This window comes from Molossus molossus, unplaced genomic scaffold (assembly GCF_014108415.1).
Source record: "Molossus molossus isolate mMolMol1 unplaced genomic scaffold, mMolMol1.p scaffold_m16_p_4, whole genome shotgun sequence".
NCBI lineage: Eukaryota > Metazoa > Chordata > Mammalia > Chiroptera > Molossidae > Molossus > Molossus molossus.
In genome coordinates, this window is record NW_023425377.1 from 69229035 (window position 1) to 69300698 (window position 71664).

A 71664-nucleotide genomic window follows, 5' to 3' on the forward strand; every position below is an offset into this window, starting at 1 on the left:
TGTCATGTCCTCCATGAAGAGAGGAAGGGACACCCAACTACACGAATATCCTTCCTGGCCTGAAGAGTGAGTGAAACAGATTGCTCATCACAATGACCATGGAGACAAGAGAACAGACCGAGTTCCAGAGGTGGGGGAGGGGAAAGACGACAGGGAGGCGTTAGATGGAGCTTTGTAACTTGGCAGAGGTGGTTTGGAATCTTGGCTTCTTGAGAAAGATGACCTCATTTAACCTGTTTTGTTCTGTTACTTCTTACCCTCCAGCAACACGGGCTTTTGTCCAGTCTTTAGGACACGATAAACTCTTTCCCACTTCAAAGCTTTGAATTTGCTGTTCCCACTGAGTGGCATACTACTTTCCATGTTCCTCCTCTGGCTGGCTCCTTTTCAATCTTTCGGACCCAGCTTAAATATCACCATCTTCAAGGGATCTTTCCTTAGCACTATATGTAAGTCTCATTCTCTCCCATCAGGATTTTTAGTGCAAAAAACAGAAAAGATGACCTCACCATCAGAATCACAGCCAAAAAAATACAAAAAAATGTGGTTACCTTTGAGGACACCATGGCTACTACTGCAGAACTCTCAGCTACCTCTGCTGTCCCTGGGGAATATCACTGCTATTGCAGCAGCAACTGAGTCATACCTGCTTCTTTGTTTCCTTGGTTCCCAAGCTCCAAGATGGCTGTATCTAATTGGCTGTACCAGTGCCACGTGGTTATGCTCTAGCTGCAAGGGAAGCTGGGAAAGTGAGTCATGTCTGAACTTCCTGTTTCCATGGGGGAAGAAAAACTTTGTTTCCCACTGAAACTCATATGGGGAATTTCTCCAACATAGGAAGCAGGTCAGAGTTTGGGGAAGAAAAAAGGGACAACTACTCTCCATTCCTCTCCCATAATTCTCCACCTTGTTTCCTTTCAGCAGTGGCATCTTTACTTGGGCATTTGGTAGGCACCTTAAACCATGGTCAAAATTCTAGAGCCAGATTCTGACATTTGCCATCTGTGTGACCTTGGGAAAGTCACTTGACTTCTCTGTGTCCTTTGTTTTCTTACCCATCAACTAGGATAATAGGACTGTGGCATGGATTAAATGAATTAAGAAGAGTAAAGTGCTTACAACCAATGGACACAGACATTAGGTTGGGGAAGGCTGGAGCAGCGAGGGAGCTGGGAAGAGAGTGTTAAAGGAGGAGAAAGGGGGACACCTATAATACTTTTAACAATAAAAAAAAAAAAAAAAGGAAAACGAACAAACAAAAAGAGTCAAATGCTTAAACAGTGGCTGACCATAGACTAAGCACTACAAAAATGCTTACTTTTCATTTTTATTAATTGGATAAATAGATGAATGAGCTTTTCTAATACTAGGAGATGCAGGGAGGGTTTCACAAAGAACCAGGGAGACAGCTTACTTGGGACAACATTCTGCACTCAACTATCCACCTTTGCTTTATTCATTCAGTGCTTCCATTTCCCCATCTGAATGATTTCACTGTCTTGGTTTGCTGCCTGGTGTATAAAGCACCTCTGTGCCAAACTACCTTGTGTTCTTGTGTCAGACATACATAAGGATGATTTTGGCTTTAACATAGATCTATGGCGAAATTCATTTTGACTGTGGTGAAAAGTCTGTGCTATTCTGGCTTTTAATTGGTTCATGGCATTCATGCCAATACACCCCAGTGTATACCACTATTGTCTAAGTATTGCTCAGGCTGCCACTTCCTCATTTTTATCTTTCAACCCCAGTTTGTCTCAACTTCTAAAACTCACCTCCAGTTTCCAGTTTTGATGGCCCATATTGGACATTTTTCTCTCGCTTGACACTATGTCTGTGTTTGAGGAATAAGTAAACCATCTTCTGCTCTACTTTCAAAGCCTGCTGGTCACAGCTTATGTTGGCAGGTTCTATAGACTGAATGTTTGTGTGACCCTCCCCCCTCCAAATTCATATTTTAAATCCTAATGTCCAATATGAGGGTATTAGGAGGTGGGGCATTTGGGAGGTGATTAGGTCATGAGAGTGGAGATCTCATGAATGGGATAAAAGAGACCTCGAGAGCTCCACTGCCCCTTCTGCCATGTGAGGACAGTGAGAAGATGGCTATCTGTGAACCAGGAAGTGGACCATCACCAGACACTAAGTCTGCTGACACCTTGATCTTGGACTTCCCAGCCTCTGTATCTGTGAGAATTAAATTTCTGTTGTTTGTAAGTCACCAGTCTGGTATTCTGTTATAGCAGCCTGAACAGCCACAGCAGATGCCTGGAAGGAACCATAGTAGGGCTGGAACTAACTCTCAGTCTCCAAGAGATTTAACTACATGTGACTGAACAGAAATAATGCTCAAAAGATGTTACAGAAACCTTTATATACATCAACCAAGGCTGAAAATTTGTTTTACCATTTCTCAAACTCAAATACCTCTTGTAAGCTAACAAATAAGCCTGTTTTTATGCTATGAAAGTAACGTATGCACATTGTGTAAAACACAGAAAAATATAATGAAGAAAATAAAAATTATCTGGTAATTTTATCATCCAGAAACATTTATTATGAACATGTTGATTTCATCCTAGCTATTTCCTTAAACTCCCCTCCCCCCATATACAGGGGTGGACAAAAGTAGATATACAGTTGTCCGTATAAAAAATAATACAATAATAAATATTAATACAAGAATAATAAACTGTGTTTTGTGTACTCACAACTATAATCCTACTTTTGCCCACCCATATGTGTGTGTGTGTGTGTGTGTATCCCTCCTCCCAGTATCCTAAAGCTCAAATATTTCTAAGGCCAGTGGGGAATGGTATTTGTGAAATTAGCTCTTTGATTTTTATAATGAAGGTTGCTTTACAGAAATTCCTTTTTGCAGCCATCTTTGCTGGGACCACCTATTCTATATAATGAATATTACAAAATGGGGAGCAGAATTCTATCCTTGGATTGAATAGAATGAAATTGCAGGATGTATGAGGAAGAAAAACCTAAAACATCTAGCTTTTCTTTTCTTTTTCTTTCTTTGCTTTCACGTGGCGATGCCCTTCACTCTGAAATCTTGGCAAGTAATTATCAGAGACCCCTTTTCCGGTTCCCTGATGTCTTCTCTTCTGGGGCACCAGGTCCTACTTTTAGTAGGTGCCCCCCTTTCTCTTGGAGATAAACACATCAATTGGTCTTTCATTCCACAGGGATGTGACCTAGAATCAATTTTGTCTTTGAGAAATGAGGTCACTTTCCTGGGGGAGGTGTCGGGAGAGAGTGGGAAGCCCCAGGCTGGGAGAGGAGATTCTTCCTGGCTTTTCCCAGTCACCTCTTGCAAAGGTGGTGACCCTGCTAGTTGGTGAGGAATAAGGACTGGTCTGTATGGCTTTAGTGCCCATCAGTCCCCTAAAAATGGTTCAGGCAAGAGTTATTCATGTCCTCCAGTTTCTTTTACATTCCATTCAACTTGACCTGTAGGTAGAATTTGAAATTGTTCCCTACCTGAAACTTGAATCTCCTCCCTTGTACCCTTTTACACTTATTCCATTTGCCTCTGGTCTTGATCCTTCACTGGCTGGTTGTCTGCTGTTTACCCCTCAAATATAGTGTTCTTCAGTCTTATAGATGGCCCCCAGTGGTCCCTCTGGTCTTCATGCCCTGTGTAATCCTCTCCCTTTGCATGCAGGCTGGATCTGGTTCTAACCAACAGAATATGGCAAAATTAAAGGATGCTACTTCTAAGATTAGATTATAAGAGACCATGGTTTCTATTTTCCTTGCCCTTTCAGAAATGGAGAAGTCCATGTGGCAAGGAGTTGAGGAAGCTTCTGGCCATCAGCCAGCAAGAACCTGAGGTCCTCAATTCAATATACTATGAGGAACTAGATTTTGCCAATAACCACATGAGTGAGCTTTGAAGCATATCCTTTCCCAGTCCAGGCTTTGGATGAGATAGCTGCCCCAGCTGATGTCTTGTCTGCAGCCTGGTGAGAGACTCTGAGCCAGAGGACCCAGGTAGGCCATGACCAGGTTCCTAACCCACAGGAGCCCATAAAAAATTTTGTTGTTTTAAACGGTTAGGTTCTGTGATAGCTTGTTATGCAGCGATAGCTAACTAATGCATTAGGTTTCCATCTTCCATTCACTTCTCATTCCTCACCCTCTCCCTGGAAAATATCATCCATATTAGTGGATTTAGATATTGGTTGTTAGATTAGGATGACTGTGGCTTTAAGACCAATGGGTAGGGTTAGTGAAGCAAGTGCCAAGTGTAGAATAGAGTCTGAGTTCCTTACCATAATCTGCAGAATCTCAGTTCATTAGTATGTGGCTCCTGTCCACCTTTCCTTCCCCATATCCTAGCAGTCTGTTCTTAGATCATTAAGAATCAGCTATGCTTGTGCTCAGACTCACCAAGCTTGTCTAATCTCATTGGCTTGGGGCTTGCTTTTCCTCTCTTCATATGTTCTGAATTTTCATATGGTTTACTTCCTCTTATCCTTTAGGTCTCTGCTCAGATTTTATCTCCTAAAAGGCCCTTCTTTGGCCATCTGATCTGAAGTATCACACTGTCATGCCATACCATAACCCTCCTTCTCCTCATAGCACTCATCAGTGTGTGATGCTTTCACCTTCTTCTCTAGATATCAGCCCTTTAATAGGGCTCTTATCTCTCTTAGTCCTCACTGAAACTATGCTGCCTAGCCTAGTTCCTGGCATAAAGCAGGCCCTTAATATTTATTAATTGAATGACTGAATGATGGTGGCCCTGCCATGGTTGGACACAGTCCACATGTGTACTAACCAAGATTTTCTGATGCTTCTGCTATTGGCATTTGTGTTCTGGCTGCTCGATTTCTAAACATCCTTCTTATTTATGGGGGAACCCAAATTAGGTGGGAGGCAGGATTGATGAAGGGCCTTATCCAATGTCATGAGTTGAATTGTTGAAGTCCTGACTCTTGGTACTTGCGAATGTGTCCTTGTTTGGAAATAGGATCTTTGCAGATGTAATTAGTTGTTAATGCAATGTTATACTAGAGTAGAGTGGGACCTTAATCCAATGATTGTTGTCCTATAAAAAGGCTATGTGAAGATACAGAAACACACAGGGAAAATGGCCACATGAAGAAAGGAGGAGAGACTGGAGTGATGCATCTATAAGCTAAGGAACACTAATGATTGCTGGCAACCACTAGAAACTGAGAGAGGCAAGGAAGGATCTTCCCCTAGAGCCTTTGGAGGGAGCACGACTCAGTCATCACCTTTGTTTCACACTTCTGGCCTCTGTACTGTGCGAGGATTAATTCCTATTGTTTTAAGCTACCCAGTTTGTGGTAATTTGTTATGGAAGGCCTAGGAAACTAACATAATGACATCTGTCTCTTTAGTCTGAGGGCCCTTGCCTACTCCTGGCCTGTCTCTCTATGTGGCACTCCCCATCACCTGTGCACACTCGAAGCACCTCTTCAATGCTCAAAGGGCAGAACCAGAGAGAGAGGCAGCTGTTTTCTCTCCTGGCATTCTGAGCTCATCTTCTCTATGCTAGTTTCTCAACTTAATCTTAACCCTCTCATCTCCTGCTGGAACTCCTTTTAAGTCAAACTCACCTGCTATATTCCCAGAAACAGGGAGTCCATTGACATGGTCCACACAGATCCATTGATCTCCTGGGGTGCAGAGCAGGTTGGAGATGGGTGGAGGGTAGACTTGCGGTCTACTAGAAAATCTCTTTCTTTTATATTCTTTTTAAACTTCTCTTCATTGTTGAATGTATTACAGGTATCCTCCCTTTTCCACCCCCCATTGAAGCCCTCTTCCCCACTCCACCCCCTCACCTTCCCCACACTATTGTCTGCGTCCACCAGTTATGCATATATGCATATAAGTTCTTGGTTTATCTCATCCTACCCTCCCTCCCCCCTTCCTTTTGAGGTTCCTCAGTCTAACAACCAATTTGTACTTCTTAATTCCTTCATCTTTTTCACCTATCTCCCCAACCCCCTCCCATCTGGCAACCAACAAAAAGTTCTCTGTATCTATGAGTCTGTTTCTGTTCTGCTTGTTTATTTTGTTTGTAAATTCAATTGTTGATAGATATGTATTTATTGCCCTTATTATTGTTCATACTTTGTTCTTCTTCTTCAAGAAGACATGTCAACATTTCGTATAATACTGGTTTGGTGGTAATGACTCCTTTAGCCTTTTCTATCTGGGAAACTCTTTATATGGTCATTGATTCTAAATGATAGACTTACAGGATAAAATGATTTTGGTTGTAGGTCCTTGCTTTTCATCACTTTAAATATTTCTTGCCACTCCCTTCTGGCCTGCAAATTTTCTTGTGAGAAATCAGCTGACAGTCTTATGGGAATTCCCTTGTAGGTAACTAACTGCTTTTTTCTTGCTGCTTTTAAGATTCTCTCTTTGTCTTGAACCTTTTGCGTTTTGATGATGATGTGTTTTGGTGTGGGCCTCTTTGAGTTCATCTTGTTTGGGACTCTCTGTGCTTCCTGGACTTGTATGTCTGTTTCTTTCACCAAGTTAGGGAAGTTTTCTGTCATTGTTTTTCAAATAAATTTTCAGTTTCTTGCTCTCTCTCTTCTCCTTCTAGCACCCCCATGATGCAAATGTTGGTATGCTTAAAGTTGTCCCACAGGCTTCTTACACTATCTTCATTTTTCCCCCCATTCTTTTTGCTGTTCTGATTGGGTGTTTTTTGCTTTCTTATATTCCAAATCAATGGTTTGCTTCTTGGCTTCACCTACTTTACTATTGATTCCCTGTAAATTATTTTTTATCTCAGTTAGTGCATTCTTCATTTCTGACTGGTTCTTTTTTATGCCTTTGAAGTCCTCACTAAGTTCCTTGAAGTTCTCACAAAGTTCCTTGAGTATCCTTATAACCAGTGTTTTGAACTCTCCATCTGTTAGATTGCTTATGTCTGTTTCGTTTAGTTCTTTTCCTGGAGTTTTGTTCTGTTCTTTCATTTGGGACCTGTTTCTTTGTCTCCTCATTTTGGCTGCCTCTCTGTGTTTCTTTCTATGTATTAAGTAGAGTTGCTATGTCTCCTGGGCTTCCTAGGGTGACCTATTGTAGTAGGTGTCCTGTAGGGTCCAGGGGCACAGCCTCTGTAATCACCCCAGCTGGGCCCTCGAGGTTCACCCCTCATGTGGACTGTACACCCTTCTATTGTAATTAAGTCTTGATTTACTCAGGCTGATCAGCTGCAAGGACTGGCTGTGCCCACTGACCACTGACCTCTGACTGCTTTGGAGTGTCAGCTGTGTAGGGGCCCACCACAGAGAACAAGACTCATTTCAGCAGGGTTCTGGTACCCACTGAGTCCACTCCTTGAGTGTGTCATTTGTGGAGGTGGTTGGGTGATGGTGCTTCACCATAGTCTGAAGCTGTTCACTGGGTGTGCTGGCTCTGGGGCAAGGTCAGCTACCGCCTGTGTTCTACACAGGGCCACCAGGCATAAGCTACAAAGCTATCTGCAGATGGCTGCTTTTTGTACTGGGCTTGGCAGGCAGAGACAAGCTGTGAACCAAGGCTGGCTGCTAAGGCCTGGGGACACTTAGCAAGAGGTATGGGGCTCGCTGAGGTCAGATGCTGCTTGTTTGAGAGAATTTAGGAAAACCTGAAGCAGGAGCCAAGACAGGCCAATCCTATGGTAAAGTCACTGGAAACAGCTTGGGTGGGTGGGGCAGGGCCTCAGGGAATCACCAGGGTGGGGCAAACAGTGTGAGCCAGGTTGCTGGAGTCTCAGATATGGCGCCCTTCTGCCTGCAGCATGGAGGAAGGGCTCACCAAGGAACAACAGCCTCCGCCAGCATGTTTGTCCAGGAGAAAACTGCTTCTCCACCTCTTGCCCTGATGCCAAACAACTCAGTTCTTCCCCTTTAAGAGGAACTGCTTGGGGTTCCTGCAGCCTCAGCCTCCCTCAGCCTTAATTCCCTGCCAATTTTTACAGCCAGAAGTTATGGGGACTTCTCTTCCTGGCTGGAGGCCCTGGTGTGGGACGGAGACCCCTTTCTCCTCAGGGAGAAACTTAACAGCCGGAGGTATCCCTCCTGATTTTTATCCGCCACATGTGGGTGTGGGACCAGCCCGTCCATGGCTCTGCCCTTTCTACCAGTCTTGATGTGGCTTCTTTACTTTCATAGTTGTACTACTTCCATTCAGCTCAATGTTAGGTGGTTCTGAATGATGATTATTCTGTAGTTTAGTTGTAATTTTTTTTTTAAATCCTCACCCGAGGACATTTTTGCACTTATCTTCAGATAGAGCAGGAGGGAGAGAGGGAGGAAGAGAGAGAAACATCCATGCGAGAGACACATCAAGTGGTCGCCACCGACACAACCCCAACCGGGGCTGGGGACAAACAGCAACTAAGGTATGTGCCCTTAGTAGGAACCAAACCTGGGTCTCTCTGGTCTGTGGGCCGATGCTCTAACCACTGAGCAAAATTGGGCAGGGCTAGTTGTAATTCTGATGTGGTTGTGGGAGGAAGCGAGTGCTATGTTTATCTATGCCACCATCTTGACCAGAAGTCCAAGAATCTCTTTCTTAATGGTTGATTGATTGATCGAGTTTTTTGGTTTTTTTTGTATAAGGGAATTTATTTATTTATTCATTTATTCATTCATTCATTCATTCATCCTCACCTGAGGACATTTTTTTTTCGATATTTTGTTCAGATAGAGTGGGAGGGAGAGAGAGAGAGAGAGAAACATCGACATGAAAGGGACACATCGAGTGGTTGCCACCCACATAACCCAACCAGGGCCGGAAACAAACTGCAGCCGAGGTACATGCCCTTAGTGAGACCCAAACCCAGGTCTCTCTGGACCGCCGGTCAACGCTCTAACCGCTGAACGAAACCTGCCAGGGCTGATCGAGTTTTTGACAAGTATTACTGAGCCACTGTTCTGTATCAGGCACTGGGCTTAGAACCAGGAACTAAAAGTGACAAGAGACAAAGTTTCTTCCCTTAATGAGCTAGTGGAGAAGATGGAAAATGAGAAATGAAAATAAGCCACCAAGTGGTTGGGTGAGGAGTAGGCCTTTAGGGTTCCCAGCTGCCGCTGCAGGGCTGTCTGCGGCCACTTCTCAAATGGGGAATGCTGCTTCTGGACTGTGGCTGGGCAGGAAGAGGGTGGCTGTGCAGCCACAGTGCTCCTGCCGCAGCTCCTCATGGTGGACACGGGCAGGAGCATGGGCTGCGGGAGCCACACCACTTTTCTGGCATCCCGTACCAACGTATTTGTTGGGAAAGATGTATTCGATACTTACATACAAAAGTTGAAAAATCAGAAGATGGAAAGTTGATTTATACTGGGTTTGGCCCAAAGAGTATTTGGTGTAAAATGTTTCTCTAATTTCACAAGTGTGATCAGCCTAGCATTTCCATCATACTTAAATTTTTTTTTTAAAAAAAAAATAGATTTTTAGAGAGAGAGGAAGGGAGAGGGAGAGAAAGAGAGAAACATCCATGTAAGAGTGGAACATGGATTGGCTGTCTCCTGATGGTCCCCTATTGGGATCAAGCCCACAACTTGGGCATGTGTCCTGACATGGTATTAAATGGCAACCCTTTGGTGCACAGAAGGATGCCCAACCAACTGAGCCTCACTGGCCAGGGCTCTATCACACGTTTTTGCACAAAATAATAGCATATTTGGAAGCCTGCTTTGCAAATCTTATTTTATGGCATCACAGAAAGCTTTATAGTGACCACCCAGCACTGCTTCACTATGTTACAAAAAGCTAGGTCATTGGTTGTACCACGAGGCCACAACAGACACTTATAAAGCCTTTACTTATATGTTGTGCTTTAAGGAATGAATAGTGTTCCACCAGAATGTCATGAAGATTCCAAACAGCACACATGTGTATATCACATCTTATGCTAACAGTATACCACTGTTAATTCAGGTCTCTTTCCAAACCCTGAAGACTATGACCATATAATGAGTTATGATAAACCATTGACTGTTATTTATTTTTTATTAATCATCACCTCAAGATAGTTTTTTCCATTGATTTTTAGAGAGAGAGAAACATTGTTGTGAGATAGACACATTGATTGTCTCCTGACTGCTCTCCAACCAGCCCTGGTGATCGACCTGCAACCCAGGTAGATGCTCTTGACCAGGAATTGAACCCAAGACCCTCTGGTGCATGGGCCAGTGCTCTAACCACTGAGCAGGGTGACCATTCAATTTTCTTTTGTTTATTTATTTTTTATATTTATTTATTTATTTATTTTTGTTACAGATGTTTCTCCTTTCCCCCTCAACTAATTCCCCCCTCCCTCTCCCTCCCTACCCTGTCCCCAGCTTTGTGAACATGTCCATTGTTCATGCACACATGCATATAAGTTCTGTGGTTTATATCTCCCCCCCCCACCTCTTCTGGGAATTGTCAGTCTGTACCCCACTTCCACATCTCTGGGACTACCCCATTCCTCAGACTGTTATGTTCATTATATTCCAAAAATGAGTGAGATCATATGGTATTTGTCTTTCTCTGTATGGCTTCACTTAGGATGATACTTTCCAGGTCCCTCCATGTCGTCTCAAAGGATAAGAGATCTTTCTTTCTTACAGCTGTGTAGTACTCCATTGTGTATATGTACCACAGCTTTTTTATCCATTCGTCTACTGATGGACACTTGGGCTATTTTCAGATCTTAGCTATTGTAAATAGTGCTGCTATGAACATGGGGGTACATATATTCTTTCAGTCTGGTGTTTCAGGCTTCTTAGGATATACTCCTAGAAGTGGGATCACTGGGTCAAATGGCAGTTTAATTTTTAATTTTTTGAGGTAACACCATATTGTTTTCCATAGTGGCTGCACCAGTCTGCATTCCCACCAGCAGTGTACTAGAGTCCCCTTTTCTTCATACCCTCACCAACACTTGTTGTTTGATGATTTGTTGATGGTGGACATTCTGACAGGTGTGAGGTGATACCTCATCGTTGTTAATTTACATCTCTCTGATGATTAGTGATGGTGAGCATTTCTTCATATGTCTTGGCCAGTTGTATATCCTTTTTTAAAGAGGTGTCTATTTAGTTCCTCTGTCCATTTTTTAATTGGGTTCTTTGTCTTCCTTTTGTTGAGTTGTATGAGCACTCTATATATATTAGAAATTAACCCCTTATCTGATATATCATTGGCAATGATGCTCTCCCATACAGTGGGTTGCCTTTCCATTTTGATGATTGTATCTTTTGCTGTGCAGGAGCTTTTTAGTTTGAGGTAGTCCCATGTGTTCATTTACTCCTTTGTTTCTGTTGCCTTAGGTGATGTATCAGTGAAAATTCTGCTGCGTATGATGTCTGAAATTTTGTTGCCTACAGTTTCTTCTAGGATTTTTATGGATTCATGAGTCACATTTAAGTCTTTTATTCATTTTGAGTTTATTCTTGTGTATGGTGTAAATTGATGGTCAAGTTTTATTTTTTTGCATGTAGCTGTCCAGTGTTCCCAACACTATTTATTAAAGAGGCTGTCTTTCCTCCACTGTATGCTCTTGCCCTCTTTGTCAAATATTAATTGAGCATATTGCCTTAGGTCCATTTCTGAGTTCTCTGTTTCTGTTCCACTGGTCTGTATGCCTGTTCTTGTGCTAGTACCAGGCTGTTTTGATTACAGTGGCTTTGTAGTATAACCTGAAATCTGGTAATGTGATCCCTCCAACTTTGTTCTTCTTTTTCTTTTTTTTTTTATCCTCACCTGAGGACATTTTTTCCCATTGTTTGTTCAGATAGAGTGGAGGGAGAGAGAGAGAGAAACATCGATGTGAAAGGGACAAATCGAGTGGTTGCCACCCGCACAACCCAACCAGGGCCGCGGACAAACTGCAACTGAGGTACGTGCCCTTAGAGGGAACCGAACCCAGGTCTCTCTGGACCACAGGCTGACGCCAAACCGGCCAGGGCTGTTCTTCTTTTTCAAAATTGCTGTGGCTGTTCGAGGTCTTTATTGGTTTCGTATGAACTTTTGAAGTATTTGTTCTAGTTCTGTGAAGTATGTTGTTGGTATTTTGATGGGGATTGCATTGAATCTGTAGATTGCTTTGGGTAGTATGGACATTTTAATGATGTTAATTCTTCCAATCCATGAACAAGGTATGTGGTTCCACTTTTTTATATCTTCCTCTATTTTTTTTTCAATGACCTGTAGTTTTCTGTGAATAGGTCCTTTATTTCTTTGGTTAAGTTTACTCCTAGGTATCTTAATTTTTTTGCTGCAATGGTAAATGAGATGATTTTTTTTAGTTTCTTTTTTCGTGAGTTCATCATTGGTGTATAAGAATGCCATCAATTTGTTGACGTTAATTGGGTATCCTGCTACTTTGCCATATTCATTCATTAAGTCTAGTAAATTTTTGATGGGGTCTTTGGGGTTTTCTACATATAGTATCATGTCATCTGCGAATAATGACAGTTTCACTCCCTTCTTTCCAATTTGGATCCCTTATATTTTTTCTTCCTGTCTGATTGCTGTGGCTAAGACTTTTAGTACTATGTTAATAAGAGTGGTGAAAGTGGGCATCCTTGTCTTGTTCCCGTTCTTCAGGGAAATGTGTTTAATTTTTGCCCATTGAGTATGATATTGGTTGTAGGTGTTTCATACATGGCCTTTATTATGTTGAGATATGATCCCTTTATTCCCAGATTGCTGAGCATTTTCATCAGAAATGGGTGCTGGATTTGTTCGAATGCTCATTCAGCATCTAATAATATGACCATATGATTTTTATCTTTCATTTTGTTTATGTGGTGTATCACATTTATTGATTGGAAATATTGTACCAGCCTTGCATCCCTGGGATGAATCCCACTTGGTTATGGGGAATAATTTTTTTGATATATTGCTGGATTCGATTTGCTAGGATTTTGTTCTGGATTTTGGCATCTATGTTCATCAGGGATATTGGCCTGTAGTTTTTTTCTTTGTAGTGTATCTTTTTCTTTTTGGAATTAGAATTACGCTGGCCTCATAGAATGAGTTTGGAAGTCTTCCTTCTTGAATTTTTTGAAGTAGTTTGAGGAGAATGGGTGTTAGTTCTTTAAATGTTCGGTAAAAATTCCTCCGTGAAGCCGTCCGGGCCTGGACTTTTATTTGCTGGGAGAGTCTTGATTACATCTTCAATTTTTGTTGTTGTTATTGGTCTGTTCAAGCTTTCTATCTCTTCCTGGTTCAGTTTTGGGACACTATGTGTTTCTAGAAATTTGTCCATTTCGCTTAGATTATTGAATGTGTTGCCGTGTAATTGTTCATAATATCTGTTAACAGTCCTTTGTATTTCTGTCATGTCAATTATTATTTCTACTCTTCCATTTCTGATTTTGTGTATTTGGGTTCTCTTTATTTGTTTCTTGGTGAGTCTAGCTAACGGTCTATCAATCTTGTTTAGCCTTTCAAAAAACCAGCTCTTTGTTTCATTGATCTTTTGAATTGATTTTTTGGTCTCCATGTCATTTATTTCTGCTCTGATATTTACTATTTCCTTCCTTCTACTTTCTCTGTAGTTTTCTTTTTGTTTGCTTTCTAGTTCTTGAAGTTGTGAGGTTAGATAGTCTATTAGAAATTTTTCTTGCTTTTTGAGGTAGGCCTGTAGTGCTATGAACTTCCCTCTCAGAACTGCTTTTGCTGTATCCCATAGATTGTGTGTTGTTGTGTGTTCATTTTCATTGGTTTCCAGGAAGTTTTTAATTTCTTCCTTCATCTACATGGTAACCCATTCATTGTTCCATAACATGCTATTTAGCCTCCATGTTTTCAAAAGTCTTTGCATGTTCTTGTTGCAGTTGATCTCTAGTTTCATGCCATTGTAATCTGAGAAGATGCTTGATATGATTTCAATCTTCTTGAACTTGTAGAGACTTAGTTTGTGCCCTAACATGTGGTCTGTCTTTGAGAATGTCCCATGTGCACTTGAGAAGAATTTGAATTCTGTAGTTTTGGGGTGCAGTTCTCTGCAGATTTCTATTAAATCCATTTGACGTAGCGCTTCATTTAGAGTCTGTGTTTCCACGTTAATTTTTTGTCTAGAAAATCTATGCAGTGATGTCAGCAGAGTGTTGAAGTCCCCTGTTATGATTGTATTGCTGTTGATTTTCCTGTGAAGTCCTCCAGAAGATTTTTAATATATGTTGGTGCTCCTATATTGGGTGCATATATGTTTACCAAGATTATATCTTCCTGTTGGATAGATGTTTTCTATATTATGTAGTGGCCTTTTTTGTCTCTAGTTATGGCCTTTATTTTGAAATCTACTTTATCAGATATGAGTATTGCTACCCCAGCTTTTTTTCCCTTACTCTTTGCTTGAAAGATTTTTTTCCATCCCTTCACTTTCAACCTATGTGAGTCTTTTTTTGTGTGAGGTGGGTCTCTTGTAAACAACATATATGTGAGTCATGTTTTCTTATCCAGTCAACTACTCTGTGTCTTTTCATTGGAGCATTCAAACCATTCCCATTTAAGGTGATGACTGACATGTACTTATTTATTGCCATTTTTGTTTAGTGTGGTTCTATTTTTCTTCCTATTTCTTCTACTAATTCCAGCAGTCTTTTTTAGCATATCTTGCAGTGCTGGTTTAGTGTTAATATATTCCCTTAGCCTTTTTTTTTGTCTGGAAAGCTGTTTATTTGACCTTGTATTTTGAATGATAGCCTTGCTGGATACAGTAGTGTTGGATTCAGATCCTTGTTTTTCATGACCTTGATTACTTCATGCCACTCTCTTCTGGCCTATAGTGTTTCTGTTGACAAGTCAACTGAACGCCTTATGGGATTTCCTTTGTAGGTGACCTGTTGCTCATCTCTTGCTGCCTTTAGGATTCTCTCTTTGTCCTTAATTTTTGGCATTTTAATTACTAAGTGTCCTTGTGTGGGCCTATTTGGGTTCTTCTTACTTGGGGCTCTCTGTGCTTCTTGAATTTGAATGCCTTCTTCCTTTACCAAGTTAGGAAAGTGTTCTGTCACTGTTTCTTCAAATATATTCTCTAACCCTTGCCCATTTTCTTCCTCCTCGGGGACTCCTATGATGCGAATGTTATTACGTTTCTGGTTGTCCCACAGTTCTCTTAAGCTGTCTGTTTTTTAATTGGTTGTTTTTTTCTACCCTGTCTTCTAATTCACTGATCTGGTCATCAGCTTCCTCTACTCTGCTGGTTAGTCCTTCCAATGTGTTCTTAATTTGTGCTTTGTCATTTTTCATTTCCACTTGGTTGGTTTTCAATGTTTCTATATCTTTACTCATGGCGTTGATGTTTTTACTCATGCTTTTGAGCTTCCTCAAGATCATGGCTCTGAACTGTACCTCTGATAATTTGCTTAGCTGCATTTCATTTATTTTATCTTCAGTAGTGTTCTCTTGTTCTTTCATTTGGAATTTGTTTTTTTGTTTTACCATTTTGGCTATCTCAGTGGGTTTTGGAGCCTGCCAAATTTTCCTTGTGGGTGTTGGTGTTCTGCTGTTTGTGGCTCCCTCTACTGGGTTTGGATGAGCTTGGGTGGGCCCACGTTAAACACCACTGTCAAGTCTTACTTTCCTGGGTTGATTTGCAAGCCAAGAAAAGGTTTAGTTATCCTCTAGCTTTTTCCTGGAGGCTAGTAGTCTCTGTTACTCAATGCCTTGGAATGTAGCCCTCGTGTTCTGCATAAGAGGATTTCCAGAGAGTGGGATAGATGTGGTTGTTAATGAGCCTCAATTTGCATTTCTTTGCCTCACCTGGGAAAGGCTGAATCTCTGGGTGGAGGCACTGCTGCCTTTCTCCACAGCTTGGGGAAAGAGCACACTGGCCTTCGTTCTTTGTGGCCTCAACTCAGCTAAAACTCTGAGTGCCCTCCAAATCCTGGGTGTCCCCACAGAGTTCCAGTCTAGTCTGCCCTCCCTCTGCTGTAGCCCCCAGGTGAGTGGCTGTGGCTATTTTAGCACTCTGTCCTGGCTCCCCAAGGGCTCTGCTCACAGCTAAGACTGCTGCTGTTTGTGGGTTCCCAGCCTGCCACCCTCTAGCACCTCCACAGATCCTACCAGTGTCCCTGGTTATATCTTCCTGTACTGCTGCTTTACTGTTGCTTTTTCTCTGAGTATTTGTCTTTATTTTAGTTGTAATTTCCATTTGGTCCTGGGAAATCATCTGTGTAGCTTCCATTCACTCTGCCTCCATTTTCACATCCCTCACTTTTTTTTAAATCCTCACCCGAGGACATTTTTGCATTTATCTTCAGATATAGCAGGAGGGAGAAAGAATGGGGAAGAGAGAGAGAAACATCTATGTGAGAGACACATCAACTGGTCGCCACCCACATGACTCCAACTGGGGCTGGAGACAAACTGCAACCAAGGTACATGCCCTTAGCGGGATCTGAACCTGGGACTCTCTGGTCTGTGGGCTGATGCTCTTACTGCTGAGCAAAACTGGCCAGGACCATTCTCTTTTGATATGGAAGAAACCAGTGAAAACAAACAGGTTAAAGATGAGAAATGGGCCCTGGCTGGTTTGGCTCAGCGGTTAGAGAACCAACCTGTGGTCCAGAGAGCCCCGGGTTCGGTTCCCGCTAAGAGCATGTACCTTGGTTGCAGTTTGTCCCCGGCCCTGGTTGGGTCATGCGGATGGCAGCCACTCGATGTGTCCCTTTCACGTCGATGTTTCTCTCCCTCCCAGTCTATCTAACAAAAAATGAAAAAATGTCCTCAGGTGAGGATTGAAAAAAAAAAAAGATGAGAAATGTGTTTATTTGTTATGTTTGTGCTTAAATGTGATTTATGTTCTAATGTATAAGAGTAATATTGCCTTTACTCTTGTTTTCTGTTAAAAAAAAATTAACCATTAAGATGATGTCTGATAGAAATAATTGCTTAAGGTACAATGAGTCATCATCATTATCATCATCATCATCATCATCATCATCATCATCAGTATCATTATCTAATAAATATCATCATAAGCAGGACAACAAACTGCCAAAATGATATGATTCTGAATATATATATTTTTTCATTAAAAAAAATCCTCACCAAGGATATTTTTCCACTGATTTTCAGATAGAGTGGAAGGGAGGGAAAGAGGGAGAGAGAAACATCCATGTGAGAGAGATGCACTGATTAGTTGCCTCCTGTACGACCCCAACCAGGACTGGGGATCGAACTGCAACTGAAGTATGTGCCCTTGACTGGAATTGAACCTGTGACTCTTTGATCAGCAGATCATTGCTCTAATCACTGAGCCAAACTGGCCAGGGCTGATTCTATATTTTTAAAAATCATGGTAAAATATACATAGCATAAAACTTACCCTCTTAACCATTTTAAAGTATTTTGGTCAGTGGCATTAGGTACATTTACATTGTTGTGCACCCATTACACCATCCATCTCCAGAAGTTTTTTATCTTCCCCTATTGAAACTCTGTCCCCATTAAACATTAACTCCCATACCCCTCCCCCAGTCCCTGGCACCCACCATTCTGCTTTCTGTCTCTCTGAATTGGACTACTGTAGTACCTCATATAAATGGAATCACACAGTATTTGTCCTTTTGTGTTTGGCTTATTTCAATCACTAACATAATGTCCTCATGGTTTATCCATGCTGTAGTATGTAGGCATGATTTTAATTTTGATAGGAAAAATATCCCCACTTAAATATAAGCCAACATTTTAGTATAGGATATGAATAGGATTTGCATGACTTCTTCATTTTTCTCTTTCATCATTATCATCATCATCATCATCATCATCATCATCAGTATCATTATCTAATAAATATCATCATAAGCAGGACAACAAACTGCCAAAATGATATGATTCTGAATATATATATTTTTTCATTAAAAAAAATATTCATTGTGTTTTTGTTTTTGTTTTTTCGGTACCTGCTCCTAGCGGGAACCGAACCCGGGACTCTGGTCTGCATGCCAGTGCTCCAACCACTGAGCCAAATCAGCCAGGGCAACTTCTTCATTTTTCAATTTCATTTTACATTCAGTCTTATTCTGTATTAGTTTCAGATGTATAGCATAGTGATTAGATAACACTATGTAGTTATCTAATCTACTTTATAGTAACTCCCGCCCCAATATTTCAAGTACCCACCTGGCCCCATACATAGTTATTACAACATTATTGACTATATTCCCTATGCTGTAATTTACATCTCTGTAACTATCAATTTACACTTAATCCCTTCACCCTTTTCACCCAGCCTCCCAACCCTCCTCCCTTCTGTCAACTGTCTCTCTGTTCTGTGTATCTGTGACTCTGTTTATTTTTTTTGTTCTTTAGATTGCACATATAAGTGAAATCATATGGTATTTGTCTTTCTCTGTCTGACATTTCATTTGGCATAATACCCTCTAGGTCCATCCATGCTGTCACAAAAGGTAAGATTTCATTCTATTTATGGCAGAGTAATATTCATTGTGTATATGTGTCACAGTTTTTTTTATCCACTTGTCTGTTGATGGACACTTGGATTACTCTTGTATCTTGGCTATTGTAAATAATGCTGCAATAAACATAGGAGTGCATACATTTTTTCTAATTAGCTTTGGGTTTCTTTGGATATATACCCAGAAGTGGAATCCCTGGGTCATAAGGCAGTTCCATCTTTAATTTTTTGATGGAACTGTTTTCCAAAATGGTTGTGCCAATATTCATTGTTACCAACAGTGCATGAGTTTCCTTGTCTTCACATCCTTGCCAACACTTGTTGTTTGTTGATTTATTGATGATAACCATTCTGACAGGTGTGAGGTGCTATCTCATTGTAGTTTTAATTTTCATTTCTCTAATTATTAGTGATGTTGAGCAACTTTTCATATGTCTATTGGCCATTTGTATGTCCTTTTTGGAGGACTATCTATTCAGGTCTGCCCACTTTCCTTTCCTTTTTTGGAAACTGTTTATTTTCTGTCAACCGTATTTCCATTCTGTTCAGAGATTGTGGAAGGAGAGCTTAAGACCACTCAGTGGTTGTTCCTACCCATTCAGGGGCCTGAGCAGTGGGGGCTGCAGACCAGTCTTCAGTGGCAGGCTGAGCACTCCAGTCTTCAATAGGAAACTGCTCACTGGACACAGAGGGCACCTGCCCGCCTTCAGACCTGTCTGCCCCCTCCAGCTGAGCAGCAGTGAACTCGGGAGCTGGAGCAGCCCATTCACCCTGAAATTCCTCCTTGGCCACAGCCTTTCAGCAGCGGCCTGCTCTTCCTTTTCAATCTCTTCAGGATCTCTGTAGAAGTAAAGACCAGGCATGACCTCCCGTGGGTGTTCACCAGAGATGGTGCCACGCATGCGCAGTACTTCCCGGGCCAGCATCCACATCAGACCCCCTGAGTGAGCCCCCTTGTTGTTGCTGCAGGGATGGCAATGTCCACCTAGCGCAGAGGAGAGCCTGTGTTACACAGAGCAGTGGTCGGCAGGTTAACATAAGATGCCTCTGTGAGAGGCTGGTGGTCAGAAGTCTCGGCTCCGAGAGGCTGCCTGGATCTGGTTGGTGAAGGTTCCAGGAGTGAAGTGGCAGCAATGGGAGTGGCTCCAGTGGCAGCAGCAAACTTCAGCATAGCTCGTTGGCCAGTGTTCCTGGACGATATGACGCTGACATCAGCAGGGTTTCCAATGGCAACAATAGCACGAGCTGCCAGGAGGATCTTCTCCCAGGTTTTCTTCAGATTTATGATGTAGATGTCATCACTTTTCCTTCCATAGATGTACTGTTCCATTTGGAAGTCAAGGTTGGTGCCACCTAAGTGGGTTCCTGCTGAAAGGAATTTGAGGACATCCGCCTCCATTTGCAGGACATCCAGGGCTCCAGACATTGCGAAAGTTTCCCTTTAAGTTCCGTGGGAATGAGAACAATGCCGTATGGGACCCTCTCTGGGTAGCATGGAAAAGGCTCTTCTGCCCACTTTTAATTGGGTTGTTTCTTTTTCTGGTGTTTAGTTGTATAAGTTCTTTATAAATTTTGGATGTTTATCCTTTATTGAATGTATCATTGGCTAATATCTTCTCCCATTCAGTAGCTTGTCTTTTAATTTTGCTATAATTTTCTTTGCTGTGCAAAAACTTTATAGTTCGAAGTAGTCCCATTTGTTTATATTTTCTTTTGTTTCTCTTGCCCGAGGAATATATCAGAAAAAAATATTGCTATGAGAAATGTCCAAGATTTTATTACCTATGTTTTCTTCTAGGAATTTTTAAAAAATATGTTTTTATTGATTTTTTTTTTAAGAGAGAGAAAGAGGAAGGGACAGAGAGATAGAAACATCAATGTGAAAAAGATACATTGATCGGTTGCCTCATGCATGCCCCACTGGGAATTGAGCCTGGACCTCTCAGTCTATGGGACAATGCTCAATCCACTGAGCCACACTGGCCAGGCTCTTGTTGGATTTTTATAGTTTCTAATCATACAAGTCTTTAATCCATATTGAGTTTATTTTTGTATATGGGGTAAGAAGGTGGCCTAGTTTCAGTTTTTTGCATGCATCTGTCCAGTTAACCCAACACCATTTTATTGAATAGACTATCTTTACTTCATTGTATATTCTTGCCTCCTCTGTCATAGATTAATTGACCATATAGGTGTGAGTTTATCTCTGGGCTCCTTATTCCATTCAATTGATCTATCTGTCTGTTTTCATGCCAGTGGCATGCTGTTTTGATTACGATACCCTTGTAGTTTATTATTTCTTTCTTTATTTTTTAAATCTTTATTGTTGAATGTATTACAGATGTTAATCATTTTCCCCACATTGACCCCCTCCTTCCCACTCCCGCCCCCCTCCCACCTTTCCCCACACTGTTGTCTGTGTCCATTGGTTATGCATATAAGCTCTTTGGTTTATTTCTTTCCTTCCCCCAACCCCCTTCTCTTTGAGGTTTGTCAGTCTAGCAACCAATTTGTTCTTCTTAGTCCCTTCACCTTTTTCACCCATTCCCCCAACCCCCTCCCATCTGGCAACCAACAAAATGTTCTCTGTATCTATGAGAATGTTTCTGTTCTGCCTGCTCATTTTGTTTGTAGATTCCATTGTCGATAGATATGTATTCATTGACATTTTCTTTGTTCATATATTTTATATTTTTCTTCAAAAAGACCCTTCATCATTTCATATAATAATGGTTTGGTGGTGATGAACTCCTTTAGTTTTTTCTTGTCTGGGAAACTCTTTATATGGCCATAGACTCTAAATGACAGCTTTGCAGGATAGAGTAATCTTGGTTGTAGGTTCTTGCTTTTCATCACTCTGAATATTTCTTGCCACTCCCTTCTGGCCTGCAAAGTTTCTTTTGAGAAATCAGCTGACAGTCTTATGGCAACTCCCTTGTAGGTAACTAACCGCTTTTCTCTTGCTGCTTTTAAGATTCTCTCTTTGTCTTGAACCTTTTGCATTTTGATGATGATGTGTTTTGGTGTGGGCCTCTTGGGGTTCATCTTGTTTGGGACTCTCTGTGCTTCCTGGACTTGTATGTCTGTTTCCTTCACCAAATTAGGGAAGTTTTCTGCTATTATTGTTTCAAATAGGTTTTTGATTTTTTTATTTCTTGTTCTCTCTCTTCTCCTTCTGGCACCCCCAAGATGTGAATGTTGGCATGCTTGAAGTTGTCTCAGAGGCTCCTTACACTATCCTCATTTTTTTGGATTCTTTTTTCTTTTTGCTGTTCTGATTGGGTGTTTTTGCTTCCTTATATTCCGAATCGATGGTTTGCTTCTCTACTCTACTTGGCTTTGTCTACTCTACTATTGAATTTGTGTAAATTATTCTTTATTTCAGTTAGTGCCTCCTTCATTTCTTACTGCACATCCTTCATTTCTGACTGGTCCTTTTTTATGCTCTTGAGGCCTCACTAAGTTCACTGAGGTTCTCACTAAGTTCATTTAGCATCTTTATAAGCAGTATTTTGAACTCAGCATCTGTTAGATTGCTTATCTTCATTTTGCTTGTTCTTTTCCTGGAGATTTTTTCTGTTGTTTCATTTGGGACCTGTTTCTTTGTCTCCTCATTTTGGCTGCCTCCCTGTGTTTGTTTCTATGTATAACTTTATGAGAGGTTTGGGGCTATCTGAGACCAGATGCTTCTGGTTTGAAAGAATTTCGGAAAACCTGAAGCATGATCCAAGACAGGCCAATCCTATGGTGAAGCAACTGGCAACAGCTTGGGTGGGTCTGAAAGTTGGGTGGGGCAGGACCTCAGGGAATCACCAGGGCGGGGCAAGCAGTATGATCCAGGTTGTTGGAGTCCCACATATGGAGGCTGTCTGCTGCCCCAGGGAAGGGCTCACCAAAAAAACAAAGGCTTCTGACAGCACATCTGTCCAGGAGAAAGCCCCCTCTCCAGCCCTCGCTCCAATGCTGAACAGCTCAGTTCTTTCCTGTATGTCTCTGGTGCCCCTCCAGCTGCCTCTCCTCCAAGCTTAGAGGGAGAGAGTCCGAGTAAGTCTGTGCACAGGCCCTTTAAGAGGTGCTGCCTGGGGCTCCAGCCACCTCAGCCTCCCTGAGCCTCAGTTTCTGCTGGTTTGTCCAGCCAGAAGTTATGGGGACTTTTCTTCCTGGCACTGGAACCCTGAGCCAGGCGCCTGGTGTGGGATGGGGACCCCTCAGTCCTCAGAGAGGACTTTCCCAGCCGAGGTATCCTCCTGATTTTTATCTGCCACATGTGGGTGTGGGACCAGCCTGTCCGCCTCCTCCCCTACTACCAGTCTCGATGAGGCTTCTTCTTTAATTTTGTAGTTGTAGGACTTCCATTTAGCTCGATTTCAGGTGGTTTTGAATGATGATTGTTCTGTAGTTTAGTTGTAACTTTGATGTGGTTGTGGGAGGACATGATACCGTGTTTAGCTACACTGACATCTTGACTGGAAGTCATACTCTTGTAGTTTAGATTGATATCATGTAGTGTGATGCCTCCAACTTTGTTCTTTTTTAATATTGCTATTGCTATTTGGGGTCTTTTGTGTCTTCATAAAAATCTTTGGATTATTTGCTCTAGTTCTGTGACAAACGCCATTGGTATTTTGATAGGAATTGCATTGAATTTATGGATTGCTTTGGGTAGTATGGACATTTTAATGATGTTAATTCTTCCTATCTATGAGTATAGTATATGCTTCCATTTATTAGTGTCTTCTTCAGTGTCTTATAATTTTCTGCGTAGAGGTCTTTCACCTCCTTGGTTAAATTTATTCTTAGGTATTTTTTTAATGCAGTTGTAAATGGGATTGTTTTCTTAGTTTCACTTTCTGATAGTTCATTATTGGTATATAAAAATGGACTTGCATGAAATTTTTATTTCCTTCTATACTTTCCGCATTTTCCAAGTTGTTTACAATAAACATGCATTACCTTGATCATAAAAAATATCTTTAAAATTTCTGCTCTCTGTTCCTTTTTTCCTCTCTTCCCTGCCAGTGATACTGCTTTTTAGTGTTTTTCTTTTTTAATTAAAATGTTTTTAAATTCCTTACCCAAGGATACTTTTCTATTTATCATCAGATAGAGTGGGGGGGCGGGGGAGAGACAGAGAGCAACATCGTTGTAATAGAGCCACATTGACTGGTTACCTCTTGCACAACCCGACCAGGGCCGGGGACGAACTTCAACCAAGGTACGTGCCCTTGACTGGAATCAAACCTGAGACTCATTGGTCCATGAGCTGATGCTCTAACCACTGAGAAAACCGGCCAGGACATGTTTTTATTTTTTCCCTAGGGCTCCCCAGTTCCTGCATCTACCACCACGGACACTTTGACTACTACAGTTTGCTTCTCATTGCCTACTTATTTGAATTTTATTTTTTTGTAAGTCATGATAGCTAATTTTGTTTACAATGGTCCCTTTTATCCATGGTTTTATTTTCTGCAGTTTTAGTTACCTGTGGTCAACTGTGGTCTGAAAATAGGAAATGAAAAATTCCAGAAATAAGCAATTCTTAAGTTTAAATTATGTACCATTCTGAGTAGCATGAGGAAATCTTGAGCCATCCCACTGTGCCCCAGCGGGGATATGAATCATCCCTTTGTCTATCCCTGCATGCTGTGTACTCCCTGCCCATTAGTCACTTGGAGGCCATCTGGGTTATCAGATCGACTGTCAGGGTATCTCACTGCTTGTGTTCAAGTACACCTATTTTACTTAATAATGGCTCCCAAACCATTCACATAGATTTTATTACAGTATATTGTTACAATTGTTCTATTTTATTGTTGTTGTTGTTAATCTTTTATTGTGTCTAATTTATAAATTAAACAAGTGTGTATGTACAGAAAAAAACAGTATATAGCCCTGGCCAGTTTGGCTCAGCAGTTAGAGCGTTGGCCCATGGACCAATGAGTCTTGGGTTTTATTCCAGTCAAGGGCATGTACCTTTGTTATGGCTTGTCCCTGGCCCTGGTTGGGGTTGTGTAGGAGGCAACTGGTCGATGTGTCTCCCTCACACTAATGTTTGCCTCTCTCTCTCTCTCTCTCTCTCTTTCTCTCTTTCTCTCACTCTCTCTCTCTCTCTCCCCCTCCCATTCTATCTGATGATAAATAGAAAATTATCCTCGGGTGAGAATTAAAACCAAACCAAACCAAACCAAACAAACAAAAAACAGTATATAAAGGGTTCAGGCATCACTAGCAATCTTGGACTGTATTCCCCTTGGGTAATGGGGAAGTACTGTGTTTATTATTTTTAATTAATTTATTTATTTTTGTTACAGATGTTTCTCCTCCCCCCCCCCAACTAATTCCCCCCTCCCCTCCCTTCCTACCCTGTCCCCAGCTTTGTTGTCCATGTCCATTGTTCACGCACACATGCATATAAGTTCTGTGGCTTATCTCTCCCCCACCACCCCCTCTCTTCTGGGGATTGTCAGTCTGTACCCCACTTCCACGTCTCTGGGACTACCCCATTCCTCAGACTGTTATGTTCATTATATTCCACAAATAAGTGAGATCATATGATACTTGTCTTTCTCTGTTTGGCTTGTTTTGCTTAGGATAATACTTTCCAGGTCCCTCCATGTTGTCTCAAAGGATAAGAGATCTTTCTTTCTTACAGCTGTGTAGTACTCCATTGTGTATATGTACCACTGCTTTTTTATCCATTTGTCTGCTGATGGACATTTGTGCTGTTTCCAGATCTTAGCTATTGTAAATAGTGCTGCTACGAACATGGGGGTACATATATTCTTTCTGATTGGTGTTTCAGGCTTCTTAGGGTATATTCCTAGAAGCGGGATCACTGGGTCAAATGGCAGTTAAATTTTTAATTTTTTGAAGCACTGTGTTTATTTTTTAAACTTATTTTTATTAAAATATAATTGACATGCAACATTGTACAAGTTTGTTTTATCTTTTTTAAAATATGTTTTTATTGCCCTGGTCAATTTTTCTCAGTGGTTAGAGTGTCAGCCTGTGAACCAATGAGTCTTGGGTTCGATTCCAGTCAAGGGCACATACCTCTGTGCAGTTTGTCCCCCACTTTGGTCCGATTGTGTGGGAGGCAACCAGTCGATGTGGCTCTGTCACATTGATGTTTCTCTCTGTCTCTCTCTCTCTCCTTCCCTCCTGCTCTATCTGATGATAAATAGAAAAGTATCCTCGGATGAGGAGTGAAAAAAATGTTTTTATTGACTTTTGTAGAGAGAAAGGAAGGGAGAGATAGAAACATCAATGTGAGAGATACATCAATTGGCTGCCTATTGCATGCCTCCCGCATGCCTCCCAGTGGGGACTGAGCCCGCAACCCAGGCATGTGCCCTGACCAGGAATTAAACCAGGACCTCTCAGTCTATGGGACAACACTCAATCCATTGAACCACACTGGCTGGGCACATTGTGCAAGTTTAAAGTCTACAATGTGTTGATTTGATACATTTCTACATTACAATATGATTACCATGGTAGTGTTAGCTAACACCTCTATCATGTCACATAATTATCATTTCTTTTTTTGTGATGGATCAATTAAGATTAGTCTTTCAGCAATGTTGAAATTTATAATACAGTGTATTGTGGTCTGTAATCATTATGTTGTGCATTAGACCTCCAGGACTTTTAAAATCCATGTGTGTTCATTTTTCTACCCCCTCTTCTAATTTCCTGTCTAGAGAGAAGTCTCAGCAAGAAGCAGACTCAAACAGGATAACTGAGGAGAGTTTGGTGAAGGTGTGGTGGTGGGGTAAGGAAACCACATAGGATGGCAGTAACCCAGAGCTAGCAGCACCTGGGAGCTGTTACCATCTCTGAGCATATGCAGAAGGAGGAGGGAACAGTTACTGCCAGAATCTGGAGAGGGTCATCTGCCAGGACCTGTGGTCTACAGTCCAGGAGCACAGCCATCTGCAGCGAGTGTGGAAGGAGGGACCAAAAGGAAAAATACTCTCCTCCATCCTTCTGACATCCTGCTATGGTCTCCCTTTGCCTGAACCCGACCAGAGCCAGAGAGTGAGGGAACCTGTTGGTACAATCCATGAGGGTCAATGTCCAGGTCACAGAAGTGGGGGAGGAAGGACAGTGTCCCAGGAGGCCATAGTGAAGGTCTCCAGTGCCATTTCTCATTGAGACAGAGCTCTGAGGGCAGGGCCATGCTTCTCTGCTTGGAACAATTCTGGGCACAAAACAGATGCTCATAAATGTTGAATAAATAATCACAAACTAGAAGATAACATTTTTTTTTTAATCCTCACCAGAGATTATTTTTCTCTTTATCATCAGATAGAGTGGGAGGGAGGGAGGGAGGGAGGGAGGGAGGGAGGGGGAGAGAGAGAGAGAGAGAGAGAGAGAGAGAGAGAGAGAGAGAGAGAGAGAGAAACATCAGTGTGAGAGAAGCACATCCACTGGTTGCCTCCTGCACAACCTGACCAGGAAGGAACCGCAACCAAGGTATGTGTCCTTGACTGGAATTGAACCCGTACTCATTGGTCTGAGGGCCGACACTCTAACTGCCAAGCCAAACCAGCCAGGGCAAAGATGACTGTTTTTTAATTGTAAAATATACATAACAAAATTTACCATTTTAACCATTTCCCAGTTTTATTGAGATATAACTGACATAAAACATTGTGTAAGTTTAAGAATGTGATGATTTGATACATTTATGTGTTACAAATAATTACAACCATAGCCATTGTAACCACTTAAAAGTCACAACTCAGCCCTGGCCAGTTTGGCTCAGTGGGTGAGCATTGGCCTGCGGACCAGAGAGTCCAGGGTTCAGTTTCTGCTAGGGGCACATATCACACACACACACACAAAAGTCACAATTCAGTATTAAATATATTCATTGATGTGCAACTGGCATCTAGTTCCAGAACTTTTTCATCACTCCAAAAGGAAACCCTGTACCCATTAGCAGTCAGTCTCTATCGCTTCCCCCTCCAGCCCCTGACAACCACTAATCTGCTTTCTGCTTTTATGAATTAACCTATTTTGAATATTGCATATCAATATAAACACAGGCTGAATTTTCTTGGAAATACATTTATTCCCTCATTTTTTACTTTCCTCTTCTTTCTCCCCTGAAATTCTGCTTGTGGTTTCAGACTCTTCACTTGCACATCAGTTCACTCTGCCAATAGGAGCGGGGGCTTGGAGAAGGGGGACCTGGCCTTTCTCTCCCTTCTCCTCTGCTCCCTTTGGGGCCCTGGGAACAATGGGGAGCCTGACAGCTGATAATGAGACTCCTTCTCCCTTAATGACACTGGGGGCTGGGGGGATGCCTCAGGCCAGCTCTGCCCTAATTAACTAATAGGGAGTGCCTCCCACAGAGGATTAGCCTGGATTCCTCCTGCCTCAGGCTTCTCTTGGCTCAGCCCCTGCTCAGGTCCCACCCCACAGACAGGATAGTCATCTGGGACAGCGTGGGATGCTCCATCTGGGCTGGCCTGCCCTCCTAATGCTAGGGCCAGAGCTGGAGCCATGGGTCAGAGTGGACCTGAGGTGTGTTCAAACTCTGGCTTAACAATGTGGGCTATTAGCCCCTTTCACACCTGTAAAAGGGAGCCATTTGCTTCTCCCTTATTGAGAAAATAGACTCCCAGAGCCAGGGTGAGGGTAAGAGTGAGGCACTCTCTTTGGGTTTATCTGTAATTTTGAAATTGAAATATGTCAGATTCTCTCTATCTCTCTTTTAAATATGCTTTTAAAAATTAATTTTTTAGAGGGAGAGGAAAGGAGAGATAGAAACATTGATGTGAGAGAGAAATATCAATCAGGTGCAAGCCCCTTACTGGGGATGGAGCCTGCAACCCCGGACATGGTGCCCTGACAGGGACCTCTCAACGTTCAGTCGACTGAGCCACACTGGCCAGCCGGGCATCTCTCTCTTTTTTTAAAATTTATTTTCAATTACAGTTCAGATTCTGTTTTTCTTTGAGTCATTCTTTGGAGATAATAGTTACATTATCTTTTCCCCATTCCAAGGTAATAAAGATATTTTCCTAAAAAAAAGATAAAACATATTCCAATGTCACTAAAATAACAAAACAAAACACAAACCCACAAAATTAGTGTAAAAATCAATGGTGAGATACATATAAAAATTTAAAGACAGAATTAGTGAGTGTTGAGCCAAGCCATATGGCAGCTTGAAGCAAAAGGAACATCAGGAATTCTGATCCTGCCTTTTTTTGAAATGTTGACATTTTGTTAATTGTGGATATTTTGCATTCATTTTGGATATTGAGTAATGAAATGTGTTAATATTTGGAAGATCTGTGTAACTCAGTGAACTAATATTTTTTCAAATGACTAGTGCATGAAGTTTCAAAAACATGCATGGATAAAAGATGCACTCAGTGGATCTCAATATTAATTTAAAAAGTTCAAAAACTTCACTAACAATTCATATCCCACATTGCAACTATCCTTTAAGAAACTAAAATGTATTGAGTTCTGGTGTAGTCTCAAAGAATAGTCATAGTCACAATTACTTGAAAAGCTGATCAAAATACTCTTTTTTTTTTTTTTTTTAAATTACCCATTTGTGTGAAGTTGAATTTTCTTTATATACTTCAATCAAAACAACATATCCCAACAGATTCAAGGCTTCAGATATATCAATTTTCATTAGTCATGGTAGTTTTGTTCTTTTTTTTTTTAATCCTCACCCGAGGACATTTTTCCATTTTTTGTTCAGGTAGAGCGGGAGGGAGAGAGAGGAATAGAGAGAGAGAGAGGGAGAGAAACATTGACGTGAAAGGGACACATCGAGTGGCTGCCACCCGCACGACCGACCAGGGCCGGGGACAAACTGCAACCGAGGTACACGCCCTTAGCGGGAACCGAACCCGGGTCTCTCAGGACCGCAGGTCGACGCTCTAACCGCTGAGCCAAACCGGCCAGGGCGGTAGTTTTGTTCTATAAAGTTGTTGCAAACACTGAATTAGCAAATAAACCATTGCTCCTAAGGAGATATTCTGGGTTAGGTTGCTATGAGCCTCTGCTCACATTTTTGTCAACCTGTCATCAACCAATCAATACCTGTTTTATGGGTGCTTTTGTTGAAAGACACCATATATCTACATATCTATATCTATCTATCTATCTATCTATCTATCTATCTATCTATCTATCTATATCTAATATTTATATATAATTCATTGACATTGAAGTCACAGCCAACAGCATTATAACTCATGCCTTAATGAAGCTTACCTAATATATATTGTCTCCACAAGGCACATCACAGCCTTGTTATACTAACAAACAGTAGGCAGCACTTCAGCACTATGCCTGGGAGCCATTTAAAAATCTAGAAAAAACACAAAAATGAGAAAAACGTGGCACCAAATGGACGACGAGAAGGATTTTTTTTTTATAGTTCGACAGCTGATAGCCTTGTTCAACCTCATTGGGAAAATGCTTGTTGGCCAGTTCAAATTTTGCATCACTCTGAGCATGCCTGATAATGACCACAAAAGTGCCAAGAGCACTGATCTTGGGTTAAAATAAGTTTACTTGAATGGGTGAATAGTTACAATGACCTGGAAAGCTAATCAAAGTACTCTTTCCTTTTTAAGTTACCCATTTGTGTGAGGTTGAATTTTCTTTATGTACTTCAATCAAAACAACATATTGGGTGAATTTGCTGATATGGAGTCTGCACACAATAAGGATCAACTGTATGAGAATCCCTTTCCCTCCCTCCCTCCCTCCCTCCCTCTGCTTTTTCTCCGTCTCCGTCTCTGTCTCCTTCTCCTTTTTTTTCTTCTTCTCTCTTCTTCTTCTTCTTCTTCTTCTTCTTCTTCTTCTTCTTCTTCTTCTTCTTCTTCTTCCTCTTCCTCCCTCTTCCTCCTCCTCCTCCTCCTCCTCCTCCTCCTCCTCCTCCTCGTCCTTTTTGTTAATCCTTACCCGAGGATATTTTTTCATTAATTTTTAGAGAAAGTGGGAGGGAAGAAGGGGGAGAGATGAAAGAGAAGAGAGACACATCGATTGGTTGCCTCCCACAGGACCCCCACTGAGGGGGGCCAGGGATAGAACCTGCAGGCATGGGCCAATGCTCTAACGACTGAGCAACCTGGTCAGGAATCTCACTTTTCTTTATTAAGCTGAACATTAAAGCAATTTGCAGAAGTCTGAAACATTACCTCTCTTCTCACTAATTTTTTTTTGTTTTGAAAAATATTATTTTTCATAAAAATATGTCTTTTATGTTATGTTAAAATGAATAAATAAATATTTAAAAACTTTTAATTTCTAATATAGTAAAGATTAATAGGTATAACTCATACAGATGTAAATTCTTTGGAGTCCTCCAGGAACTTAATTAAATTTTAAAAATTGAAGTATAGTTAGCATACAATATTATATTACCTTTCAGGTGTACAACATCATGATTCAACATTTATATACCATATGATGTGATCACCACAATCAATCTAGTGTCACCATGAAAAGTTATGACATTATTGACTCTATTCCTTGTACTGTACACAATTGTTTTAATCAACAGACACAGTTTCTTAGAACAATTTTAAATTTATAAGAAAAGTGAAAAGAAAGTACAGGGAGTTCTATATCCTCCCCACCCCAACAATTTTCATTGTTATTATTATTATTATCATTATTTTTAATCCTCACCCAAAGATATGTTTACTGATGAGAGAGAGAGAGAGAGAGAGACATCTATTGGTTGCCTCTCACATGTGCTCCGACCAGGGATCAAACCTGAAACCTAGGTATGTGCCCTGACTGGGAATTAAACCTGAAACCTTTTGGTGTACGGACGGTGCTTCAACCAATAAAGTCACCTGGCCAGGGCTCCCTTATTATTAATATTGTCCATTAGTATGATGTATTTGTTATAACTAATGAGCCAATATTTTACATAATTATTAACATCTACATTTTATTGAGATTTCATTTTTATCTTAACATTCTTTTTCTGTTCCCAGAGCCCTTGCAGGACCCCATTATATTAGTCATCATGTCTTCTTAGTTTCCCAAGACAATTTCTCGGACCCTCTTTGTTTTTGATGACTTGACAGTTTTGAGGAGCATTGGTCAGATTTATTGTAGAATCTTCCCTACTGGAATTTGTCTGATTAAAAAAAATCATGCTTAGACTGGGGTTATGATTTTGGGGGTCCTCTATAACTTTTTAAGAGTGTAAAGAGGTTCTGAGAACCAATAGTTTGAGAACTGCTGCTATTTTAGTTACTTAATATTTTGTGTAAAAGAGCAAGAGTGCTCTGTCTTCTTCCCTGCTCTGTCTCCAGCCTCTAGTACAGCCTGGTGTGCAGCAGAGGCACAAGAAATATTTTTGGAGGGAGTGACTGCAAGAGCCAGGAGCCCAGAGGCAGCTCTAGGCTCAGAGAAGGACGCGAAATTATCTGTGCACAGCCTGTGACTGAAATGGAGTGAGAGGCCTCAGGGAGATGTTGCAGGAGAACCTGACATCTAGTACAGGGGTTCAACCTTAGCCACATATTGAAATAACTTGGGGAGCATTAATATATGCCATGCTGGAGTCCTGAGCCCTGTGCCCAGGGATGCTGCTGTGATTGGTCTGGGGTGCCACCTAGGGAATCAGAATTTTTCAAAGCTCCCCTGGTCGTTCTAAGGTACTGCTAAGTTGAGAACCAAGGAAAGTCCGGGCTGTATTTACAAAGAGTTGGAATTGAGGTGGCTGCTCTATGGCTCTCTCTTGGGCAAGTTACTGAACCTCTCTGAGGCCTGTCCCCTTATACCTGCAATTGGGGGTAGTGACAGCTACTTCATAGGGGTGTGTAGTTTAAATAGAAGTAGAAAATCCTGCCTAGACTAGGAAGTTGCCATCAACAATTGGTCGATAACATGAACAATAATAGCAAATATATATATTGATTTAAAAAATGTTTTTATTGATTTTTAGAGAGAGAGAGGAAGTGGGGGGAGAAAAACATCTGTTGGTTGCCTCCCACTTGCACCACGACTGGGAATGAAACCTGAAACCTGGGCATGTGCCCTAACTGGGAATCAAACTCACCACCTTTTGGTGAAGGGTAGGAGGCTCAACCAACTGAGCCACATGAACCAGGGTAAACATGTATTGATTTTTAAATCACGTGCATGGCTCTGTGCTCAACTTTTAAAAATGGCAATTAGCTTTCAGGAGAGGCGGAGATGTTGGCAGTGATGTCAGTAACATTTGAGAAGAAAAGCAGGATCCGCGTGATGGACAAATTTACTGCTACAGACATCAAAGAATATATTAATCACAACAGTAACAGGCATGTGCTTTAATTTTCTGTGGGGTTAGTAGAGTCTATCTGTTGTTTAGATAAGGAGACTAGGCGCAGAGAGGGAGGGGAGCTGGCCCAACGGCACACAACGGCCAAGGCACACAGCACCAAAGGGAGAACAGGGCCGAGGAGCCCACGCCATAGCTGTGGTCACTGGGATGCTCGCACCCGCGCTTTCCCCAGGCCTCTACCAAGGATGCGGGCGCAGGCCCAATCCACGGTGCCAGGGGCTAGCTCTCCAGAGATGTTCAGGCCTCCGGAGGGCTCGGGAGGCGGCGGGAGGCGGGGGCTCGGAGGCGCAGCTCTGTGCTGGGGGCGGAGGCTGAACGCAGGCGAGGCCACCCACCGGTCCCCCTCAGGATCCCCCACCTTCCTCAAACATGCGGTGCCCCTTCTCCTGCGTTGTTGTGGAGTCTGGGCGCAGGGGAGGCGGGGGGCATCCCTAAGGGTTCCCTCCTCCCCCTGCCTCCTGGTGCCCCCGCACCCACGTGAACGCACGGCCCGCGCAGATCCCACCCGCTGCACAACGCGTCCGGCTCCGCGCCGGGTGCCTCCGCGGTCGGGTCCCCTCGCCAGTGCTGCACTGTCCCCGCTGCGGGAGCCGGGCGCTTCGCGGGGCTCCGGCTCCTGCATCGGGATTCAGCGTACAGGCCGAGGCGCAGGCAGCCGCCCCCGCTGCTCCAGACGTGGGTGAGTAGAGACACCTCGGCCCCGCACGCGCAGGGGCTCTGAGGTTCAGGACAGGCGGGATCCCAGGCAGGTTTGGGGCACCCTGGGGTCAGGCGGGTGGGGCGCCCTCTCTGGCCGCTCTTTGTCTCAGCTCCTTCCTGCCCCTTAGAGTCGCTGCCACCGCTCACCTTCTGGCAGCCCTGTTGAGTTTCCTACCGTTAGTTACCTATCCCAGGGTCCCTCTGTCCGGCTCCCTTATCCCTATCCCCACCCCGTTCCTTTATCTGTGCCTCCACTTCTGGGCAGGTTCCATCGCTGTGTTTGATGCCTTGACGCTTTCCAGTGCTTAGTCCCTTATCTATCAGGGTTTATTCCTCCAGATTGGACAGACCTGGTTGTGAAAGAGACTTTGGTCACCGCTGCAGGGAGGCTGGGTCTAAAGATGAATGGAAGGTGGTGTGATATGTGTGTTTGGGACAATTTATGGGTGGGGTTGCCTTCCCAAAGAAAGAGGTATGTATGTCTGAATATTTAAATATGGGAATGAATTTGAATGTCTGAAGTTTTTCGTCTTGTATCCCAGGTTGTGTGTGTGTGTGTGTGTGTGTATGTGTAGGAATTGTTTGTCACCGCAAATTCCATTTACAAAGGGGAGTTGTGTAGGGCCGTGAAGGTGTGTGTGGGGTTGTATGTTTGAAAAGAAATGTGGGGCTGTTGGATGGTGTGCATGAATGTGGCAAGTATGTGTGCATGTGTTTGTGTGTGTATAAATATTGTATGACATGCTGCATGAGTGCAGTTGTATTTCTGAAGGTGTGCATGGGGCTGTATGTCTGAACAGTTCTTTGTGTGTGGTTGTATGTCTCTGTGTGGCTGTGCATGTATCCTTGCACACAAGAGGTGTGTGAAGTTGTGTGTCAAGTTGTGTGATGTATGTAATATTTTCCCTCTCTTTGCCCTCACACATCCCTCCAGCTAGGCTAGCAGAGTGCTGAGATACAATGTATAGAAAGCAACCTTACTTTGTCCACCATAGTTTGTTTCAGCTTTAGAATGTAAGAGGCTCCATCCCCTTCCCCTGAGGACTGCCAGCCCATCTCATCTGAGTCTGCAGGTTAGGGGAACCAGGTGGGAGACTGATCCCTGAATCTCTGCAGAGACCTGGGGGCATTAGAAGGGCCATTTCCCCAGCAAGAAGCCTAAGAAACAGAGTCAAGAGAATGCCTAAGACCAGAAGAGCCTAGAAAAGAGAGAACTCAGGGTGAGGGGAGAAGCCCCCAGGGGTCTAAGAGAGACTGAGAACGGCCCAAATGGAAGCCAAGATCCCAGCAAACCCATTTCAAGTCAAGTATTGCCTGACAGATGTTGCAGACAGGACTGAGAAAAACTGATAGAAAGACATCCTCCTGCTTCAGCATTTTTCTCTGTCCTCAGTCATGAATTTGTTGGGTTTCTGTTTTATATGAAGCACAGCTGGCATCTCTTTCATGCTCACCAGGCACTGTTCTAAGCATCACCTGAATTGGGCCATCTGAGCCACATAGAAGGTGACCTGTTCCTGCAAGGTGGAGCGGGATTTGAAAAAAGAGCTCATGTATGCTCTTCTAGTAGGCCAGGGGTCAGCAACTTTTTTCATTAAAGGGCCAGATGGACTGTATTGTAGCACATATAATTTCTGTCCCAATAACTCAACTGAGCCATTATATGATACAGACAATACGTAAGGAATGAGTGTGGCTATGTTCCAATAAAACTTTATTTACAACAACAAGCAGTGACCCTCAGACTATGATTTGTCCATGCCTGCTCTACACCATACTACTTTTTATAAGGAAGAGAAAAGAAAGAGACAAAACTAGCTCTGGAGTTGTTGTGACTAGTTTATATCTCAGCTGAACAGTCCCTTGGGACCCACGAGCAGCTTTGAGCCTCCACTCAGTGACTGGAAACATACATCCTAGAGGGGAGAAAGAAATGATGAATTTTCTATGTTGTGTGTGGTCCTATGTCTGGGATTTTTCACAGCAAGTTGAGAAGCAGTGTTGGTGGATCCATTGGAGCAGGGCCCCAACTGGAGTTTGGCACTGAGGACCTGGAACTTAGACCTGGAAAGTTGAGGCAGATGACCCATCCCTCAGATGTTGGTGGAGCAAAGGAGGGCAAGGAAGACCGTGACCTCAGAAAAGTAGCTGCTCAGCCAGTGGCAGGAAAAAAACAAAAACGTCCAGGCACCTACCTGCTGGCGGAACTGAGACTTCTTATAGGCTCCCAGTTCTGACCTGGATGAATTCAGGCAATGGGGGTAGGGCAAGGAGACATCTGAAATTGTAATCCCTCAGAGACTACCTGGGCAAGTTCTTCCTGGTGCAGCAGTCCCGGGCAAACCAAATATGCACAAATATACACAGGATGCACTATTTACTGCCTTCCTTTGGCTTGGAGAGTTTTTTTCAAACAGTGAAGTGAATCTGGTGTATCAGTCAGAAGACAGCACACCCAAAAGGGAGGATTGAAAAGAATCTATGATTAGGATTATTTACAAAGGTATGAGCAGGGTTAAGGAAAAGCAGTGTGGCTGGTGTAGCACTCAGGGACCAGCATGAGTGCTACAGGGAGGGAGCAGGAGAGGGACCCACGGAGAGTGGTGGCTGTAAAAGAGGATTGTTGTTTTTAAAAACTGAAATATATTTGACATATAACATTGAGCAAATTTAAAGTATACAGCATATTGTTTCAATATATTTCTATATTATACTGTGATTGCCATTATAGTGAGAGTTAGTTAGAACTCGTAGTATGTCAAGAGATCCAAGAACACCCAGTGGAGAAAGGACAGTCTCTCCAATAAATGGTGTTGGGAAAACAGGATAAACACAGGAAGAATAATGAAACTGGACCCCTATCTCACACCACTCCAAAAATTAACTCAAAATGGATCAAAACTTAAACGTGATATCATACAATTCCTAGGAGAAAACATAGGAAAGAAGCTCCTTGATATTGGGCAATGATTTTTGGCTATGATACAAAAAACACAGGCAACAAAAACAAAAGTCAACAAGTGGGATAACATCAAACTTAAAAGCTTCTGCACAGCAAAAGAATGAATTAACAAAAGCAAAACAAAAAGGCAACCTACAGGGTGGGAGAAAATTTTTGCAAATCATATATTGGAAAAGGGGCTTATATTCAAAATATATGAAGAACTTATACAACTCAATAACAAAACAAACAAAACCCCCAAGTCCAATAAAAAATGGGCAGAGGAACTGTATAGACATTTCCCCAAGATATCCAAATGGCCAATAGGCACAGAGAATTGTCTGATGGGAGCTGTAGCCTTAGGTAGAGGAAGACAGTCACTTCTGAACAGGGGTGTTGCAGGAGGAGCTGGGAGAATCAATGTTTCATCTCCTCCCATCTTCCACTCTCCTGTTGTCTTCCACTGGCCTGACCCAGAGGGGAGCCAGTGGGCAAGGGAGCCTGGGCAATGCCATCTCTAGTGGTCAGTCTTTTACCTGGGAGTGAATCTAAAGGAATAACAGAATCCCCAGTACCCGTGGAATAGGGGAACTGCCACTGTTTTGCTGTTAGATCAGTATGGCAAGGCTGCCTGTCCTTCAGGAACTGGAGGCCCAATACCTCCAATTTAGGAACCCATGGAAATATTTTCACTTCTTTTAAAATCAGAAAAAAGAATTAAACTTTCAAGTCAAAGAAAATGTTTTAATTTATAATAGGAGGTGAAATTCACATAACAGAAAACCAGCCATTTCAAAGGGCCGTCAGTGGTATTTAGTACATTTGCAATATTGTACAACCATCATCTCTACCTAGTTCCAAGATTATATATTCATTTTTATACCAATGCAGTTGTAAAATATAATTAATATTTTTTTAATGAAGGAAGGAGTCCACAGAGGTAAAAGTTCCTCAGGTCCATGAAAGTCACAATTTCCAAGCTGTCCTACACATGTAAGGTGTCTAGTTGGTAAAAGGATAGGCAGGTTTTTATTTTTTATTAAAATTTTTTTTTTCTTGCCCTGGCCGGTTTGGTTCAGTGGTTGGAGTGTCGACCTGCGGTCCAGAGAGACCCGGGTTCCCCGGTTCCTGCTAAGGGCATGTACCTCAGTTGCAATTTGTCCCCGGCCTTGGTTGGGTTGTGCGGGTGGCAGCCACTTGATGTGTCCCTTTCATGTTGATGTCTCTCTCTCTCTATCTCTCCCTCCCACTCTATCTGAACAAAAAATGGAAAAAATGTCCTCAGGTGAGGATTAAAAAACATTTTTTTTTAAAAAAAAATTGATTTTAAAGAGAGAGGAAGGGAGAGGAAAAGAGATAGAAACATCGATGGGAGAGAACATTGGCTGCCTGGGTTGATGTTCAACCACTGAGCCACACCGCTGGGTGGCAGGTTTTTATTTTTATATGTATTTTATTTAATGTGTGTTAAAACATAATTAGCATTTCAAGTAATGACCTCAAGTAAAGACTTAATGTATCTAAAAGTTTCCATTTTAGGTACATTTATTTAGAATGTAAATAAAATTATATGGACATGGCCAAATTTAAAGAGGAGACACAAAAGTCTGAATGAAGTTGGGGAAACAGTGAGGCTCTGAACATCACATTTTCCGGCAAAGTGGGTTCCTAAAGAGCCACTGGTATCAAGGGTTATCACCATTTCCTTTCCAAAGGACTCCCTCCTCTTCCTGTTGCTCACCCATTCAGGCAGGGTAACTGAATTTACTGGGCACCCACTGTTTGCCAGGCACTTGCTGTCATTGATTTTGATATTGAAAGCCCACTTGTCAGCACCTCCAGGCCAGACACCAAACCATATTAATTTAGGGGGACTGCCCCCAAGGTACCATGTCTAAGGCTCTGCATGCAGTTGGTGCTCAGGAACGCCTTGTTTGATTGATTTGTGAGGTGGGCAGCCGCCAGTTGCTTGTGATGATCTCATGGAACGAGAGGACTGGAGTCAGAGAAAGGCAAAAGAGCCTGTTACATTGTGGTCTCCTCCCCTGCCTCTTCCCAGCCAAGCAGGGAAGCAATTCTGCGACCTTGACCATTTTCTGTGTCCCAAGCCTCCCAGCCCTGGCAAATCCCAGCCGATTGACATTGTTCCTCCCCTGTTGTCTGGATTCTCTTCAAGTTTTTCACCAGCTTCCTCCACCCTGCCACTCTTCCCCTTCTGCCCACATCTGTCCTCTGTCCTGTTCCTCACCAGGCCCAGGGCCCTCTGTCCCCTACAGATAGACAATGAGCAGCCACGGCAACAGCCTTTTTTTGCGGGAGAGCGGCCAGCGGCTGGTCAGGGTGGGCTGGCTGCAGCGGCTGCAGGAGAGCATGCAGCAGAGAGCACTGCGCACGCGCCTGCGCCTGCAGACCATGACCCGTGAGCACGCACTGCGCTTCCTGCGCAGGAATGCCTTCATCCTGCTGACCATCAGCGCTGTGATCATAGGTGAGTGGGATGGGAGGGTGGGAACTTAAGGAAAATTCCTTGCACACACATGTCTTTGTTCCACTGACTCATTCTCACCTACATACATTCATATCTTGTCCTACCAGTGACAATCCACCCTGTAGAACATTCACACAGTGCACACTTGTGCAAAAACAGGTGTGTGCACACAATGTGATATGTATACATATGTGTACATTCATACATGTGCACACTATACACACACTTTCTGCATATGAACATAAATATGAACACACTTTTATGCATGCACACAACTTACATTGCAAAGACATAAACTCACACAGTTGCACACATACTGAAACTTACTAACACATTCACACATTCACATGCATTCCTCTGCACACACATTGGCACACTTATGAGCTTAAATACACATACACTTCCATGTTTAAAAGCTATATACATATAAGTCACACCAATATACACACATGGGAAAACCATGTGCATGGGTCCACATATACAAGCACAGACACATGCACAAATGAGTATATGCTGTCACATATGCATACATATGTGCAGACCTTTATATTCAGATTTACATAGTATTAACATGGTAACATAAATCCATGCATTTCTACAATATACACAAACACACATGCACACACACACAGAATGCTTTTCTTTTTCTCTCACTCCCATTTATACACACCCTTCTTGGGATTGATGGCTCCTGCTTGGGGCCAACTGACCAAAACTCCACTCCATGGACCTTTTTGGCCCTAGGGATCAGCCTGGCCTTTGCCCTACGCCCATACCAGCTCACCTACCGCCAGATCAAGTACTTTTCTTTCCCCGGAGAGCTTCTCATGAGGATGTTGCAAATGCTGGTGCTGCCGCTCATTGTCTCCAGCCTGGTCACAGGTGAGAAGCCCAGGCCAGTGTTGGCCTCAAGACCCACCCCACAGCTCAAGCTCAAATCTGCCAAAGTAGTCCCTAGCATGAGACCAGCTCCACAGTTTAGGACCTCAAACATGGAGTGTGCACCTAGCCCAGACCTTGGCCAAAGCCCAGATCCTGATGAGACCCAGGTTCCAGACTCCACATGACTTATACCACTTATATCAGTAGCTTTTCTATACTTTTCACTGGAGGTAATATATCAGTGTGCCAGTAACTTAGTATCATATAGAGGTGAAAGGAAGGCCATGGTGGGGCAGCCAGGGAAGGTAGCCGGGATATGGCATGAATGATCAGGGAGTGTGATGTGGATCAAAGTGTTTGAGATGGAGGTGACGGGATGGTAGGTGGGGGTGGGAAGGAAGCATGGATGGACTATGCAGGGGTCAGCACACTTTTTCTGTAAAGGTCCAAATAGTAAATATTTCCGCTTTAGAGGTTGTATGGTCTCCTTAATGACTACTCAATTTTGCCAGTGTAGCACTAAAGTAGATTAATATGGAAGCAAAAGGGTGTGGTTGTGTTCCAATAAAACTTTATTTACAAAAAAAAGGCAATGGGCCAGATTTGGCCCCTGGGAGGTTGACTGCCAATCTCCAGATTTTTGGGTAGGAATGAAGATAAAGGCATGAAAGAATGCTTTCTTGGTTTGGGTTTCCTGGAAGTAGAACCTGAGATGGGGATATTTGCACAGGCGATTTATTGAGGACAGCTTTCAAAGAAACCCATGAGGAAGTGAGGGGAGCAGGTTGGGGTAGAGAAAGAAGCGAAGCAGAGATGTGAGTTCAGAAGAAGACTGGCCTCTTGGCTTCATCCCACAGGGAGCTGTGGAACCACACCACAGAATTGTTCCTTCCAACTTTGATTCCATTGCAGTCAAAGGAGCTGGATTTGTCAACTTTGTACCAGTCACTGGCTGTAGGTCTGCCATGGGGCCTTTTTTGTCCAGGCAGCTCCTGTTTTGCTGAGTGCAATCCTCAGCATTAACTGTTAGCAGCCAACACGCTCAGCAGCTGAAGGATAGGTATTTCAGCCTGGTAAAGGGTGTCTGGATAGGGCACCAAAAGCATCTACTATAGACAGTATACAGTGAGCTGGGTTGCAGGGAGGTATCACTATGGGGTGGATAGTGGGATGAAGAGTGGAATGAAAATGGAGTTATAGTGCACAACACTGGTAAATGGAGCATGGGATGGGGTTGAAAAGGTTAGCTTGGAGTAGAGGGAAGCTTGGTGAAGTGGTGCTTGGGATAAAGGATGAGAAGGAAGATGTATAGCCCTGGCCGGTTTGGCTCAGCGGTTAGAGTGTCCGCCTGCGGTCCGGAGAGACCCAGGTTCGGTTCCCGCTAAGGGCATGTACCTCGGTTGCAGTTTGTCCCTGGCCCTGGTTGGTCGTGCGGGTGGCAGCCACTTGATGTGTCCCTTTCACATCGATGTTTCCCTCTCTCTCTCTTCCTCTCTCTCCCTCCCACTCTGTCTGTACAAAAAATGGAAAAATGTCCTCGGATGAGGATTAAAAAAAAGAAGATGTATATGAAAAATAGAATGGGTCAAGATGAATGATGATATGGATCAAGGATGATGGAGTGGTTGCTGGGTGGTGGTAGAAGGAAGGGATGCTTGGAGGAATGTTGTTGAGCTGGTGATGTGGGAATAAAGGAGTGGATGGATGGGACAGGGGGTGGTGGGGTACAGATGGAGATACTTGGGGCTGCACCACCTGTTCTCCAGGTATGGCGTCCCTGGATAACAAGGCTACAGGGCGGATGGGGATGCGAGCAGCTGTGTACTACATGGTGACTACAGTCATTGCGGTATTCATCGGCATCCTCATGGTCACCATCATCCATCCTGGGAAGGGTTCCAAGGAAGGGCTGCACCGTGAGGGCCGGATTGAGACCATCCCTACGGCTGATGCCTTCATGGACCTGGTCAGGTGATGTCTTTTCTAATTTTGATGGGAATTCTAGCCCTATATGCAACAACCTATACTCAAGGAGAGACAAAGGGGACAGGCTGACCCAACACACAAGTTGAGCCTAGTTTTATTGGTACCCATCTTTTGGCTTGGAGCCTTGCACAAATCTTTTGAGAGCAGCTGACTCCTAGGATAGGATGTTATGACTGTTAGCCTAGGAAAACTATATCTTGGGATAGGCTCAGGGCAGATGGTGTTTGATGTTTCCATGATCTATTGGAGGGTGAATGATTCTCTTAGAACAGCAAGATTTTGCCAACCTGATCAAGACTAGCCATAGTTCTACCCTAGCCACTAACTTGGGAGGAGTTGGAGGAGTGCAGGATCTCTCTGGGTTATTTATTTATTATTTGAGGCATCACTGGCACATGTATATGAATTGAAATCCCTGTGGTGGCATAGTGTCCTACTATAGGGCTCAGACAGACCTGAATTTGAGGTCCATCTTCACCTCTTAGCAGCTATATGGCTTTGGGTAACTTACATAAATATTTTGTCTGTGTGTGTGTGTGTGTGTGTGTGTGTGTGTGTGTGTGTGTAAAATGGGGACATCAGCAGCACTCACTTTTAGGGTTATTTTAGTATTTAAATCAGATCATGTAGGTAAGGCACTTAGCTTACTTAGCCTGGATTAGAGTAAGTATTCAAATGTTGGCTGCCATTATTACTGTTTCCTTTGCTATTATTATTATTATTGTCATCATCCTAGACACCTTTCCATCATCTAATCTCTTCCCTTTATCTGATGTTGTTCTGCAGAAATATGTTTCCGCCCAACCTTGTGGAGGCCTGCTTCAAACAGGTCAGGGGGAAGAACTGTTTGATTAAGGAGACCTGGAGGGTAGTGAGAGCTTGCTGCTGAGTAAATGGATCAGGGGTGAGGGGTGGGAAGAAGAGGTATGGCGTCCCTGGATAACAAGGCTACAGGGCGGATGGGGATGCGAGCAGCTGTGTACTACATGGTGACTACAGTCATTGCGGTATGATGTCATTGGCATGATGTTCAAGGGAGGGTTAGAGAGAAGGATGTAGGCCTCCTCTAGTACCATCCTGAGGATGTCCTGAGGATGGTACTAGTGGAGGAACCAAGGCTTCTGACTATAGATAGTTGAGGAGACAGGTGCCCAAATCTGTCTGAGCATTGCCCAGGGAGCTTGTGAAATATGCACTCTTGACTCATTCTTCCATGCTCTGGTCATTCACTCACTCATTCATCTACTCATTCTTCTATACATTGGTCAAATCATTCATTCACTCATCACATCTACTGAATAAGAGTCCCCAGGGTGTGCGAACCAGGAATTAGGGTTTGAAAGACATTTCTCCAGGTGATTCTGATTTATACTGAATTGAGTTTGGCCCCAATCTCTCCATATTTCAGTTCAAGACTCAGTACAGCACGAGGTTGATAACGAGGACTGTTGTGAGGACAGAGAATGGATCTGAGCAGAGCGCCTCCGTGCCTCCTCCATCTTCAATGGAGAATGGAACCAGCCTTCTGGAAAATGTCACACGAGCCTTGGGCACTCTTCAGGAAGTGCTGACCTTCGAGGAGACTGTGCCTGTGTCTGGCTCAGCCAATGGCATCAATGCTCTGGGCCTTGTGGTCTTCTCCGTGGCCTTTGGGCTGGTCATTGGTGGCATGAAACACAAGGGCCGAGTCCTGCGGGACTTCTTCGACAGCCTCAATGAGGCTATTATGAGGCTAGTGGGCATAATTATCTGGTGAGTGCTGGACTGTGATAGGGTGAGTGGTGATTGCACAGAGAAAGATGGGGCCAGGGCTAGGAAATCAGGCATTGGGGCAGCTGCTGATGGGATAACTGGGACCATTTGGCAAAAGTTATTTATATATATATTGGTTAATTCGCTCACTCATGTACTCATTCACTCACTCATTTATCCACTTTTCTGTAATGATTTATTTACTCATTTACTTCCTTGTTCATCTATGCTGAATAGATATTTTTGGAGTTAATGAGTAAATTGATTTGATAAGATAGTTGTTTGAGATGTCTGTGGGAAATCCAGGTGAAATAGCACAGGGCTTGTGAATGAGTGAGAATACAATGCACTTATAGGAAAAAGAACAGGGGCATGAAAGTGACAGATGTAGAACAAAGAGTTGGGGGCAGCAAATAGGGAAGTTAGAGGGCCAGAGCTAGGGGTTGTCTGGGCAATGTCTAGGGAAAAAGTCCTGAAGACAGTAATTTTGGGGAGACTTGAATGGGGGTGTGGATGAAGGAGAGACATTATAAAATCACATGCCCTGGATTTGTAGAAACTTTTCTGCTGTCTCAGGTTGAGCTGTGGATGAGCAGGAAGAGGAGGTGCGACATGTTTGTGGGTCCTAGCCCCATATGTTAATGTGTGGGGAAGGCTGGGTGGAATTGAGTGCTGAATGGTGGGCACGGCTTGGCTCTAGGGTCTGTTATGGGTAAAGCTTTGGGGATGCCAGTTCTGGGTTTGTAGGGGAAGTCATGAGGGAGCCCTGACAAGTGTTTGATTTGGCCCAGGTACGCACCTGTGGGCATCTTGTTCCTGATTGCTGGGAAGATCCTAGAGATGGAAGACATGGCCGTTCTGGGGGGTCAGCTGGGCATGTACACCTTGACTGTAATTGTGGGCTTGTTTCTCCATGCTGGTGGTGTCCTGCCTCTCATCTACTTCCTCATCACCCATCGGAACCCCTTCCCCTTCATTGGGGGCATGCTGCAGGCCCTTATCACTGCCATGGGCACATCTTCCAGGTATGACCTTGTCTCCCACCACTGATACCCTTTCTAGTTGTTTATTGTTTGTCTTTCATGGGCTTTTCCAGAATACCCACCCTCCCCCGACTACAGAACCTCTCTGGAGTTTCTCAATAATATGAGGCGTCCCTGAAAGTGGCTTACCTGGGCACTGATCTTTGTCCTGGACTGACTTTCCTGAACCCCTTTTATGCTTTCTTGAATCACTATTTTATAGGGAAGAAAACCAGCTGCCATTTTTGAGGTTAGGTTGAGGGTTCCAACATGCCCCATGTTCTCAGTCAGTTTCTAGCTGAGAGGGTCTCACCCTCTTTGAGATGGTGTCTGGAAGCTCTCTTGGCTTCCTTCTCCTTTTGGGGGGGGGGTTCAGGTGATTAATAAAAAGCTTCCCTTCTCCCCATCCAAATTCAAAACAATTTGTGAGTATCACAATCACCAAGAAGGTGAAAGAAAATTATCATTTTCTTATTGCCCCTAATGCTGATTGGAGAATGTGCCTTTTGATCTGTGGCCAAGTAGGATTGATGCCATTGTACCCCAGAATCAAACTCACCTGGCCACCTCAGGGCTGGACACCCAACAGCCCTCTTTGTGTTTAGGTTTCTCACTGCATGACATCAAGCTGACCAGAGGGAACACATGTTTTGTGGACTGGCTGACCCCATATGAGATGCCCACTTTTTTGACAAAACTCACCAATCAGTTTAGTCACTCTTCCTTCTCTAGGTAATGGTAGGGAGAGAGACTGAGAAGATCAGTGTAGCTGAGGTCACTCCCTGACCAAACATGGGGAGTGAAGAATAGTGGTCCTCTGAAATACTCTGAGTCCTGAGAGGAGGGCAGTCGGAAGACCTTTAGTCCTTCCTTTCTGGGGTTGGATAGAGAGAGTGAACTAGTGGCATGGGCTAGTATAGTAATTAACCTTAAGCTACTGAGTTTAAGTGTGACACGGGACCTTTCAACCTGGAGGACACCATTCCTGTGTGCTCCCTGTGTTGTGAGGAGTCCCTCTTCCTCATGCAGTGATCAGCCTTTGAAATGTTAGACACCTGCCATATGCTTCTGGCCCTGGCTTCCACCTGGCCTTCCAATGTTCTCAAGGGGAACCCTCCTTTGGCCTATTGCTGCTCCAGCCCCGCACCACCATCCCCTGCTCTCAGCCCCTGGGGCTCTCTCTCCCAGCTCCGCGACACTGCCCATTACCTTCCGCTGCCTGGAGGAGGGCCTGGGTGTGGACCGCCGCATCACCAGGTTCGTTCTGCCTGTGGGGGCCACTGTCAACATGGACGGCACTGCTCTCTATGAGGCCCTGGCAGCCATCTTCATTGCCCAAGTCAACAACTACGAGCTCAACCTAGGCCAGATCACAACTATCAGGTGAGATGGTCTTGGTGGGACCTGCTAGCAGGTGAGACCTAAGAAGTCATTAACTTGGCTAGGGTGGGGAGGACACCTCAGCTCAAGGTTAAGGGAGGCTTTGGGTGTTTGAGGGGAGATGTGGGCAGGGGCAAGTCACCCATGCCAGATGAAGTCAAAGTAAGACTTTGCATCCTGAAGCTGTGAAGAGCTGGCAGTGTGTTCCAGTCAGATCTTCTGTCACATGCTATTGTGGGAGATCCCTTTGTCCAGTATTTTCCTAAGCATGGCTGTTGCATCTTAATAACCTGAGGTTTTTATTATAAATATGGATTTTGGGGCCCCGGAGAGTCTACCTTAGTCATTATAAAAAAAGCAAATGTAAATCATCTCCTTCAGGTCTAGGCTCCAATATCACCTTTTCAGGGAAGCATTCCCTGAATATCCTATTTAAAATTGTGTGTCTCGATATTCTTAGGCTGAGCCTTTTCTCCATAGCACCATCTGTCTTAGTATATATTTTACGTATTCATTTTGCTTATTGCCTGCCCCCACCCCCACTAGATTGTAAGATTTTCTTCTGTGGGAATTTCTGTTAGGTGTCTAGCACCTGGTAGATGCTCAATAAATTAGTTGAAAGAGTTAATTTATTGAAGGCTCTCTATAGTCTTATGCAAAGTGCCTTTGTGCCCATTTGCTTGATCCTCACAATGTCCCCTGAAGTGAGTAAAATTATTGCTTTAGAGAGGAAGACTTGGAAATGGAGGCAGGTTAAGTTACTTGTCCAAGGTCACCTAGTGAAAAGAGGTGGGGCCAAGAGTCTAGTAAGTGCAGAGCATGGGGTGGGAGAGGGATGGATGAATGGGAGGAATGAGTATGCATTCAAGGAGGCTGTGTTAGGAAGTAGAGGTACATATATGTGGGCAGTGGTTTGAAATTCTTTTGTCCAAGGAAAAGGTCTGAGTCCACAGACCCTTTTTTTGTCCTACACTCAGTATCCCAATGCTGTCTTCATGTGCACAAGAAATACTGGAGTTCATGTGGCAGGGGTTCTCTCTCTCTTCTGGCCCCTGTAACAGGTCTCATAAATATTCAGTATTATGGAATAATCTCTTATTCAATCTGTCAGAAAATATTTATTGTAGTAGTACTGACTTGGTTCCAGGAGCTGTGAGTAATACACTCATGGTTGTGTACTGGGTCTTTCAAAATCAGATGGCACAGCTGACTAAAGGTCCTGGGAAGGTGCCATTGAGGATTTTCATCATGGCTTGGGCTGCTGGCAGTAAGGACTTTGCAGGGACTTCTGGTGAAGGCTGGCTGAGATGTCCTATACACAACTCTGCAAGGCTCTGCTCTTATTCAGGAATATATATATATATATATATATATATATATATATATATATATTTGTTGTTGTTGTTTGTTGGAGGAAGAAGACACTCAGTGTGACTTCTGTGCTGACTGAGGTCAAAAAGCCAGTTTCTTGGCTGGTTGGGAATTCCTACTTTGAACCTGATCTGAGCTTAACTTGAAGTTTGAGTTAACTTCTTGGATTAAGCTGGAATTAGCTCATCCCAATTGAGAGCATGCTATGTGCCTCCCAAGGGCACCCACATGCCAGGGCTGGTGTTTAGGGGAGACAGTCTCTTTTACTTAGAATTATGGTAATAATGGCCCTTCCTAAAACCCCATTCATGAAGCACTGTGTTCTTTTAGTGATCACAATAACCCATAAGGTGGGTTTGGATGAGAGAGGGATGACCCATGTTAAACACCACTGTCAAGTCTTACTTTCCTGGGTAGAGTTGCAAACCCAGGAATGATTCAGTTATCATCTAGCTTTTTCCCTGGAGGCTCTTAGTAGTGGTTACTTGAAGAGCCTTGGGTTCTCAGTTAAACGAAAAACTCCCCCAGGTGTTCAGAGTAAGGGGATTTCCTGAGGGTGAGGCAGATGCTGGTTGTTAATGGGCCTCAATTTGCATTTCAATGGCCCAGGGTGGGGTTGAATCTCTGAGGGATAAGTGGCAGCCCCTCCCCAAAGCCCTGGGAAGGAGTAAGATGACCACAGTCCTGCGTGGCTGAAATTCAGCAAAAGCTCTGAGCTCCCTCCAAATCCTGAGTGTCCCCACACAGTTCCAGTTCAGTCTGCCCTCCCTCTGCCTGAGCCCAAGGTGAGTGGTTGTGGCTATTTTAGCATCTGTCCTGGCTCTGCACTGTGGAGCCGCTTGGGAGTTTAACCCTGAGGGCGCTGCTCACAGCTAAGACCGCTGCTGTCTGTGGGCTCCCATCCCCACTCTTGCGCCTCCGCAATTCTACCAGGATTGGTTCAGTGTCCCTGGTTATATGGTCCTCACAAGCTGCTTTTCTGTTGCTTTTTCCCATTGATTTGTCTTTATTTTAATTGTAATTCCAGTTTGGTCCTGGGAAATAGTCTGCTTCCATTCACTCCGCTGCCATTTTGGAATCACCCCCATTGAGGATTTTCATCATGGCTTGGGTTGCTGGCAGTAAAAACTTTGCATGAACTCCTACCATAGGCTGGCTGAGATGTGCTGGATACAACTCTGCAAGGCTCTGCTCTTATCTAGAGTTGTTTTTTTTTTTTGAGGAAGAAGACACTCAATGTGACTTCTGTGCTGATAGAGGCCAGTTTCTTGGCTGGTTGGGAATTCCTACTTTGGAACTGATCTGAGCTTAACTTTAAGTTTGAGTTGGCTTCTGGGATTCAACTGGAATTAGCTCATCCCAATTGAGAGCATGCTATGTGCCTCCTAAGTTCACCCACATGCCAGGGCTGGTATTTAGGGGAGAGAGTCTTTTTCATTTAGAATAATGGTAATAATGGCCCTTCCTGAAACCCCATTCATGAATCACTGTGCTCTTTTACTGAACACAATAACCCAAAAGGTAGGTATATGTCTCCCATTCTACAGATGAGGAAATAGAGGCTCTGAGTTTATGTACAATGTTGTATGGCTAATGAATGGAGTCTGCTGGACCCCAAAGTCCATTCTCTGTCCACTAACCCAAGTGCTCTCTCATTGTTCTGATAGAGATATCATCTTGGCTAAGTGTCCTAAGTGGGTCCATGTTCATAATTATAAAATTTGGAAAGCCCACCAGGAAGAGGGGTGTTAACTTCTGGGCACTAATGCCTTTTCTAGCAAGCTCAGTCGCTTTATTTTATTTATTTATTTATTTGTTTTTCTGACGAAGGTTTGGGGCCACTTTTATTTATTTAAATTATTTTTATTAATTTGTTTTTGTTATAGATGTTTCTCCTTTTTCCCCCGTTGACACCCTCCTCCCCATGTGTCCCCCCCCCCCCCACTCAGTGGCTTTAGACTTCTTAGCACACCATAATAAGCAATCGGAGTTGATGCAGGAGCTAAAATCTATCTTTCTCTTGATCTAGTCAGACCTAGACTTGAAGTTGGACCACTAGCTCTTTTATTTTCCACAGGTTGCACCTTTTAATTTTTCAAAACCATATGCACTTTTTTTATTTGCTCAGCATCATAGATAATTTCTTCTTGTGGTTCTAAAGTTGGCCCCTCTTCCGGAGTTTCATTCCTGGCAGCTGAACCTGGCTGTACCAACCTGCCTATTTCCAGTATATGTGCATACAGGAAACTCAGTCTGGTTCACAACTGCTGCTTGGGGTGAGTCTACTACTCTCTTCCAGCCTACAAGGCAGTTTAGTTAAATACCTTTTCCTACATCCCAGCAAAGAATAAGAAGACCTATCTGTACTGGCACTGAATAAAAATCACGTCGGATTTGCTTTTTATTTTGGGGATTTTAATTTAAGATGCTCTGAGGAACTAACTCCTTCCCTTCTGTGTACACTTTCTCACTCTTTTTCTCATCTCTCCCTTTTCTCCCTCTGCTTCCCTGTGTTCTCACTCCATTGGCAGTATTACAGCGACAGCAGCCAGTGTTGGAGCTGCTGGCATTCCCCAGGCGGGCCTGGTCACCATGGTCATTGTGCTCACATCGGTCGGCCTGCCCACTGAAGACATCACACTGATCATTGCTGTGGACTGGTTCCTGTGAGTGTCCTTCAGATCCTGCTGCTATCTCGCCTCAAGCCCCGGCTTTCCCTTCAGGATCCCTCAACATATGGACTCTCATTCCGCAAGGACATAGGGTTCTAGAATTTTAGAGGGAAAGGGGGCCTTGGAGAATACTCCCAACCATGACTCTTGGATCCCAAATCCATAGAATTAACCTTGGAAAGTAGGGCAGAAAGGAGACAAGTGATGGAGGCTTTACCCACCAACCACAAAGGCCCCCCTTTAACCTGTTTTATGTAGACATCACAAAAGGTGATCCTTGGGACACAGCTGGATTGCAAATAAAATTTTTAAAAGTCACAACTTCAAAAACAAGAGGTTTTCATAAAATAAGTCTGGAGTTCCTCATTCTATATGCTGTTCAGCTCACAACCCCTACTTTTCTATATTAGATGTTTACATCATTAAAAATTCTGCATTGTTGAGATCAAATGTGAGCATATCTAAGCTGGTCCATTCTCTATTTATTAGGAGGGGAAACTGAGGACAGAGAAGGGAGAGGTCCTGCATAGTTAGGGATTGGACAGGAATATGAACCTCCAATTCACAATGCAGGGAACCCCCTCTGCTGCACCCTGTCCTCTGTGGTGCTCTTTAAGCCTTGTCTAATGGATGTTAATGGTTAATTTTCTCTTTTTTTCCCTTCCCCAGTGACCGACTTCGAACAATGACCAATGTGTTGGGGGACTCCATTGGAGCAGCCGTCATTGAGCATTTGTCTCAGCGGGAGCTGGAGCTGCAGGAAGCTGAACTCACCCTCCCCAGCCTGGGGAAGCCCTACAAGTCACTCGTGGCACAAGAGAAGGGGGCATCCAGGGGACGAGGTGGCAATGAGAGTGCCATGTGAGGGGTGTCTTGGGAAAGACCTACTGCCTGAATGACTGTGCACTGAACACATGTTCTGTCTGACATGTTTTGGGGAAACAGATAAAGGAGCAGGAATGAAAGGATGTCTACAGTCTTTATTTCTTTCTGAGCCTATACTGAGAACTTGAGGGAAGGTGGTGGGCAAGGCAGGGTGGAAATATTTTTTCCTGGTTTTGTGGGTATGGCAGGCTTCATATTCAACAAGGTGAGGGTACATCTTATGTTCCTTATTTTCTTAAGTAACAGCATAATTCAAGGAGGTAAAGGAAAACCACTATTTCCCATAGTAAAACAATACCCATGGACTCTGTGTTGGGAGGTTCCCAAGACTACCTTCAGGTTCCATGATTGTTTAGAAGGAGTTACAAAACTCAGATAAGTTGTGTTGCTCACATTTATGGTTTATTGCAGTGGAAGGACACAGATTAAAATAATCAAAGGCAAGAAGCACATAGGGCAGGGTCCAGGGGACATAAGATGTGAGCTTCCAGTAGTCCCTTCTTAGTGGAATTGCATGGGTGGCACTTAATTCTTCCACCAATGATGTGTGACAACATATGAAGTATTGCTAGCTAGGGAATCTCACCTGAACCTTGGTGTTCAGGGTTTTTATTGGGAATTTGTTGTGTAGGCATGGAGTGCCTGCTGATCTTAATTAGTTCTTCTTCACTCAAATTATTACAGCATTGCCCAGGGCCCCAGTGAAAAACAAAAACAAAAACAGGCATTCACTATAAATTACACTGTCAACATTGGCTGGTTTGGGTCAGTGGCCAGAGCCTTGGCCCTCAGACCAATGAGTCGCGGGTTCGATCCTGGTCAAGGGCACATACCTAGGTTGCGGTTTGTCCCCAGCCCTGGTCAGCATCGTGTGGGAGGCAGCCAGTCAATGTGTTTCTCTCACATCGATATTTCTCTCTCTCCCCACCCCCTCACACTCTCTCTGAAGATAAGTGGAAAAATACCCTCGGGTGAGGATTAAAAAAAAAAGGTACTCTGTCAGCATAGGCTACCTGGACTGGCTCAAGACCCCAAGTATACAAAGACACTTTTATCAGGGAAGATATCCCAAGGGTTCAAAGGTCACTCTCAAGAACTAATGAAAGTCCAGTCCTTTCTTTGGGATGTGCATCACACATTCTGATTGATTATTATGGAGCTGCTCTGATTGGTCAGTATAGATGCAAATGAGGATGTAACTGTGCAGTTCCTAAACGAGGCAGTTCTCAGCCTATTGATTGGAAGATGATACCAGGAACTCCCTTATAAGGGCTGACTCAGGGAGCAGGAACACAGTGCAGAAGGCTGGCAGCTCAGTCTGTGGCTTTTTCCTGAAATGCAGAGTGCACCAGAGGCCTCTGTCACCAATGGCTGGTGGACTCTAGTTATGAATTTGTGCCCAGTTAACCACAAGGAGTCCTTCTTGGCAGAAGTATTCCTTCTTGAGGTTTACATGATAAAACATCCGACTCCACGTTTGACCATGGTGACCTTTGCCTGGGTTTCCAGTCTCAAAGAAGAAGTTCAGCCTCCAGCCTCACCCCAACCCATGATTAGTGATATGTGTCCCCAGTGTGCTCCTTGAAGGAGCAAGGTATACTACTTTGCTAAGGCCGCATGACAAAGTACCACAGACTGAGTGGTTTAAACAATAGAAATTAATTTTCTTATAGTTTTGTAGGCTGGAAGTCTGAGATCAAATTGTCAGTAGGGCTGGATTTTTCTGCGGCTTCTTACTTAACTGGTAGATGGCTGTGTTCTCTCTGTGTCTTTATATGATCGACGGATTTTTATAAATTGATTTTGTATTCTGAAACTACTGAATTTCACATAAACTCAGAACTCATCTCTGTGAATGAGTTTGCAGGGTAACACTTCCAAAATAGGTACACATGCCATCACTTCCGAGGATATATTTTAAAAGCATGAGGCACTTTTTTGAGAGCTCTTTTGTCTTATTGATTTGTTGACATAAATTCCAATTTAACCCTAATTATACTGACAAACTCAAAAGCAATGTCAGAGGAAAAACATTTATCATTGCCTTCTTCAATCTTTCAAGGAAAAAAATCTTAAAAGTTGACAAATTAAAAAAAATCTAATCTTACATCTCACTTTGGAAAAACTAGATGCTAGGCTATGAAGAGACATGTAGGCACATGATACATGTAATAAAATGAAGCTTTTTAAGTGAATTACCTGGGGACCACGGGAACCTAGACATCACATCAGCAGGTTAATGCAGCTGTACTAGAATGAGTCAGGCTTGGCAGACAGGGCCCTAGGAACAAACCAAGCTCTGTCTCTGCATTCATAATCCTGACTCCTTGTGATCAAGGCAGGCTACAGAGACTCCATCTAGGAGATACATTATGAGACATTTTTTTCCAATTTTTAAAATTTATTTTTGTTACAGATGTTTCTTTTTATCCCCCCTAGACATCCTCCTCCTCATCCGCCCCCCCCCCCCCAGCACTGTTGTCTATGTCCATTGGTTATGCATACATGCATATAAGTTCTTTGGTTCATCTCATCCATCCCTCTTGACTCCCTACTCTGAGGTTTGTCAGTCTGAACAATACTCCTTTCTATGTCTTTAGGTCTATTTCATTCATCAGCCCACCTTGTTCATTATATGCCACAAATAAGTGAGATCATGTGGTATTTGTCTTTCTCTGATTGGCTGTTTTCGCTTAGCATAATATTCTTTTTTTTTTTTATGCACTAAATTCAAATTTATTGCGTACATATAATATTTCTTGGGACAATGATCTCTGTATTGTATTTTTAAATAGAGAAAGATAACAGTTGAAAAGACATGGGTTATAAATAAATATATATACATATATATTTGTTGGCATTTGTTTATAAGTCTATTTTATACATTAATAAATATAAAGGTAATACTAGAAAATTAACATTTTGATACTGTTTGAATTTTTTAAAATTTTATTTTATCTTTATTGTTGAATGTATTACAGATGTTCCTCATTTTTTCCCTGTTGACCCCCTCCTCATCACTCCTGCCCCCCTCCTGCCTTTTCCCACACTGTTGTCTGTGCCCATTGGTTATGCATATAAGTTCTTTGGTTTATTTCTTCCCATTCCCCCAACCCCCCTCCCAGCTGGCAACCAACAAAATGTTCTCTGTATCTATGAGAATGTTTCTGTTCTGCCTGTTCATTTTGTTTGTAGATTCCATTGTCGATAGATAATGTATTCATTGCCATTTTGTTTGTTCATATATTTTATCTTTTTCTTCAAAAAGACCCTTCATCATTTCATATAATAATGGTTTGGTAGTGATGAACTCCTTTAACTTTTTCTTGTCTGGGAAACTCTTTCTATGGCCATAAATTCTAAATGACAGCTTTGCAGGGTAGAGTAATCTTGGTTGTAGGTTCTTGGTTTTCATCACTCTGAATATTTCTTGCCACTCCCTTCTGGCCTGCAAAGTTTCTTTTGAGAAATCAGCTGACAGTCTTATGGCAACTCCCTTGTTGGTAACTAACTGTTTTTCTCTTGTTGCTTTTAAGATTCTCTCTTTGTCTTGAACCTTTTGCATTTTGATGATGATGTGTCTTGGTGTGGGCCTCTTGGGGTTCATCTTGTTTGGGACTCTCTGTGCTTCCTGGACTTGTATGTCTGTTTCCTTCACCAAGTTAGGGAAGTTTTTCTGCCATTATTGTTTCAAATAGGTTTTTGATTTCTTGTTCTCTCTCTTCTCCTTCTGGCACCCCCAAGATGCGAATGTTGGAATGCTTGAAGTTGTCCCAGAGGCTCCTTACACTAACCTCATTTTTTTGGATTCTTTTTTCTTTTTGCTGTTCTGATTGGGTGTTTATTGCTTCCTTATATTCCAAATCGATGGTTTGCTTCTTGGCTCTACCTACTCTACTACTGAATCTGCATAAATTATTCTTTATTTTAATTAGTGCCTCCTTCATTTCTGACTGGTCCTTTTTATGCTCTTGAAGCCCTCACTAAGTTCACTGAGCATCCTTATAAGCAGTATTTTGAACTCAGCATCTGCTAGGTTGCTTATCTCCATTTGCTTAGTTCTTTTCCTGGGGTTTTGTTCTGTTCTTTCATTCAGGACCTGTTTCTTTGTCTCCTCTTTTTGGCTGCCTCCCTGTGTTTGTTTCTGGCTGATGCAGCCTTCAGAGGTTATAACTTTGCTCTGTGTCTGGATGTTCACCAGCATCCTTGGGACAGTGGTAGAGGTGAAACAGATGTCAGCAAGGGACAGGGTGGAGAGGGAGAAGTACATGGGTGTGTGGAGGTGGGAGTGTGAGCTGATGGCCAGGATGATGAGCAGGTTTGTGGTAAATGTGACCAAATACATGGACAAAAACAGCCTACCTGAAGAGGCTGCAGGTCCTGCTTCTCTGCGAATCCCAGGAGGAGAAAGTTTCTGACTCTTGTTTGGTTTCCTCTATCTATTTCTTTCTCTCTCTCTCTCTCTCTTTTTTTTTATTTTTTTACACCATGCCGTGGTCACTATTACATTCCCATAGACTGGGCACTTGTTAGATGCTTAATACATAATTACTTAAAAAAAGTTTTTATTGGTCCACAGTTCTGCTTTATGGCCCCTCCTGCTGACCACAATGCAGGTGAGCTTCTCAGGCTGGAGTTGTAAGCAAGTACTTGCTTTTAGCCTTGGATAATGCTGTCTGGGACCCCAAGTGGGCCGAATCACCTCTGATTCCAAGTGTCCAATGTTACGTGAGCTCCTCTTCCCTTCTCTGTTGCTCTTGTTTAAAGATCTCTGTGTGGGGCTGAGTTCCCCTGCATGGGGGTGGGAGGGGCAGGTGCTGCTCTTTTGCTCCATTTCTCCTTCTTCCAGCTGTGAAGCCATCTGGGCCTGGGATTTTGTTTGCTGGGAGGGTCTTGATTTCATCTTCAATTTCCTTAGTTGTTATTGGTCTGTTCAAGTTTTCTATGTCTTCCCTGTTCAGTTTTGGGAGACTGTGTTTTTGTAGAAATTTTACCATTTCTCCTAGATTGTCCAATTTGTTGGTGTATATTCATTATATGTTTAAAAAAATTTTTTTTTATCCTCACCAGAGGACACTTTTTTTTTTTTTTATCTTCAGATAGAGTGGGAGGGAGAGAAGGAGGAAGTGAGAGAGAGAAACATCGATGTGAGAGAGACATCGAGTAGTTGCCACCCACACGACCCCAACCAGGGTGGGGACAAACTGCAACCAAGGTACATGCCCTTAGCAGGAAACAAACCCGGGACTCTCTGGTCTGCGTGCTGAAGCTCTAACTGCTGAGCCAAACCAGCCAGGGCCATTATATGTTTTGATGATTCTTTGTATTTCTATGGTGTTAGTTGTTACTGCTTCTCTTTTGTTTCTGATTTTGTTTATTTGGGTCCTCTCTTTTTGTTTCTTGGTGAGTCTGGCTAAAGGTCTATAAATCTTGTCTATCTTTTCAAAGAAACAGCTCTTTGTTTCATTGCTCTTTTGACTTGTTTTTTAAGTCTCTATGTCATTTATTTCTGCTCTGTCTTTTACTATTTCGTACCTTCTACTTGCTCTGGGTATTTTTGTTTGTTCATTTGTTTACTTTCTAGTTGTTTAAGTTGTAGGGTTAGACATTCAATTAGGAATTATTCTTGTTTTCTGAGGTAGGCCTGTAGTGCTATGAACTTCTCACTCAGGACTGCTTTCACTGCATCCCATAGGTTTTGTGTTGTTGTGTGTTCATTTTCATTGGTTTCCAGGAAGTTTTTATTTTTTTCCTTTATCTCCTTGGTAACCCATTCATTGTTTAATAACATGCTATTTAGCCTCCAAGTGTTGAATGTTTTTGTTGTAATTTAGTTCTAGTTTCATGCCATTGTGATCTGAGAAGATGCTTGATATGATTTCTGTCTTCTTGAACTTGTAGAGACCTAGTTTGTGTCCTGATATGCGGTCTGTCTTTGAAAATGTCCCATGTGCGCTTGAGAAGAATGTATATTCTGCAGCTTTGGGGTGAAATGTTCTGTAAATAACAATGATATCCAACTGATCTAATTCGTCTTGTAAGAATTCTATTTCCTTGTTAATTTTTTGTCTAGAAGATCTATCCAGTGGTGTCAGTGGGGTGTTAAAGTCACCCACTATGATTATGTTGCTATTGATCTCTCCCTCGAATCCTCCAGACATTTTAAAATATATTTTGGCACTCCCAAACTTGATGCATATATGTTTACCAGGGTTATATCCTCTTATTGGTTTGATCCTTTTAATATTATCTAGTGGCCTTCTTTGTCTCTTATTATGGTCCTCATTTTGAAGTCTATTGTATCAGATATGAGTATTGCTACACCAGCTTTTTGTTCATTTCCATCTGCTTGGGAATTTTTTTTTCCATCCTTTCAGTTTCATCTTGTGTGGGTCTTTTGTTGTGAGGTGGGTCTCTTGTAGACAGCATATATATGGATTGTTTTCTTATCCAATCAGCTACACTTTGTCTTTTGATTTGAGCATTTAAGCCATTTACATTTTTTTTCTTATTTAATTAATTATTTTTGTTACAGATGTTTCTCCCCCCCACTGATTCCCCCTCCCCCCTCCCTGCCCTCTCCCCAGCTTTGTTGTCCATGTCCGTTGTTCATGCATACATGCATATATGTTCTGTGGTTTACCTCCCCCCCACCCCCTCTTCTGGAGATAGTTAAGCCATTTACATTTAAGATTATTATTGATAGATACTTATTAGTTGCCACTTTTATTTTATGCCTGTTTTTCTCTCTCTCTCTTTTTACGTTTTATTTTTCTTACAGCAGTCCCTTTCGCATTTCTTGCAGTGCTGGTTTGGTGGTGGTAAATTCCTTTAGCTTATTTATTTATTTATTTATTTATTTATTTTTGTCTCTGAAGCTCTTTATTTCTCCTTCAATTTTGAATGATAGCCCTGCTGGATAGAGTAGTCTTGGATTCAGACCCTTGCTTTGCATTACTTTGTATACTTCATGCCATTTCCTTGTGGCCTGCAGTGTTTTTATTGAGAAAACAGCTGACATCTAATGGGAGATTCCTTGTAGGCAACTTTCTGTCTCTCTCGTTTCCTTTAAAATTCTTTCTTTGTTCTTAATGTTTGTCATTTTTATTATGATGTGTCTAGCTGTTGGTTTGGGGGTTCATCTTGCTTGGGACTCTGTGTTTTTTGGACTTGATAGACTTTTTTCTTCACCAATTTAGGGAAGTTTTCTGTCATTATTTCTTCAAATAGGTTCTCTATTCCTTTCTCTGATTCTTCTCCTTCTAGTACCCCAATGATGTGAGTGTTGTTACATATTGTACTGTCCCAAAGCTCCCTTATACTCTCCTCCTGCTTTTCATTTTTTCTTCCCATTTGCTGCTCTATTTGTTTTTTTTTCTACCTTGTCTTCTAAGTCACTCATTCAGTCTTCAGCCTCTTCTAATCTACTATTAAATACTTCTAAGGTATTTTTTCATAACAGCTATGTCATTCTTTATTTCCTCTTGATTTATATGCATAGCTTCTTCCTCTTTTTTTTAAGCTGATGTAGTTCCCACTGAGCTCTTCATAATTCTTACTAAATTGTTTGAGCACCCTTAAAATCATTGCTTTAAATTTTTTATCTGACAAATTGCTTTCTTTCATTTCCTGTAGTTTCTTTTCTGGTGATTTCTCCTTTTTTTTTTTTTTGTCTCACCATTTTAGCAAACTGGTAGTTCTAGGTCTGGTGAGGGATATCAGAATGTGTAGGCAGGTAGGTGTGTATCAAATAACGCTGCTGTACCTCCCAGACTGTTTTTGTGTATGGCGCCTCTTGCCTGCTGTTGGTCCTGGAGGATTGACAACTAGTGGCTGGTTTTTGTCTATTGTGACCGTCTTAGCTGCCTGAGTCTTGCTGCTGCTTGGGCTGGAGCACCACTCCTGATCAGCCTCTGCTGATGCCACTGGGGTTGGGTCTCAGCTGCTGATCTGTGCTGCTTCTGCCTGAGGTGTGTGGGTCCAGCTGGTGTGCTGCTGGGTTGCGTGGATCCCACTGTACATTGCTGAGGTTTGTGGGTCCCTCTGGTACATTGCTGGGGTGCATGCATCTAGCTGGGGCACTGCTGGAGTATGCTGCAACCTGATGGGGCTCAGCTCCTGATCAGTTGCTGTTGGGAGCAAGTGTCAGCTCCCAACTTGCTCTACTACTGCTGCTGCTGTTGCCAGGGGTGCCTCAGCTCCCAATCCTCTGCTGTTGTTGAGGGCTGAGGATGCTCTTCTCCTGGGACTTTGCTGCTGCTGGGGGAGGGGCTCCACTCCAAATCCACTGCTGCCTTGTCAGGGGCAGGTCTCGGCTGCCTGAGTCTTGCTGCTGATTGGGCTGGGGCACTGCCCCTGATCAGCCTCTGCTGATGCTGCTGAGGATGGGTCTTAGCTGCCGATCTGTGCTGCCGCTGCCTGGGGATGAATGTCTGCTCCCAAGCCTCTGCTGCTGCAGGTGTGTCTCAGTTCCTGAGCCTCAGCTGCTGTTGGGGAAGGTGCTGGCTCTGCCCAGTCACTGCTGCTGTGGGGGAAGATGCTGGGCTCCCAAGCTGGTGCTACTGCTGCTAGGGGTGTGTCTCAGATCCTGAGCCTCAGCTACTGTTGAGGGTGGGGCTTCACTCCTGCCCAGTCACTGCTGCTGTGGGGGATGGTGCTCCACTCCCAGCCAGTTGTGGCTACTGCAGCAGGTACCTCAATAGTGCTGCTACTGTGTGCTGGTCCATGTTGACATGGTGGGGTCCACTGGTCCGATGGTGCAATGTGCTCTTGTGGATTCAGGTTGCTCTGCCCTAGCTGCTTCCCAAAATGATGGGGCCTCCAAGCCATGCAGAGAGAAGCTCGCTGATGAGCTGCTTACCATGATAGCCAGCTGTTTTCCACCCACAGCACAGAAACCTTCCATCCTGCATTTCTGAATAGCTCCAGGTTGGTCATCCATACTCATTCACTCACACTCTCTCTCACACTTGCTCACATTCTCACACACTCATCCTGCTCTGGTCCTGCCTGCTGACATCGTCCTCATCTCACATCTTTAAGAATTGCGATTTTTCCCTTTTATGCCTGTGTTCCTCTCTGTCTTTCTCTATTTCTTTTTCTTCTTAAAACAGTTTCTTTGGCATTTCTTGCAATACTTGTTTGGTGGTTGCAAATTTCTTTAGCATTTTCTGTCTGCAAAGCTCTTTATTTCACCTTCCTTTTTGAATGATAGCCTTGCTAGATAGAGTAGTCTTGTATTTGGAGCTTTGCTTTTCATTACTTTGTATACTTCATGCTACTCCTTTCTTGCCTGTAGAGTTTCTATTGAGAAATTAGCTGACAGCCTAATGGAAACTCCCTTGAAGGTAATTTTATGTCTCTCTCTTGCTTTCTCCCTTGGCATCAGCCTGAAAGGGATCCTGGAGGGAGGCTTGCAAGTGCATACCTCCTCCTAACTTCACAGCAGCTTGCTGTCTGAGTGACCCACCATCCCACCCTGGGTACCGTTCACTAGGGATGGAAACTGCCAAACATGCAAGACTGGGAAGTTCGTCTTCTGTTCCCAAGCCACTCGGTTCAGTGTTTGTCTAAGACTGTCTATAGTTTATCCAGATAAAAGTTCACCTTAGATCCCTTTTGGGTACTGCCAAATGTCTCCTATGCCGAACTCGAGCTTGGCAGAGTAAAGTCACCAGTATTTGGAGGACAGGGTTAGTACAATTTATCTAGCTGGTGCTATAAAAACAGAAGAGCTGGACCCTGGAAGATGTCATGTGAGGGTGGTGTGGGATGTTGGCTCAGAACTGAGACTGCAGAACCCTACATTCCTGATCACCAGTGCTATGCCACCCAGATCTTCTATTTATGGCTTCTATATGCCCTGAGTCTCCGTTCCTCTACCAGAGCCACAGGTGAGTGCCTGAGAGTGAGATTCGTTGTGTTAGCCTTTAAGAAGATTCCTTGACATTTAAAAGGCACTCAGAGATTTTGTTGAGTTGTGGCAAAAAAGGACAGTGGCCAGTATGCTCCTTCCCAGAGCTGTGAAAAAAAAGCATCAGCTCCCCCCCCCCCCCCCCGCCCCACCGCCCTGAGATTCAGCCTTTCCCAGGTGAGGCAAAGAAATGCGAATTGAGGTTCATTAATAACCAGCGTCTATCCCACCCTCTGGAAATCCTCTTATGTAGAAAACCAGATTTACATTCCAAGGCACTGAGTAACTGAGACTGCTAGCCACCAGAAAAAAGCTAGAGGATAATTGAACCTTTCCTGGGCTTGCAACTCTACCCAGGAAAGTAAGACTTGACAGTGGTGTTTAACATGGACCCATCCAGGCATCCAAACCCAGTAGAGGGAGCCACAAACAGCAGGACACCAACACCCACAGGGAAAATTTGGCAGGCTCCAAAACCCACTGAGATAAAAACAAATCCCAAATGAAATCAATGAGATCAATGATATGCAGTTGGCAAATTATCAGAGGTAGAGTTCAGAGCCATGATCTTGAGGAAGCTCAACAACTTGAGTAAGGACATCAACAGCATGAGTGAAGATATAGAAACAATGAAAACTAACCAAGTGGAAATGAACAATGGCATAGCAGAAATAAAGAACACATTGGAAGGACTAACCAGCAGAGTAGAGGAAGCTGAGGGCCAGATCAGTGAATTAGAAGACAGATTTTAAAAAAATCAACCAATCTGAAAAACAAAAGGAAAAAACAATTAAAAAACAGGAAGATAGCTTAAGAGAAATGTGGGACAACTGGAAATGTAATAACATTCGCATCATAGGAGTACGCAAGAGGAAGAAAATGGGCAAGGGTTAGAGAATATATTTGAAGAAATAGTGACAGAACACTTTCCGAATTTGGTAAAGGAAGAAGGCATTCAAGCTCAAGAAGCACTGAGAGCCCCAAGAAAAAAGAACCCAAACAGGCCCACACCAACACACATAGTAATTAAATGCCAAAAATTAAAGACAAAGAGAGAATCCTAAAGGAAGCAAGAGATAAGCAACAGGTTATCTACAAAGGAAACCCCATCAGGCTCTCATCTGACTTCTCAGCAGAAACACTATAGGCCAGAAGGGAGTGGCATGAAGTAATCAAGGTCATGAAAAACAAGGATCTGAATCCAAGACTACTCTATCCAGCAAGGCTATCATTCAAAATAGAAAGTCAAATAAAGAGCTTTCCAGACAAAAAAAAAAAAAAAAAAAGGCAAAGAAATATATTAATACCAAACCAGCACTGCAAGATATGCTAAAAGGACTACTGGAATTAGTAGAAGAAATAGGATGAAAAATAGAAACACACTAAACAAAATGGCAATAAATAAGTACATCTCAATTATCACCTTAAATGTGAATGGTGTGAATGCTCCAATAAAAAGACACAGAGTAGTTGACTGGAAAAGAAAGTATGACTCACATATATGTTGTTTACAAGAGACCCACCTCACAAAAAAAGACTTACATAGGTTGAAAGTGAAGGGATGGAAAAAAAATTTACAAGCAAATAGTAAGGGAAAAAAAAGCTGGGGTAGCAAAACTCATATCTGATAAAGTAGATTTCAAAATGAAGGCCATAACTAGGGACAAAGATGTCCACAACATAATATTAAAAGGATCTATCCAACAGGCAGAACCTTGGTAAACATATATGCACCCAATATAGGACCACCAACATATATTAAAAATTTCTAGAGGACTTCAAGGAGAAATCAACAGCAATACAATCATAGCAGGGGACTTCAACACCCCGCTGACATCACTGGATAGATCCTCTTGACAAGAAATTAACAGGAAAACACAAACTCTAAATGAAGTGCTAGAGCAAATGGATTTAACAGATGTCTACAGAGAATTATACCCCAATAAAGCAGAATGCACATTGTTCTCAAGTGCACACGGGACATTCTCAAAGATAGACCACATGTTAGGACACTAAGTCTCTACAAGTTCAAGAATATTGAAATCATACCAAGCATCTTCTCAGACCACAATGGCATGAAACTAAAAATCAATTGCAACAAGAACATGCAAAGACATTTGAAAATATGGAGGCTAAATAGCATGTTATTGAACATTGAATGGATTACCATGGATATCATGGAAGAAATTAAAAACTTCCTGGAAACCAGTGAAAATGAATACACAACAACACAAAATCTATGGGATGCAGCAAAAGCAGTTCTGAGAGGAAAGTTCATAGCACAACCGGCCTGCCTCAAGAAGGAAGAACTTTCTAATAGACCATCTAACCTCACAACTTAAAGAACTAGAAGGCAAACAAAAAGAAAACTCCAGAGGAAGTAGAAGGAAGGAAATAGTAAAGATCACAGCAGAAATACATGACAAGGAGATAAAAAAAAAACAATTAAAAGGATCAATGAAAGAAAGAGCTGGTTCTTTGAAAAGATAACAAGATTGATGAACCCTTACTAGACTCAGCAAGAAACAAAGAGAGAGAACCCACATACACAAAATCAGAAATGAAAGAGGAAAAATAATAACTGACACCACAGAAATACAAAGGATTGTTACCAAATATTATGGACAATTATACAGCAACAAATTCGACAATCTAAGTGAAATGGACAAAATTCTAGAAACACATAGTCCCTCAAAACTCTGGGAAGAGATAGAAAACTTGAACAGACCAATAACTACAAAAGAAATAGAAGATGTAATCAGATTCTCCCAGCAAACAAAAGCCTAGACCCGGATGGCTTCGTGGGGGAATTATGCCAAACACTCAAAGAAGAACTAACATCCATTCTCCTCAAACTATTTTAAAAAATTCAAGAAGAAGGAAGACTTCCAAACTTGTTTTATGAGGCCAGCATAATTCTAATTGCAAAACCAGAAAAATACACTACAAAGAATTAAAACTACAGGTCAATATCCCCAATGAACATAGATACAAAATCCTGAACAAAATACTAGCAAATCTTATCCAGCAATACATCAAAATAATTATTCACCATGACCAATTGGGATTAATCCCAGGGATGCAAGGCTGGTACAATATTCACAAAACAGTAAATGTGATACACCACATAAGGAAAATGAAAGATAAAAATCATATGATCATATCAATAGATGCTGAAAAAGCATTCAACAAAATCCATCATCCATTTCTGATAAAAACGCTCCACAATCTGGGAATAAAGGGATCATATATCCACATAATAAAGGCCATATATGAAAGACCTACAGCCAACATCATACTCAATGGGCAGAAACTAACAGCATTTCCCTTAAGAATAAGAACAAGACAGGGATGCCCACTTTCGCCACTCTTATTTAACAGAGTACTGGAAGTCTTAACCACAGCAATCACACAGGAGGAAAAAATAAAAGGGATCCAAATTGGAAAGGAGGAAGTGAAATGACATTATTTGCAGGTGACATGATACTATACCTAGAAAACCCCAAAGACTCCATCAAAAATTTCCTAGACTTAATAAATGAATTTGGCAAAGTAGCAGGTTACAAAATTAACGTCAAAAAGTCGACATTCTTATACACCAATGATGAACTCACAGAAAGAGAAACTAAAAATACAATACCATTTACCATTACGCCAAGAAAATTAAGATACTTAGGAATAAACTTAACCAAAGAAATAAAGGACCTATTCGCAGAAAACTACAGGTCGTTGAAAAAAGAAATAGAGGAAGATATAAAAAAGTGGAACCACATACCTTGTTCATGGATCGGAAGAATTAACATCGTTATAATGTCCATAGTACCCAAAGCAATTTATAGATTCAATGCAATCCCCATCAAAATACCAATGACATACTTCACAGAACTAGAACAAGTACTTCAAAAGTTCATATGGAACCAACAAAGACCCTGAATAGCCACAGCAATCTTGAAAAAGAAGAACATAGTAGGAAGGATCACATTACCAGATTTCAGGTTATACTAAAAAGCCACTGTAATCAAAACAGCCTGGTACTGGCACAAGAACAGGCATATAGACCAGTAAAACAGAACGGAGATCACTGAAATGGACCCAAGGTAATATGCTCAATTAATATTTGACAAAGGTGGCAAGAGCATACAGTGGAGTAAAGACATTCTATTCAATAAATGCTGTTGGGAAAAGTGGACAGCTACATGCAAAAAAATGAAACTAGACCATCAACTTACACCATACACAGGAATAGACCCAATATGGATAAAACACTTAAATGTGACTCATGAATCCATAAAAATCCTAGAAGAAAATGTAGGCAACAAAATCTCAGACATCATACGCAGCAGAATTTTCACTGATACATCACCTAAGGCAACAGAAACAACGGAAAAAATGAACACGTGGGACTACATCAAACTCAAAAGCTCCTGCACAGCAAAAGAAACAACCATCAAAATGGAAAGGCAACCCACTGTATGGGAGAACATCATTGCCAATGATACATCAGATAAGGAGTTAATTTCCAAAATATATAGAGTGCTCATACAACTCAACAAAAGGAAGACAAAGAACCCAATTAAAAAAATGGGCAGAGGAGCTGAATAGACACCTCTCCAAACAGGACATACAAATGGCTAAGAGACATATGAAGAAATGCTCAACATCACTAACAATCACAGAGATGCAAATTAAAACAACAATGAGGTATCACCTCACACCTGTCAGAATGGCCGCCATCGGCAAATCATCAAACAAGTGTTGGCGAGGTTGTGAAGAAAAGGGGACTCTAGTAAACTGCTGGTGGGAATGCAGACTGGTGCAGCCACTATGGAAAACAATATGGTGTTACCTCAAAAAATTAAAAATTGAACTGCCATTTGACCCAGTGATTTCACTTCTAGGAATGTACCCTAAGAAGCCTGAAACACCAATCAAAAAGAATATATGTACCCCCATGTTTGTAGCAGCACTATTTACAATAGCTAATATCTGGAAACAGCCCAAATGTCCATCAGTAGATGAATGGATAGAAAAGCTGTGGTACATATACACAATGGAGTACTATGCACCTGTAAGAAAGATCTCTTATCCTGAGACAACATGGAGGGACTCGGAAAGTATTATCCTAAGCGAAACAAGCCAAACAGAGAATGACAAGTATCATATGATCTCACTCTTTGTGTAATATAATGAACATAATAGTCTGAGGAATGGGGTAGTCCCAGAGAGGTGGAAGTGGGGTACAGACTGACAATCCCCGGAGAGGGGGTGATGGGGGAGAGATAAACCAGAGAAATTATATGCATGTATGCATGAACAATGGACATGGACAACAAAGCTGAGGACATGGTGGAGAGGGAAGGGGAGGGGGGAATCAGTGGGGAAAAGGAGAAACATCTGTAACAAAAATTAATAAATAAATTAATAAAAAGGAAATTATTATCGTAAGCAAAAGAAGCCAAACAGAGAAAGAGAATTATCATATGATCTCACTTATTTGTGAAATATAATGAACAGAACAGTCTGAGGAATGGGGTAGTTCCAGAGTCGTGGGAAGGGGGTATAGATTGACAATCCCCAGAAGAGGGAGTGGTGGCAGAGAGATAAACCACAGAACTTATATGCATGTATACATGAACAATGGACATGGACAACAAAGGTGGGACTGGGTGGGGAGGGTGGGGGAGGGGGTTCAGTGGAGGGAAAAGGAGAAACATTTATAACAAAATGAATAAATTTAAAAAAAAACCAATGGTACATATACACAATGGAGTTCTATACAGCTGTAAGAAAGATCTCTTATCTTTTGAGACGAAATGGAGGGAACTGGAAAGCATTATCCTAAGTGAAACAAGCCAAACAGAGAAAGACAAGTATCATATGATCTCACTTATTTGTGGAATATAATGAACATAACAGTCTGAGGAATGGGGTAGTCCCAGAGACGTGGAAGTGGGGTACAGACTGACAATCCCCAGAAGAGGGGTGGTGGGGGAGAGATAAACCAGATAAACCACAGAACTTATATGGATGTATGCATGAATAATGGACATGGACAACAAAGCTGGGGACAGGGCAGGGAGGGTGGAGGAGGGGAAATTAGTGGTGGAAAAAGGAGAAACATCTGTAACAAAACTAAATAAATTTATTTAAAAACAAAACAAAACAGTTCCTTTAACATTTCTTGCAGTGCTTGAATCGTGTTTGTAAATTTTCTTAGCCCCTTTCTGTTTGTAAAGCTCTATTTCACCTTCAATTTTGAATGGTAGTCTTGCTGGATAGAATAGTCTTGTATTTGGACCTTTGCTTTTCATTACTTTGTATACTTCATGCTACTTCCTTCTTGCCTGCAGTGTTTCTATTGAAAATTAGCTGACAGTCTAATGGGAACTCCCTTGTAGGTAACTTACGGTCTCTATCTTGCTTTCTAGCTTGGAGGCACCCTGCCAGGGACCCTGAAGGGAGGCTTGCAAGTGCACACCTCACAGCTGCTTGCTGCCTGAGCTCCCTGAAGAGTGTTTGCCATTGGGAATGGAACCTGCCTAGCCAGTGAGGCTAAGAAGCTTGACTTCTGTTCCCAAGCCACTCAGGTCAGTGTATGTCTGACACTGTCTATAGTTTCTCCAGTAAAAAAGCTCATCTTAGATCACTTATGGGTATAGCCAAATATCTTTTATGCCGGATTCAAGCTTGGCAGGATGGAGTCACCAGTATTTAGAGGACAGGGTTAGTGCAATTTATCTAGCTTGTGCTGTGAAAACAGAAGTGCTAGACCCTGAGAGATGTCATGTGAGGGTGGTGTGGGACGTTGGCTCAGGACTGTGACCTCAGAAGCCTACCTTTCTGATCTCTAGTAGTATGCCACCCAGATCTTCTCCTTATGGCTTCTGTACACCCTGAGTCTCCTTCCCTCTACCAGAGCCCCTGTTGAGTGCCTGAGAGTGAGACTTTGTGTTAGCCTTTAAGGAGATTCCCAGAGATTCAAGCAGACTTGCTCCTTTTTTTCCGGTGAACAAAGTCCCTATTAAATTTTGTCACCAAATGTTATGCAGGCTCTTCTCCCTGGCCCTGGTGCTCTGGGTTGGGACTCCTGGTGTGGGATGGAGACCTAACTTTCCTCTGGGGTGGTTTCGTAACTGCACTATTTCTTCAGCTTCATAGCCACTGCATCTGGCTGCAGGGACCAGCCCTTTTGGCATCTTTCTCTTCTTACCAGTCTCTGTGTAGGTTCTTATTTTTCAATTCTTGGTTATGATACTTCAGTTCAAGTATCCTTCTGCTATTAATTCAGGTTAACTGCTCTTAATTTTAGCTGTAACTCTGGCTATGTGCCAGGAGAATGGTTGTGTTGCTTTCACCTACTCTGCCACCATCTTTCATCTCCTAACATTCCCCTTTCAGACAACCTTGAGCAACCTAGATTAGATAATGGACCACATAGGTGATGCTGCATTTTCTCTCCTTGCCCTACTTCCTACTCTTACGTTTTAGTAAAAAGCAAACCCACAAAACTCTAGTCATCCATCCCTTGAACCCCAATACAACCATAGCCTTCACTCTTAAGTTTGTTTTCTCTCTCTCTCTCTCTCTCTCTCTCTCTCTCTCTCTCTCACTCACACACACACACACACACACACACACACACACACACATTCCTGTGCAGCTTTTGGGCATGTTGCACCTATGAGTAATAAACCTTACATTCTCATATTTCCATCATGGTGGTTGTAATTATAATAAGGACCACAGGGCACATCCAGCCACAACATTGACTCCAGTCTGAAGAAAAAATAGTAGAACCCATGCCTGTGCCCAGGCATTTCTACCCTGTTGCATCACTATCAATAGACTGAGACTTATAGGAAACAATCATAAAGACTACATTATGAGGAAGAGCAGTTAAGTTACTGATGTGCAAACAATGAGACACAAGGTGAAAACTGAGGTTTCAGATTTTTATGGAATGACATTAGGTAATGGATTAAGTAGCCAAGTGAAGTTTTTTCCACGTGAGCAATACCACTTATTCTAGTCTACCTACAAAACATGAACAAATTACTTACAATGATATACATTATTTGAGAAGAAATTATTCTTAAGACATAAGTGTTGCCAGTGAAGTAAATGAAAACTTCCAAATATTTCTGATCAAGGTTGGAAAAAACCTTGTGAAGGTAGGAGAAAGGATGAAGGGAATAACTGTCTATACAATAGAAAAAGCAGAAAGCTTAATAAAATGGTTACTTAAATTGTATAGAGAAGTTGACACAAACAAAGGAATTCAAGGGCAGAAATAAAAGGAACAAGTTTGAAAATCACAGTCTGATTAAAGAATCACAATGTTGAATTTTGCATCTTGAAGCCCTGAAATCAAGGGTACTTTTATTTCTTTCTCAGGATAATTATCCCTTTCGTATCTGCATTCTCAAAGAATCTTTTCAGAGCTCTCTTTATGTCTTTGCTCCTCAGACTGTAGATGAAAGGGTTCAGCATGGGTGTAATCACCGTGTACATCACTGAGGCCGTTCCACTTGAATGTGAACTGTGGGTAACAGCAGAGCTGAGGTACTCACCTATGATTGTGCCATAAAATAAGGACACAACTAAAAGGTGAGACACACATGTAGAAAATGCTTTATACTTTCCTTGAGCTGACGACATTCCATGTATGCAGGACACTATTTTAGAGTATGAGTAAAAGATACCAGAGAGGGGACCACCACCCAGTAGCACAGTTACTAAATATATCACAACGTTATTAAGAAAGGTGTCAGAACAGGCAAGTTGGACCACCTGTTTCAATTCACAAAAAAAGTGGGGGATTTCCAACTCTGAACAGAAGGACAGCAGCAATACCATTAAGCTTTGTAACAAGGAATTCAGGACACTCATGATCCAGCACACCAGAACCAGCAGTGCACAGAGCCAAGGGTTCATGATGACCGTGTAGTGCAGGGGATGACAGATGGCCACAAATCGGTCATAGGCCATCACGGTCAGGAGGAAATTGTCCAGTCCTGTAAACAATACAAAAAAATACATCTGGGTGATGCAGCCTGCATATGTGATAACTTTGCTCTGTGTCTGGATGTTCCACAGCATTTTTGGGACAGTGGTGGAGGTGAAACAGATGTCTATCAAGGACAGGTTGGAGAGGAAGAAGTACATGGGTGTGTGGAGGTGGGAGTCAGAGATGACAGCCAAGATGATGAGCAGGTTTCCCAACACTGTGATCAGGTATATGGAGAGGAAAAGCCCAAATATGAGGGACTGCAGTTCTGGTTCCTCTGAAAGTCCCTGAAGAAGAAATTCTGAAATTGGGGTATCATTGCTTGGTCCCATGTGGTGGAGGTAACTAGTAGAAAAGAAAAAAATAGCATGATTAGTTTTACACAAATAGCCATTACTTATGTAGTTGAAATGCTACAATTATATTTTACAGTAATCAATATCTACTTTTTGTACATAACATCCCCTTATACACACCTCCTCCCCATGATATCTCTGTTCACCTCAGATCTTTTCTCCATGGTGGTCACAAATTACACAGTTTTAGTGAGTAATGTTTTCATGCCCTTTAGGGATATATGTTGAGTCCTGTCCTTCTCTAGAGAAAGGGTATAGGATGCTGAGAAACAAAATCCTTAAAATATAATGATGACGAAAGCATATACACAAAATATGTATTATATATACCATGTCAGAAGTTTTAAGGTGAAGAAAAGAGATAAACTAAAGAAGTTATATGCAAAATGCACAACCAATAGACACAGACAATACTTTGGGGAAAGCAGGAGGGGAGTAGGAATGGAGAGGAGGGAATCAATGGGGGACTTTAGGAGAGATATCTATAATATTTTAAACAATAAAGACAAAATGTTTTTTGTTTAGAAAATATATAAAAGAGAGTAAACTACCATCCTGGTAGTTCAGGAAGTCCTGAAAACAGGGTGACATTTAACAGAGACCTCAAGGAAGACAGAGTGGGAGACTTGGAGGTGTGCAGAACATCACTGGAAAGGTCCTGAGATGACATTTGTTTTAGATATTCAAGACTCAAAAGGATTCATCATGGTGAGGAAAATCAGCAAGAGGGGAGCAATAACAGATGGTGTCAGAGAATGTGGAGGAATGAGGTGGCCTCCTGGCTGCTACAGAAACTTGAAGACACAAAGAATCTCTTGTTCACATGTCATTCTATGCACTTGGTTAATATTGTTTCCAAAAAATATTGTATATAGTAATGGATATCTTTTTTTCTTCATGTATTGATTAATATTTTGGCATCTGTATTTTAAGGGACACATTTTGGAGTATATGGTCCCAGTCAAACTGCCCCATAACACACAACACACACACACACACACACACACACACACACACACACCAGAGTGCACTATGACTTCCTGGGGCCATGTTATCACCAGGCTTTTATCACTCCATCTTAATAATTAGAAAAAGAATGATAGAAGGCATGGCATGATGTCTACATCAGATAATCTTTACCCTGAAGAACATAGGAATAGTATCAAATTTTAGTTGTTAAACTTCCCACCAACATGTAAACATGGGACTCTATATTCATATAACTATTTTGTGTCCCCTATTTAAAGAAACTTTAAAAATTGGTTAAGAAACAGAAAAAGATTCTGGAAGATGGCGGGGGGCAGGATCAGAGGAAGGGTGAGTGTGTGAGAGAGTGAGCTAGTGTGTGAGAGAGTGTGAGTGGACTTAAAGGTGGATGACCAAACTCCTACAGTGCACAGACGTGGAGCAGAAGGTTCCTGTGCTGTGGACAGGAGCAGCCGGCTACTGCGGTATGTGGCTATTCAGGGCGCTTCTCCCTGCGCCGTGGGGAGGTCTCACCATTTTGGAAGATCCCGGGTCTTCCCTGGGAGGAACAGTGGGAGCGGATAGGGCACAGTAACCTGAGCCAAC

General features: G+C 42.5%; 2 protein-coding genes and 2 pseudogenes across 2 annotated transcripts; 2 read left to right on the plus strand and 2 right to left on the minus strand.

Moving 5' to 3' along the window:
- The first annotated feature begins 9116 nt into the window (after positions 1–9116).
- LOC118643831 lies at positions 9117–16868 on the plus strand (annotated as a pseudogene).
- Positions 16869–18976: 2108 nt separating this feature from the next.
- On the minus strand, positions 18977–19835 carry LOC118615829 (annotated as a pseudogene).
- Positions 19836–33088: 13253 nt separating this feature from the next.
- On the plus strand, positions 33089–50800 carry SLC1A6 (solute carrier family 1 member 6). The gene is made up of 10 exons (XM_036240671.1): positions 33089–33417; positions 38655–38866; positions 39611–39748; positions 41515–41719; positions 42521–42563; positions 43143–43486; positions 44278–44511; positions 45697–45891; positions 49791–49925; positions 50601–50800. The coding sequence occupies exons 2-10, from the start codon at positions 38662–38664 to the stop codon at positions 50794–50796; spliced, it is 1695 nt and encodes a 564-aa protein (XP_036096564.1). The 5' UTR covers positions 33089–33417; positions 38655–38661; the 3' UTR covers positions 50797–50800.
- An 18308-nt stretch (positions 50801–69108) lies between these two features.
- Positions 69109–70256, minus strand: LOC118643833 (olfactory receptor 7A10-like). The gene is made up of 3 exons (XM_036282200.1): positions 70213–70256; positions 69615–70081; positions 69109–69329 (listed from the first exon to the last, which is right to left on the minus strand). Exons 1-3 carry the CDS (start codon positions 70254–70256, stop codon positions 69109–69111), a joined length of 732 nt encoding a protein of 243 aa, XP_036138093.1.
- Positions 70257–71664: the final 1408 nt, after the last annotated feature.

What these genes read in the sequence shown, in the direction of transcription:
- SLC1A6 (XM_036240671.1), top strand. Translation starts at nt 38,662, where the DNA reads ATGAGCAGCCACGGCAACAGCCTTTTTTTGCGGGAGAGCGGCCAGCGG. An exon ending in CATCAGCGCTGTGATCATAG is followed by an intron (nt 38,867 to 39,610) that starts GTGAGTGGGATG and finishes TTTTGGCCCTAG; the next exon opens with GGATCAGCCTGGCCTTTGCC. An exon ending in TGTCTCCAGCCTGGTCACAG is followed by an intron (nt 39,749 to 41,514) that starts GTGAGAAGCCCA and finishes CCTGTTCTCCAG; the next exon opens with GTATGGCGTCCCTGGATAAC.
- LOC118643833 (XM_036282200.1), bottom strand. Translation starts at nt 70,256, where the DNA reads ATGGAGAAAAGATCTGAGGTGAACAGAGATATCATGGGGAGGAG. An exon ending in AGAGATATCATGGGGAGGAG is followed by an intron (nt 70,082 to 70,212) that starts GTGTGTATAAGG and finishes CTTTTCTACTAG; the next exon opens with TTACCTCCACCACATGGGAC. An exon ending in TCTGGTGTGCTGGATCATGA is followed by an intron (nt 69,330 to 69,614) that starts GTGTCCTGAATT and finishes CTCACCTTTTAG; the next exon opens with TTGTGTCCTTATTTTATGGC.